The sequence below is a fragment of the Linepithema humile genome, chromosome 5, assembly GCF_040581485.1.
Source record: "Linepithema humile isolate Giens D197 chromosome 5, Lhum_UNIL_v1.0, whole genome shotgun sequence".
Taxonomy (NCBI): Eukaryota; Metazoa; Arthropoda; class Insecta; order Hymenoptera; family Formicidae; genus Linepithema; species Linepithema humile.
In genome coordinates this window covers 13296360-13368448 of record NC_090132.1, presented here as the reverse complement: position 1 = coordinate 13368448, position 72089 = coordinate 13296360, and the positions used below count along the sequence as shown (strand labels likewise).

The 72089-nt window shown below is 29.4% G+C and overlaps 6 protein-coding genes across 7 annotated transcripts in view; 4 read left to right on the top strand and 2 right to left on the bottom strand.

Annotated features, from left to right (window-relative positions):
- The window catches only part of LOC137000173 (uncharacterized), a 6514-nt gene extending 3091 nt beyond the window's left edge, over positions 1-3423 (bottom strand). The window contains exons 1-2 of the mRNA XM_067356126.1: positions 785-3423; positions 1-691 (exon numbers count right to left, since the gene is read on the bottom strand). The exon at positions 1-691 is cut by the window's left edge and continues 194 nt beyond it. Coding sequence (XP_067212227.1) covers positions 1-691; positions 785-1463 — 1370 coding nt within the window. The 5' untranslated portion in view covers positions 1464-3423. The remainder of the gene's footprint in view (positions 692-784) is intronic.
- Positions 3424-41002: 37579 nt separating this feature from the next.
- Positions 41003-44132, bottom strand: insv (insensitive). The gene is made up of 9 exons (XM_067354667.1): positions 43794-44132; positions 43614-43706; positions 43374-43521; positions 43094-43167; positions 42898-42966; positions 42529-42594; positions 42344-42406; positions 42025-42247; positions 41003-41738 (listed from the first exon to the last, which is right to left on the bottom strand). Exons 1-9 carry the CDS (start codon positions 43923-43925, stop codon positions 41620-41622), a joined length of 987 nt encoding a protein of 328 aa, XP_067210768.1. The 5' UTR covers positions 43926-44132; the 3' UTR covers positions 41003-41619.
- A 707-nt stretch (positions 44133-44839) lies between these two features.
- Positions 44840-48822, top strand: LOC136999862 (ABC transporter H family member 2-like). 2 transcript variants are annotated; one of them, XM_067354663.1, is made up of 4 exons: positions 44840-45227; positions 45454-45810; positions 46142-46333; positions 46534-48822. In XM_067354663.1, the coding sequence occupies exons 1-4, from the start codon at positions 45093-45095 to the stop codon at positions 46546-46548; spliced, it is 699 nt and encodes a 232-aa protein (XP_067210764.1). In that variant the 5' UTR covers positions 44840-45092; the 3' UTR covers positions 46549-48822. The 2 variants fall into 2 exon arrangements, with proteins under 2 accessions (XP_067210764.1, XP_067210763.1); XM_067354662.1 differs by having other exon boundaries at positions 44860-45227; positions 46142-48822.
- On the top strand, positions 48760-50883 carry LOC136999863 (uncharacterized). Its single transcript, XM_067354664.1, has 3 exons — positions 48760-50282; positions 50395-50537; positions 50622-50883. Exons 1-3 carry the CDS (start codon positions 50025-50027, stop codon positions 50833-50835), a joined length of 615 nt encoding a protein of 204 aa, XP_067210765.1. The 5' UTR covers positions 48760-50024; the 3' UTR covers positions 50836-50883.
- A 3468-nt stretch (positions 50884-54351) lies between these two features.
- LOC136999861 (zinc metalloproteinase/disintegrin-like) lies at positions 54352-56183 on the top strand. Its single transcript, XM_067354661.1, has 4 exons — positions 54352-54595; positions 54683-54895; positions 55019-55752; positions 55991-56183. Exons 1-4 carry the CDS (start codon positions 54479-54481, stop codon positions 56166-56168), a joined length of 1242 nt encoding a protein of 413 aa, XP_067210762.1. The 5' UTR covers positions 54352-54478; the 3' UTR covers positions 56169-56183.
- A 3854-nt stretch (positions 56184-60037) lies between these two features.
- On the top strand, positions 60038-62986 carry LOC136999860 (A disintegrin and metalloproteinase with thrombospondin motifs adt-2-like). The gene is made up of 4 exons (XM_067354660.1): positions 60038-60501; positions 60744-61418; positions 61627-62000; positions 62059-62986. The coding sequence occupies exons 1-4, from the start codon at positions 60038-60040 to the stop codon at positions 62652-62654; spliced, it is 2109 nt and encodes a 702-aa protein (XP_067210761.1). The 3' UTR covers positions 62655-62986.
- The last annotated feature ends 9103 nt before the right edge of the window (positions 62987-72089 follow it).

Genomic DNA, 72089 nt, shown 5'->3' with positions numbered 1-72089 from the left:
TGAGGTAGAGATTTTGATACCTCGCGCCCTGTTTTCTCGCAAGCCTGAGCGGCTTTGAGCGTCTCAGCGAAATTCTGCCCGAAAAGGAAATCGTCGATGATTGCTGAGTCGGCTGCATTTTTTCCAATAATATTTAAGGAGAGTTTGGTAAAGGCCTTCCTCGCTAATGAAAGTCGATACTGGTGGTCAGCGAGCAAATGAATTCCCTCCGAAAAGAACGTCAGAGCTGATCGTAAGGCACTGTTGAGACCCTCCGCTATCTCAGGTTGTAGCAGGATGGATACTCCTGAACCAAAAGCATTAAGGCAAGCACTGACTTGTGTTTGTGCCAGGAACTGATATTCGTCTCGCTTGACAACAGATGGGGTCAGTACAGCGGCCAATTCCTTGTTAAGCCTTGGTGGAATCAAGTTCGCTAGCGCCTCTTTTACCTCGTATTTTGATAAAAGATGGGCGCGAATATCCTGACTCAGACCTGTGCGGGAGTCGGACTGGATCGAATTCAGAACCGTTTGGTTCCAGGTAGAGGGTATCGTTGGTGCGTTAACCTCACCGAATAGTTCTTTGGCCAGGGTCTGCGCCTCAGAGTCGATAGTCAAGAGGGGGGGTTCTGCGCTCTCAACGGTAGGAGGAGCGATGAAGGACCCGCTGTGGGCGGACGGGACGTCCTCATCTCTGACCTCCGCCACCACTAAAAAAGAAAAAATAGAGCAAAAGGTAACCGTCGGTTACGTCCTCTCTTTGCCAGGAATAGAGAATCGTCTGGGTCAACAAGAGGACATACCTGGTACAACGCCCCGGTCATTTATTATGACCGTCGGTCCTTTAATGCTCTGAGGTGAGGTCAGAGAGTCGACCAAGACTGAGGCCGAATCCTCCTCTACCTGCGTGGCGTCGCGCAAAGGCGATCTAACCTCTTTGGTTCGACGAAAATTTAGGTTATGATTACCGTCTCTACTGGAAACGAGCGCTCGAATATGATCGAGCATCTCGTAGAGCCCGTCTCTCGACCTCGATCTTCCGATGGATGTGTCCCTCGAGGATCTTGAATCCGCCGAAGAGTGAGCCTGACGCCGTCGATATCTTGATCCATGGGCCGGCGAGTGAACGCGCGATCGGGAACGCGAGAATTCGTGAATATCTCGCCCTCGATCGTACGAATCCCGGGATCTTTTCTCGCGTGAATGTCGCGAATATTTCTTTTTTGCCTTATGTTTTGGCATAGCGAAGAAGAAGTCAAAAAATACTTGAAAAAGGAAGGTGAAGAAAAAAGTACACGTTGTCTGGGTGAACGAACAGAACACAATGGAGTGGAGGGCGCGCGCAGCGCAAGCAGTGAGGAAAAGACGAACCGCGCGCATAGCCAATTTTTGTTTTATATAGCGCGGTTTTTTGAACTCTGTTGTCTGGGCGCGTGCAGGGGCACGACTACATAGTTTTATATATCCATCCGGACGAGACATTGGGGCATAAATATTATTTTACCAATGAATACAACAATAGAAAGAATTTATTTAACACCAAGTATTTTAATAACTGTAACTTTGAAAATTATCTGAACGTAAAGAAGTATTCATATATTAAAAATATAAATAACGAAATAGAAGAGGATAAGAGGAAAAGATTTTTTGACAAAATATCAGATTGTGAAATTCTCGACCATTATGATGAAATAGTAGATAATGATGGTATAAAAAAAATGTCAATTTACGGAATAAAAATAAATACTATAAAATATGGAAATTATAGTTTTTATAAATATTGTTTAGAATTACCATTCAATGATGAAGAGTTTGATATCGTGAATATAGTACACTCAGAAAATATAAAACCTTTAGATATAGAATTATCTTACAAATATATTGATACAATAACTAGGAAGAGAATTTTCATCAGAGAAACTTTGCTGGTCAAAATATATAATGAATTTTTGATAAGATTGAATGAACATATTGAATATATTAAACAATTGAAGTGTAAATTACTTATTTTATATAAATCTGATGATATCGATGAAATAATAGTTTGTTCAAATAATAGAAAAAAAAAATCGTACATTATATAAGATGTATAAAGAAATCATTAACTTATCCAGTAAAATAATATCTTCAAGTAATCTTAAGGACAAGAGTTTTTTCAATGTATACAACTATTGCCTAAAATTTATTAAAGTAGACAATGACTGTGTAATCACTGACAAGAATAAGTATTTTAACTTTATATTCCTAAAGAGTAAAGAGAAAACAATAACAAATAATATTTCTAATATAATAGGAGGATCATACTCCATTTATGTTTTTAACGAAGAACTTCCATCAAACGAAAATGAGATAGATTTTGTAAATATGACAACTTTAGATATTCCTGAATATTCTGATTATATAGAAAAAATTAAAGATATTAACTTCTACTTTCCTTATAGAAAGGATTTCAAACTTTTAAAAAATTACTTTTTGTACAAAAATGAATATTATTTATATAAAAATAGTATGTACAATATAAAAAAGGAAATGATAGAATTACATAATAAAATTTATAAAATACTACTAGATACTAAAACGAGCAATATAAGTGACTTTATTTCATTAAAGAATAAGTGTATTGAACTTTCAAAAAAAGGAAATTAATAAATAATAAATTTTATCAATTAAAGGACGAAAAGAATAAAAAAGATAGATATATATTTTTAAAATACATAAATAAAGAATATAATAGCAAAAATTATTACATAGAACTTTCAGGACAATTTAATGAACTTATTGAGAAGTTATATCTGTAATATATTTCAAATATTTTGATTTGTCTCTAAAATATTCGTTAAAATTAACCTCATACATATTTATATAGTATCTATACCTATATATAAAATCTTTATCTATTCTATAGTATAACGAAACATACTTCCAAGGAATTATGTCCTTAAAATTATATATGAACGAGTTTGATATGTTTTGGTATTTTAATACTATTCTCCAGTCTACATAATCTATATTATCTACAATAAAGTCTTCAGGCATTTTATGATATTGTAAAATATCATTAAGTATAAATACATTGGAATGTTTCCTTAAAAAATTAACAGAAAGTTTTTGATTACGTATAATTTCGTAAATATACAACTTATCAATATTATTTTCTATAAAGTCTTCGCTTAAAGAGTATTCTCTACTGAGGAACATATAATCTATAGCATAATCACTGTTTTCTATATCACATAATTCTAATTTCTTATTTAGGAACAATAACTTAAATATAGTGTGATGATACTTACGCACAGAATTGTCGTTTAAAATTTCTTTAGTTATGTTATTTCTTTTGATAAGCATATCTATATCTAGATAGTCAATACTTTTTATAATATTCTCATATGGCACTGTATAATCTAATTGACTAGTAAAATTATTATATATATGACAATCTAAATTAAAATATAAGTAGTCAAAATATATATATTTATTAAATCTTAATAGGAACGATTTATCAATATTTTTATAACATTTTGACAGGTTTTTCCAGTTTATTTTATGTCTAAATTCGTATATAAAATCGTGACTTAAACTATTATCAGACGAAGATATATAATTCCAATTAACTTTTCTTTTAAATTTTCTTATAAAGTTTTCTGATAAATTTTGATATTTTGATATATATTTCCAATTAACTTTATCTTTAAAACTTTCTATAAAATCTTCTGATAAAACTTGATATTTAGATATATAATTCCATTCAACTATATCGTAAAACCATCGTATAAAATTTTCTGACAGATTTTGAAATTTACACACATCTTTAATACTTACTCTATCTATTTCGTCAATTATAATACTTTCAGGTAGTTTTTTTATTCTAGATAGTAAAGTCATATCAAATTTACTTGAATACTTTCTTAAAATACATTCGCTTATATCGAAAATTGACAATAAGTTAAAATCAATATAATCGATATAAAACTCTATGAAATCACATAAATATTTATAGTTTGTTTTAATCATAATTCTCGTTAGAGTCGTGTGTATATTATTAACATCTACTAAGTCTCTTAAATACTCATATTTATATGCGTATACATAGAGCGACACATGAGCATTTTTTATATTTTTGGAATGTGAAAATAGTTTTTGTAAGAACACTTTATTATTATTATTGCAATCATAATATTTTATGTATGAATTTATAATTGCACTCAAACATATATGACTAAGCTCCATTATTCTTATTTGATAGTTAATTATATTATTTCAAAATTTTATCTCTTAATAAAAAAGATAAAATGAAAGATATACTTATTAAAAACATTGTAGTTGATAATAAGAATAATGATATATACAGAATTCCTATAAAAGATTTACCAATTAATTGTCCTCAAATAGTAAATCTATCACAATCTTATACAAGAGGATGTAGATACCATTTCAATATAATAGATTCGAGATTGGATGGTATAGACTTTCCTTGTGTAGGTATAAAGATACCAGAGATAAAAGGCAAGGGATCAATAAGATATACGGATTATCCTGGGTTAAAACTTATAAAGTCTTTTGAAATCAATATCAATGGATCTATATTAAAATTGAGTGGATTCGATATATTTAGTTCTTATTTTTCTCCAAATGTATATAAGGACGATACTATAGTAGGACACAGAGAGGATTACTGCAATTACAAAAAAGGTAAACATTTAGATTATACAATATTTAACCAATTAGACTTATTTATACCTATATTCACGCAATTCGATAAATCTCCTCCTCATTCGATACTAAGAATTCCAAAGAACAACAGAGTAGAGTTTGTAGTTGAAATTGGTCAATTGACAGATATAATAAGTTATGATAGAGAATTTGCTAGCGAGTCACTTTCTCTGATTGAAAAAATTATTCCAGAAGTTAAACTGTTAGTCAGAGTCTACAATATTCAATCTTCATATCAAATTGAAGATAAGTATATAGAGGAAAACAACTTTTCCCATATAAGAGACGAATATTATTCTGTGAATCCTAAAGAAGAATTCTTTACAAATACATTCAAAAAAATTACTGAAATAGGATGGTTTTGTAAGACATCACAATTCAATAATATGTATTTTATATCTCATCCAGGCTATAATGCTACAGAAAAGGATTATATAATTTCTTTTAGGAATAGAATTTTTCCGGACTTAATTAGAATATCTGAGAGTTTTGAAAATTTCAAAGATGAATATCCGGGAGGTTCCGTTTTTGTTAATATTGAAAACAACACTAGTTATAAATTTGATAACCTAAATTACTGTAAAATAATTATAAGAAATGTCCCAAAAAATAATAAAATATGGTTTCATACTAATGTACTTGAATTTAATAGAGGAGGAAGATCGGACAATTATAACATTTCAAAGAAATTTAAATATATATTAGGTGATTATATTAAGGAAGAAAATAGAATAATTCCTCTAGAGATAATCGATGAATTAAATATAGAAGATGTTAGTATTCCAGTAGATTTATGGGATCACACGTATAATACAGCAGGTAAAGATCTAAGAAGTTACAAATCAAAAAAATACGATGTTTTAATATACGAGCCATATATATTTGGATTAGATTTTGTATCGAAGAACATAGGTTTTGAAAAAGATACAACAGTAAAGGCTGGACCTTCAGAAAGAATAATAGAAAACAATAAATATAATTTCTATTTACTTTATTTTGGTTATAATCATTTCAGAAACTATTACTTTTTAGAAAAATATAAGTATCCGTGTATTGGAAACGCTAACTTTAATATAGCAAATATTCTTCTGAATCAACCTTCGTCGTTAGACTTTAATAAGGAAAAAAATATACTCAATTGTTCTGTTGAGGTAAAATGGAAAGATTTCGACGAAAATCATCCATTGAAATTGGTTAAAAAATCTCTTAATGTTTTTATTAAGAAAGTGAAAAAACTAAGATATACTAAAGATTGTATCGAAGTGATTGAATAAATGAAAATATATAACGAAAATAAAAATCTATAATGGAGTATAACAAAGATCAACAAAAAGTTGTTGATTATATTAAATATAAACTAGATAAAGATGAAACTTTGCTTTTATTTATACACGGAATGGCTGGTACTGGCAAGTCTTTTTTAATAGAAAGAATAGAAGAATTATTCTCTAACAATCTTAAAATTATAAAGACATCTTATACTGGAGTATCTGCAAATAATATTGGAGGAAACACATTACACAAGACATTTCACATTAATGTTAAGTCAAATACTGATGAAAAAGAAAATTATTATAACTTTGTATGTAATTTAGAAAGTAAGAGTGTAGTGATAAATGAAAATACGATTAGGTACATATATACTTTACGTATCATCATTGGTACATTAGGTATGACGTTTAGATATAAGGTTCCAATCCACTCTGTCCTCGAACTCTCTGATAAAATCTTCTGATAATTTAAACATAGATATTGATTCTCAATTAACTTTGTCCTTAGGTACATTGTATAATTGGTACATTAAAGTCCATACACGTCCTTGTGTATTATATCGATATCAAGCAAATCAGATTGTTTATATTCGTAAGAATCTCTGCTTACTTTTAATTCGTTATTATCTTTTGTACTTGAAATTTTATAGCTATTATCTGTTATCAACTCTTTAAATAATAGTAACGATTTCTGTCTATTCCTCATAATTTTATTATTAATAGAGTGTATGTAAAACGGGTATATCACCTTTTTGTTTTCTACTTTTACATATTCTCCGACACCAACTAATTTTATGTCTTTGTTAATGTTAGTCTTCAATGTATATATTATATTATTTAGTATCATGTAACATATACCGTTTTTAACTTTAAATTCTACTTTCTCTCCGTCTACTTTCGTTGTTATCAAAATATTAGTTTCATTTTTCTGAAGCAGATCTTTAAACGTAATGAAATTAGTCTTCAAAATATTAGGCATTCTATTTTTTAAAATTGAAATGTTAAAAATATTAGAAACCCCATAAATTTGAGAAAAACAATCTATTAGATTTTTCCTAAATAAGTCTTTATCAAAATGTTTTACATTTCCAATATACTCTAATTCTATGTACCATGAAGTATTATTAGGAATTCTAGTATAATTTGTTACAGACGGAATTATAATTATGGACAAGGACAACAACAACGAACCTGTAGATGAGAAATTCAAACTCGACAATACAATAGATGTATTAGCATGCATAAAACCAAACTTAATACTTATGTCAGATGGTATATATATAGAAATAGACTTGATAAAGTTTTCGTCTACAGGAGATGAAGTATTTAAGAGGATAAATATAAAAAACAACGAAAGTTTCTATTTTGATGAAATATTATCATTCGTTGTAATACAAAATACAAAATCGTTAAATCCTAAATTTTATGTAACTCCTTACTATTTAATTTATAAATATTCACTTGCGTACAACAAACTTGTAATACCTAGATGCATAAAAATCAATAACTTCTTTTATCACAGTTATTATGGAAATAGTTATGAAGTTATAACTAAATCTGAAGACATCCATACTTTAAATCAGTGCTCGGAATTAGTCTGAACATTTCAGCCGATTTCCGTGGTATACGCCTCCTTTCCTCTCCTTACCGCGCGCGCCGCAGCCGCTAGGGCCAGCGCCGCCGAGCGTTAGGAGCGGCACTATCTGATTAGGTTCTATGAGTAGGTTCTTCTCCCTATTTATTAAAATTTAAAAAAATTTATTAAAATTTATTAAAAATAAATTTTTTTTAAAATTTATTAAGTGGAAATATTTCAATAGATTTCTACGTCACCCATGAGGTACTAATACTGACACGTTTTTCAAAAAGTGGTTTTTATCTACATTATTGCATCAATTGTTCATTCTCATAAAAGGCTAAGAAAATCTAATTAAGAAAATCTCTTTTACATATATATTTTTTTTTAAATTAAGAATTTATTTTTATCTTTAGTGGAATAGGTCTACGGGGGAAACCATTTTAAAAAAAACGCGTCAGCATTAGTATCTCATGGGTGACGTGGAAATCTATTGAAATATTTCCACTTAATAAATTTAAAAATAAAAAATTTATTTTTAATAAATTTTAATACATTTTTTAAAATTTTAATAAATAGGAAAAAGAACCCACTCATAATCAGATAGTGTCGCTCCTAACGCTCGGCGGCGCTGGCCCTAGCGGCTGCGGCGCGCGCGGTAAGGAGAGGAAAGGAGGCGTATACCACGGAAATCGGCTGAAATGTTCAGACTAATTCCGAGCACTGCTTTAAATAAAGTACCTCCAATAGAAACATTTAAAGAACTCGGAAAGAATTTCGATTTAAATAAAATTTATAACTTGGCTGTTACCTCAAATGAATATTTAAATATAGATAAAACTAAATATTTTATAGAAAATAATAGCAAAAGAATATCATTAAATTTTATAACAAATTTTATTAAAACACAAGCTATTTTAAATTTGTTTTCCCCTCAAGTTAAAAGTGTCAAGTATGATAGGAAAAATAATAATTATTTATCCATAGATATAGGAAGAGGAGGAGATATGCAAAGGTATTTTTACATAAACGCTAACTCTGTGACTGGAACAGATCCAAGTGAATTATCGCTTGACGAATGTAGATCGAGATACAATAAACACGTCAAGAAGTCAAAATCATCATTATTTAGATTATATTTGTTTAAAACATACTTCAATGACAAAGATTATATATTTACAGTTAACTCTTCGGGGATTGGAAAATATATAGGTATAGATTGGAACATGGCAATACATTACAGTTGGAAGAAAAACAAAAAAAATGAAATAGTAAAAAAAATTAGAGAATTATTGCACGACAACGGGAAAATTGTAATCACAACAATAGACGGAGAAAAAGTTAAAGACGAGATGAAGAAAAGATCAACGGAAGAATTAAATTTTATGATAGACGATGTAAATATAAAAATTGTACTATCTCAGGATTATGAAGGAAATAGTATATTTAAAGTATACATACCAACAATGACATCGGAATCACAAGACGAATACGCAATAGATATAAATGAAATGATAGATGTATTCGAATCGAACAAGTTTGTTCTTCTAGACTGCTATCATTTTGATTTAATAACTTCTTATCAGGATATATTCGATACGCTAACAGTAGTAAGAAACGAAAGAGAAGATTCTAGACATTACTTCTTTAAGAATTTATCCAATTCAAATATAAAAAAGTGTTCTGATTTGGAAGTTTTGTGTTCAATGTATGTATCACTTATATTCGAAAAGATTTAACTTCATTAATATTTTTATTTTAAATGCAATGGTCATATGACAATTTTGGAACTATTGTATTATTGAATAAAGAAGCATCTAATTTTTTAGATTTTTGTGTGAATCACGAAACATGCTCTCTTTTGTATAGAAATTACGATGAGAAAACTTTCGGGTCTGTATATTACATAGATTTTAATAAAATGATAATGTATAATGAAAGATATAGATCTAAATTTTATCTAATTAGAGATTACGTTTCTAAAAATAATCAAAACAAATTATTTTTAAAAAATAGTAACAAATTAATAAATACAGTGTTAAACAGTAATCAATTTATACCTTACTGTAATTATACACCATATTATACTGACGATTATTTTAACATACAGTATCCTGATATTGCCAGCATTGTGATATTAAAAACTTGTAATCATAAAGAATGTCATCTAAGGACTTGTAAAACACATAATGGAGAGTTGAATGACTGGAATAACGAATGTCACGATTATTTAAATATTTCATTGATTAACAAGGAAAATTGTAAGTATATATATAATATATAATAAAACTGAAATTTAATACAGTCTAAGTATTCTAATGTAACAATATTTACTTACATTATAAATCGTAAAAATAAAAATCTTTGATATTTTATCAAGTTCATTATTTAATATAATTATACTATACATTATTGATATTTCGTTTATTTGCGTGTTAATTATAGATAAATATAAACATAATGATGTGTGTATTGCGAATATGAACAAATCTGAAGAAAATAATAATACTATAGAATTACAACAAAATTATACTGAAAATTTTAACAAATATATTACTTTAGAAAATATTACATATTTACACAAAACTATATATCTACTGCATGATTATAATATACAACACAATATAAAACTTTTACACGACGAGATTTATCATTTTATTAATAACAACGGAAGCTTTGGAGAAAATGTAGATCAAGACGTGTTATATGAAAATATGAATACACTTTTATACATGTTAAAATATATAGGAGGAGATTTCGAACTGAAATTCCAAGACGTTAAACATCTTTGTGTTCTACTCAGAAGATATGTTCTAAATGGATATCCGCGACCAAATAAATCAAATATAGAAACTATTAATAAACTATTAGAAATGACAAAAAGTAGAAAGGTATATCAGTTATTATAGATGTAGTATTTTTTATATTTTACTATAGTATATCAAGTTGTTGTAGTTGTAGTATTTTTATATTGTACTATTAATATTTTTAATAAATGAATTTAAAAAAAATTTGTTTGAATAACGATACAAAAATTATTGTAGATAATTTTAGTCCATATGATATTTTTATAGGAATAACAGATAAAGGATTCGATTATGATTATAAAAGCAATACAACAGGACTATCACATTTATTCGAACATTCCATTTTCAGACACAGAGGAGAGAACGATAATATAATATATAACGGTTCAACATGTTTCAACTTTATGACATTCTTTAGTAAGAGAAGAAACAATAGTATTACATATAATGATGTATGTAAGAATCTAATTTATAAATTCTATGACAAATTTAGTAATATCCCTTTTATATACAATTTTGATTTCAATGATAAATTAAGTAAAATAGTAGATGAATTAGAAAATGAATATTATTTTAGAAAAAGTTACGATATTGACGGAATTTCTCTATTTTTTATAAACTATGGAAAGAAATATTTAGGAGGCACGTCTATAGATCTGTCAAACGAAGAAGTTATAAAAAAAAAATTAATAAAATTATGGGAAAATATAGATCCGTCTGATATCTTAATAATATTAAAGTATAATAATGATGAAATAATAGATATTATTAATCATACATTTGGTTCAAAAAAAAAAAATAAAAAAAAAATCTACGTACAAAAATTCTACAAACGAAATTCAAAAAACGTTAAAGGGATATTCGTGTATACTAACTAAGTGTGAAAATGATTTTAATATAAACATTAGGGTGGACAACGATAAAAAATTGTTCAAAGGACTATTCCTGTTAACTACATTTGGTATAAAAGTAAATTGCATAAATGATTATTTTTATATATCAATTAGTTTTGATAGAAATCCATTGAATATAGTTAATTATATTCTAAATGAAAATATAGAGTCAATTGTTAATAATATATTAAGTAACAACGATAGAAGAATATATATAGAGGACGTTTTTCATTTTTACAAATATTTTGATATAACTTCTCTACTAGAAGACTACTTGTACAGTGACGATTATGTAGATAAATATTCTGAATATATTTATCCGGTCATTGAAAATATTAAAGAGAATGTTTTAACATACGGGAATTTAATAATTAATACTCCTCCTGACAATATATTAGTAAATATGATTGACTTGAATAACGACAAGGTTTTCGTCACAGAAGTTTTATTAGATATAGATTACAAAAAAGAAGAAAAGATTAATATAAAAAGAAAAAAATTTAATAATAAGGAAGAAAGAAAAACAAAAAATTACGTAGAATTTCCACAAATAATTAAAAATGTTGAAAATTACGAATTGGATTTCAACAAGACTTTAAACAACTATTGCTACTTAATATTGTTTTATGTTCACAATTCGGTTTATAATATAAAAATAAGTAATAATGTAAAGATAATAGGAGATAAGTACGAAATAAAATATATACTAAAAAGAATCAAAGGAGAAAATATTAATAACGAATACTTGTATAGAGATTTTTGTCCTTATTTTTACGAAGCTCTGTTTCAATTTTATTTGTTCGACAGGGAATGTCCAGATATCAATAGTATAGTAAAGTTATTCAAAAGAGAAAATGAATTAAGATATATTATAAAGAAAATTCAAAACGAAGAGAGAAAACGTGAGCTTATCTTGAACAGTAAGATATATAGTATAAAAACAGAATATAATTTTCTTATAACATTGACATGGACAGAAAACAAAATATTATATGGATATATGTTGAACTACTTAAAAGATAAAGGATTGATATATTCAATGAACATATACGAATCAGATGATTATGCAATGTTCTTTAATTTAACTACTGATCCAGATAGATGCGTATATGAATTAGACAGATATATATCGTCGTACGAAGATATAGACGTGCTTTATATAGTTTCTTACAAATCTAAAAATTTAGATTTTAGTAGTATTTTTTTTATTTGAGAGATATTAGTGGAAGAAAAATATTCGGAGATATATAATAATTTTTATACGTTTTAGAAGTCATGGTTTGCCCATAAATAATATCACATCCATCTACTAATTGATTTAAAACTTCAACTGATATGCTAATCAATTTATCATTTTTATTTGGTTGTTTAATTTTTTTTAATTTACATACAAAATTAATACTTGTAAGATTTTTATATAATACATTATTACTCATAACATATTCTATTTTTTTTTCATTACTATCTATATTTTCAAAATTTTCTAGCATTTTGTTAATACTATTTTTTAGATAAATAGATATATACTCTATCATATCACAAGGATATGTGTTATATATTCTATATATATGCTTCATAAATTTTCTGTTGTCTACAAATATATCATTTTGCCTTAAATACTCAATAGTCCTTTCGAATCTTGTAGCATCGTCTGGAATTATAAATATATCATCAAATTTTATTTTATACATTTTAAGAAATATTACATACGGATATAAAAATTCATAGTTAATTTTCTTAAAATCTTTTTTTAATTTATTTTTATCATATAATACTATGTAATTACCCGGAAGTTTTCTACCAACTCTACCTTTTCTCTGTTCAGCCATTCCATAAGTGATATTATCAACTTCTCCTCCAAAAAATCTTTTAGAAAAAATGTTCCTGTATCGTAAACATATTGAGCATTGCACAAAGTAAGCGACGATTCCAATATATTAGTTGATAATGCTATAACGCTTTTATTATGACTTGATTCTATTTTCTTAATTATATCAGATGCAGATGGGTACACTTTACTATGAATAGGTATAAATACCAAATTTTTATCATTTTCAAATACAGATGATAAATGTTTAAACGCACTTGAAATATCAGATATCCTAGAAAAGAAAAATATTCCAGCTTTTCCTTTATCGGGTCTATGTTTAGTTATTACATTCTCGATCACATATCTATCTCCTATTATTATCTCTTTTACAGGATGTAATTTATCTCCCTCTATATGAATAAATTCAATATTTTTATTAAAATATTTATATATTCTGTCTTTATCTTCGTCTATAGTAGCACTCATAAGTATTATATTATTATATCTTTTTCTTTGATTCCTGAGGATTGTTATACATATATCAGAAAAAGTTTCGTGTTCGTGTATCTCGTCAACGAACACTGATGCCAATCTATCGTCATTCAATTAAATTGACGCAGCTATTCTATTGATACAGAAATTTAATTCGACGCTTTGAGGGTTTTTATTATAATATATAGTGTTTGAAACATTCTTAAAGTTCATAGTGACAGGACTATTTTCTATTATTATGTTACTCTCGGTTCTATAACCTAAACTTCTTAAGAAATTTTCTCCATTTGACACAATTAAAGCCTTTCTGGGAAATATTATCATAGTTTTGTCTTTTTTGTTAAAATTATCAAGATCGACACTTGATAGATTAAAATCGTAACCTCCGAATAAAAAATTGTACCAAAAAAATACTTTTGGAACTTGAGACGTTTTTCCAACTCCTGTACTTCCGGTAATTACACAATCTTTTCTATTAACCCATATATCAAAAAATCTAATCTGGTTTATAGGTTCCAAAGATTTAAGACTTATTTTTTGGAAATACTTAATATCGGAATCAAGAGGATTTACTAACTTTTGTCTAAATGTTATATCACCTTTTTTCTCTATTCCAGTTGATAGAAAACCAAATCTTATTGCAGCTTTAACTGTTCCAAAAACTTGATAAAAAGTAAGATCATCGAATACTACTTTTCTTTTTATTGATAAGTAAGAATATGCTTCGTATGAAAATATATATCTATCATCTCCTATTCTAATCGAAAGTTGATTATCTGGAATGTTATGGTATATTATATTGATATCATTCTGAGGAATACTAAAGAACGTTCCTTCTGTTATTTCATAATTTAGATAAATATAATTTCTTTGAGACACTATCACTTTTTTTAAGTAAGAATATTTCCAAAAATGTTTATATACAGGTACTATATACATAATTTGAAATACTCTTTTTTTCTAAATATAAAATCTTCATCAATATAACCTACTTGATGAATAGTTCCTAAATTTGGAAATAAAAAAAATTGTATACATTTCAAGTTTTCTATAATTTCTCTGTACATAGAATATTCATTTTTATCTACGTTAAATAAGCTAAAGAAATCTGTATCCATTATTTAATAAATTATTTTTTATCAATAATTTAATAATATAAATGGATATATCACCAGTATATTGGGGAAGAGGAGCTTGGGCTATTATATTCACGACAATTTATCATTATTATAAAGATTTTGATCAGTTAATGTATTATTTGGAACATTTCTATATTCCTTGTAGAGTATGTAGAGAAAACTTATCGAAAAAGAAAAATGATATTGGATTCAAATCATTTTCAGGAGCTAATAGTTTAAGAAAATTTTATATAGACATATATAATGATCATCATTCTGATAAGATAAACGAAAAAAATTTATCAAATTTAGAAGTATAGTATATTAATAAAATATGAAAATGTTTATATTGAATTTTATACAATAATAAATGGAATCTATACAATCAATAGATCCTAAGAAAATTTATATTGAGACTCCAGGTAAATGTATGAAAAGTTTGATACAATTTTGTGTTAAATTTGATAAACAATTGGCAAAAGAAAATGAAAAGGCAGGTAAAAAATTGAAAACTACAAAGGCAAAAACAAAGGAAATAGGTTCAAAGAATTATAGTGAAAAAATTATGTGTTTATCATGTAAGAAAGAAACAATGAACAAACAACCTGTCAAGTATTATCAAAGTTTTACAGATACAGGAGCTTCTAAGTATTCAATTAAAGCAATGTGCGTAGAATGCGGAAAATGTAAGAGTAAATTTAATAAATTAAATTTATATATAATTAAATTTATATATAATTATTATATAATAAATTAAATTATCAGATCTTCCAAAAGATATGAAAAAAACAACGAAAAGTAGTAAATTATAAGAAAATATATATTGAAAAAATACGAATATTACATTAAAAATCAACATGAACGCATCTATTGAAGTATTGTCATCTAAAGAACATATAGAGAGAAATATATCTATGTATGCAGGAGATATAAGTAATAAAACAGAAATATATTACGACTTTGAAGGAGAAAATTTTAAAAGTTTTAATTTCAACGGAGCGTTAGTAAAGATATACTCTGAAATTGTTGATAATTCACTAGATCACGTATTATCATCAAATATAGATTCTAAAAAAATATATGTAAATATAAGTGACAATTTAATAACTGTTGCAAATTTTTCTGTATTAAAAGTATTTGGAGATGTAAAGTGTAAAGGGAAAATAATAGAAAATTGTTGTAGACCAAAATATATTATAGAGAAAACCTTTTCGTCTACTAAATTTAAAATAAACTCAAAAACTATAGGTATTCATGGTTTAGGAATCAAAATACTTCCAGTTTTATGTAAATATCTAGAAATAACAGTGTCAGATGGATTAGATTATTATAAGTATATAAAAGATGACGAAACATGTTTATTACAGGATATTCAATCAGCAGTGTAGAAGGAATTATTAATTATTTTTATAAGTTCGAAAAACTCATAGGATTGGATAAAATAGTTCTCTTCCATGTTAATGATTCTAAATATGAAATTTTTTCAAAGAATATTTCTCACGCCGGTATAGGGTATAATATTTTTAAAGATTTTCAGTTCTTGTATGATAAAAGTCTTACAGAAAACGAGATATTATCGAAGTTAAAATTACAGAAAAAAACAAGTCTTAATATTATAAAAGCGATTTCAAACTATATGAATATTCCTATAATAATAGAAGATGGTGTTGTTGTTAAAAATTCAGAAAAGGAAAATTATGTGTTTTCACAATTGTACGTATATAATAGTTTAAATTATAAGTATTACAATTTCGATAAAATAATCAATTATATATATTACAAGATTATATTGAGTGAGTTTAAACGTCTTAAAGATACATATGATACTTTAGGAGACAAGAGAGAAAACAATTGTCAAAATATAATAAATTTATTATATAGTTTTAAAGATTATAATTGGTGTCATGTAAAATATTGTGACGGAAAACTAATAGTAAAAGCTTCGAATGTTATATATGACGATTTGATAAAAATTAAAGGATTTGGTGATAAGACAATTAAGAAGATTATAGAAATAATTGAAAACAAAACTCTTGGTTCTATAAGTAAACTAGAATCATCTGCTGGATATAAAAGTATTTTGAGTTTAAAATCAATACCCATGATAGGATCAGTAACTGCTAAAAAGTTGCTAAGTCTAGGAATTAAAAATTTTGATGATCTAAAAGTGTATATTAAAGGAAATAATAAGGTCTTAAATAATTCTCAGAAAAAAGTAATAGAAATAAGCGATAAAATAGTTAAAAATATTGGTAGAAAAGAAGTAAAAAATATTATAGAAAGAATAGATAACAATATTAAAGATATCGAATATTATTTCTTAGGATCATATGCTAGAAATGATGAATTTATATCGGATATTGATATATTAATAATCTCTGACAATAATGATGATAAAACCTTATTTTTGAAGAGTCTTAGTAGATTATACGACTTAATATATGTTATTGACGGAGCTGTAAAAAGTACTGTATTTATAAAAGTTTTCAAAAATAAGTATTTGCAAATTGATATAATTATAAAGCCTTTCACCTCAAAGTTTGAGAGTATATTATATTTTACAGGACCAAAAGAATTTAACGTGTGGATTAGAAAAATAGCAAAATTGAATGGATTTAAACTTAGTGAGTATGAACTATGTTTCGACAATAAAAAAATTAAATTAAAAAATGAGAAAGATATCTTCAAGCTTTTAAAAATAAATTATATAGAACCTAGTCAGAGAAGCTTGTTTAAAATATTATAGTCTAATCGTCTTCATAACTATCTCTTATATCTTGTTGTTTATTTGATAATTTTCCTCTTTTCATTGAAAAATATATGATTATTCCTATTAAAATTATAACAATTGCAATTATAATTATAAATGTCAACATGTTAAATTGAGTTTGATGATCATCGTCGCTTTTAATCTCTTTTCTATATTGTTGTTTGATAGATTCATCATGATTTTGTTCCTTAACTCCACCGTAGAAACCATTTAATATACCTAAATCCATTTATAAGAAAAAATCTTTATTAGTTTAATTGATATTGAAAATAACTTGCAATAAATAGAAATGGGTGCTAGTGCTTCTATTCAGACTATCGTCAATGATATAGTAAATGAGATGAAAATTGAATTAAAGAATACAGCTAAGGCAGATGCAAGCGCAAAATGTTCTATTCAGTTTGGACATGTAAAATTTTCAAAATCAAAGGGATGTACGTTAAGATTACAAAATTTCTGTAGTGCTGAAGCAAAAGCGTCTATTGATTCAGTTGTAGATGCATCGTTTAAAATTTACAACAATTTAACGAACGAACAAAAAGAAGAAGGAGCTAAATTATTTACAATTAAGACTAACATACAAACTACGGTAAATAAAATAAGAAACGATTTTAAAACATATATAGAAAATACTTGTAGTGCAAGTACCAGAGTAGAGAACGGTATAACAGTTCAGGATTTTATTGTCGACGAATGTGTTGCCCCCGATGGACAAGTTTTGGTGTTCGAATTTTTAAACTCTGGACAGGCTAAAGCATCTTGTGGAATAAAAACTGTAATGGACATAGTAGCAACTGCGTCTACAGAAATCGCTTCGTCTCAGAAATCGTTCAATGTCAATACCATAATTTGGATATGTCTTGGAATAGGAATACCTCTTATAATAGCGTATGTGTTGTATTTATATAAAGGTATGTTCATAGTTAAATCGAAGGATAAGATAGAAATAGAGTTAGCAAAAAAAAACTCTACATATATAAATCTACTAGCTTTAGCTAGGGGACTTAATAAAGTCAAGGATTAATATATTATTTAAAATATTTCAAGTTACACTGAGGAATATAATCATAGTCGATTGTTTCTACTTTATTTTTCTTTTTTAATAATTCTTCGAATTTTACATACGATTTGTCTATATATTTATTATTTAAATAGTATTTATCCAGTATATTTGTGTAAAAAATGTCATAATTTATATTGTATATTTCGTTAATTTTGAAATCTTGTTTAGGTAATTTCTTAAAATTTTTGCTTAATTTTATCAAATATGGATATTTCTCTTCGTTATTTAAATCTTTATAATAATATAATTTAATAATATTATTATTATCATCTATGAACATATTATATCCTATGTTAAGATGCAGTATATTGTTTATTATTCTTACTACAATAACATCTTTTATGTCGTTTGAAATTAAATTTAATCCAGTAATTATGGATGTATTAACATTATTTAATTTATCCATTCTTTAATTTATTTATAACGTAATTATAAAATTTCGTAAAGTCTGGATCAAAGTTTTTTACAATGTCACAAATGTTTTCTTTATCAATTAATATATCAATTACATATGATCTTTTTGAAATAGATTTTGAATGTCCTATCGTATCGGCTGTGTTACAAAGTACAACTTGTAACATTTTTTTAATATCTACCTTATTTATATTATTGTCACCAATAGAATTTATGAATTTCCACATCTCTCGTAATAATATAAGATTTGATCCATATGTTCTTATATCTTTTAATGTAATGCCTAAACTTTTTAATACATTGTAAAATTTCGATTCTCTTATAAAAACTCCGTTGATTGAAAATAAATAATCATTATCGTCTTTACAGTTATCGTACAGAACAGTTATAAATTTATATACATATTCATCAAGAATTTTACTAATTACAAATTTATGGATTATTTTTTTTTTCCTATAAAGATTATAAATATATTATTCTTGTCTACTGTTATATTTTTTTTTTTAACGTTAGAATGCCAACAGTATTATTTTCAACACTGTATTTTTTTCTACCAGTTCTTATATAAAATTTAAATTCTAATATTATTAATAACGACATTAAAGATTCTTTAGTTAATTTATTAAAATCTGACACTTTATTATCATTAATGTACTTATTTATTATATCTTTTTTACTATCTATTCTTAAAAATGATTTAAGTTTATTATTTCTTCTGAAGTTTACATATATATCTCCATAAAAATATTGTATTTTTCCAGTTTTGTCTTTACCGATAAATAATAAGTTGTAGTCTGCACATTTGAATTTTTGTTTTACTACTTTTACGTCAGTAATATGTTTGGGTATTTTATATTTTTTTATTATTTTATAGCAATCGTCTTTCTCTCCAACAAGTTTATCATTATCGTATAATTTTCCATCTTTGTATAAATAAAAAATTTTGTATTTCATTTCAATACAAAATAAAAATAATTTAATAGATTAACAATAAAATAAAAATTAAATTTATTTATTACTTCTCTTTTTTTCTCTAATTAGTTTCTGTCCAATATCTTGTTTCTGAACTCTTTGTTTTTTAAGTATTCGTAATATAGATGTAAAATTGCATCCTCCTTCTGTGTCGTAATACCATTCGAGGAAGTTGTTGTATGTATATGTAAATATTTCAGATACTTTGAATGTTTTTACTATTCCATTATAAACGTTAATATCAATCATTTCTAATATACTAAGTGCTATAAAGAGTAAATTCCACGCGTGTATAATTTCCTTTTGAACTCTTTTTTCTTCTTTGAACGATTGTAATGTGTAAATATTAAGGTCGTTATTTTTTGTATATGATTTAGAATTTCCACTTTTGTCAGATGATTTAAGTTTAATATTATTATCAAATAATCTTTTATTGAGAGTTATCATATTATCTATCTTATCTAATATAGATGAAAGATCTTTAGTATTATGGATAAATCCAAAATAAATAAGACCTATGCTATGATTCCATATAATATTGTACATTTTTTTCAACTCTGTTTCCTTATATGTATCTTTTTCTAGAAAAGTTCTAAATTTAATTGCCACTCGTTTTGTAATGAATTCATCGCTTATTTCATCAAATACGTTAGCGTCATACTCTATTTTATTATATAAATTAACTTCTTTTTTATTAACTTTTTCTTTATTATTTATATCTTGCTTATTTATTTTAGTCTTCTTTTTTGCTCCTTTATCAGATATTTTAATGTCTTCGTCGCTTTGATTCTCTTCCACACTTTTAGTTTCTTCGTCACTTTTAATTTCTTCATCACTAGATTCAAGGCTTGATGATTTATCGTATCTTTCAGTTGAAACATCACTATTTTTCTTAGTTTTAGTTTTAATTTTAGTTTTAGTCTCTAACGATTCGATAATTTCATCATTATCAGATGACAAAGAAGAATTATCAGATTTCTGATTCTTTCTAGCTTTGCTCATTTTTGAGTTTTATTTGAATATAATTTTTATAAATACTTTTATTAATTTCTTATAATTTTTCAAAAAATAAATTAGATAAATACTACTATGGAAAATAACATTGGTGGACTTATAGCTAGTATAGAAGAATACATGAAAACTACATTAGAAGATGATAAACATAATTTTGATGATTTTATAAGTAAAAATAGAGAAATATTCAGCATTAATTTCAGTGAAGATTTCTTTGTAAACGAGGAAGATGTCAGATTCTTGTATAGTTAAGTTTCAAAGAATATCAACAGAGAATTAATAATAGATTATTTTAATAATTCTAGAATTAAAGTTGAAAAAGAAATTTTATCAAGCACGGATGAAAGCAATTATGTAGATTTTTCCGAATTGAACTTTTTCAACTTAATATTGAAATATGGTAGGATAATTGTAAAGCCGAAAAAGAGATGGTTTTTTTATAGAATATCGAAAGGGAAAAGGATATAGAATTAAGCAAATTATTTAAGTCAGATGATCCGTTTGTCATAAAATATGTATCGTACTCAGAAATTAATAGATTGTTTAACAAGAATAAGGAATATTTTATTAATACAAATACGTTAGTGAACTTTGGTAACTTAAGTAGAATAGTTGGAACATCACTATCAAGCAAGTTTTTAAAGTTAAATTATATTGTACCATTTGATAAAGAATTAAAGTTTAATATATTTATATATGATAATATTAGTTTTAGTAATTTTACAATAATTATAGATAACGTAGAATTTGAATATAAAGAGATTAATATAGAAACTATTATAAATGACTTTATACATATACTCGCGTGAGAAAATTAAAAACAGACGAAAATTTAATATCATATTATAGATTATTTTTGATAAATATAAGACTGTCCTATTATCTACTTTATATATTGGTACATTAGGTATGACCTTTATATAGGTACGATTAGGTATAATGAAATTTTCCGAAAGATTTTGGTGTTCAGATATTAATGTCCAATTTATTTTAAACCTATATTCGTTAATAAACTTTTCTGATAGTATTTGATTTTTAGATACAATATACCAATCAATTTTATCTTTAAATTCTTTCATGAAAGTCTCTGATAACCTTTGATACTTAGATATATATTTCCACTCAACGTAATCTTTAAATCTTCTTATGAAATTTTCGGATAATATGCGGTATCTAGATATTATATTCCACGAGAATTTATTAGAAAAGCTTTCAATTATATTTGGAGATAATTTCACATATCTGCACATGTATTCCCAATCCATTTTATCGTAAAATTCTAAAATTATTCTATCGGATAAGTTTATATTTCTAATTAGTTGTTTCCATGATATTTTATCATGAACTTTACATATAAAATCTTCTGATATGTTTTTTGTCTGATATTGACATAGATTATCCCAATTTAGTTCATTTCTAAATTCAAAAATGAAGTCGTTTGACAACGTTTGGTATCTAGATACTAAATCCCAACTGATATATTTTTTAAATTCCCTCATAAAGTTCTCTGACATTATCTGATATTTAGATATACATTTCCACAATACACATCCTTTAAATTCGCGTATGAAATCTTCTGATAATTTTTGATATTTAGAAATATTCTTCCAATCTATATTACTTTTAAATTTTTTTATAAAATTTTCTGATAGTTTTTGGAATTTAGATATATCTTTCCAACATATTTCGTTTTTAAATTCTTCCATGAAATCTTCTGACAATGTCTGAGATTCCGATATATACTTCCATTCAATCTTATGTACAAATTCTCTTATTATGTTTTCAGATAAACTCTGACATTTGCATAGACTATACCAATCTAATTTATTTTCGTATTTTCTTATAGTATCGTCATTTAACCTTTGGAATTGAGACACAACAGTCCATATGTGATCTGTAAAATAATGAGAAATTTCGTTTATGATATTGCTAACGTCTTGATACTTTACTGCTAAACATATATTATTTTCGTCTAAAATTAATTTTAGAGTTTTATCATTCATTTTGTTATAAATAATAACTAGTTGTATATTAAGTTCATCGATGAATTCTATAATAAATTCATCCTGTAACATTCCCGTTTGCGTAATACGGTTCCAATTGAAACTGTTTCGTTTTAATCTTATATAGTCTGTAACGCTTAATCTGAAATAATCTATACTATAAAGACTTAATAAATCTGTGTATTTTAACTTATTATATATGTTAGAATATATGTGTTGAAATTCGCGGGTTCCGCTACCTCATACGATCCGTGTTTTGTCAATCGCGTTGTCCCCTCTATATATTTATCTTAGTTCGTGAGTGACGCTCTCTCTTGTTTTTGCGTCTCTCGATAGAGTCAGTCTCTGTATAATAATAAACGTGTGTGCAATCATTATTCTTGAATCGTTTACTCTTATGCCCTCCCTTCGCTTACCTGCTCACAGGTTATGGGCCCAGGCCGGATCGGCATAAGTATCGGAAGAACGTAACGGATAGTGAGGTTCAGTGATTCACGTGTATCTCGAGAAAACGAACAATATACATTGCAGTGCTCAGCAAGATGTCCGCGTCAGGCTTTGCTCGTATCGAAACCCTCCAAAGAGACAACTACGATACACGGAAGTTACAGATGAAAGCAGTGCTCATGAAAAACGATGCATGGGAATATGTAAGCGGCGAGTGCGAAAAACCAACGCTGGAAGCCGGCAACGAGGCATCGGAAGAAGCAGTCAAAATGTGGATAAAGAACGACAGTAAAGCAATATCCGACATAATATTGTCAATAAAGCCATCAGAATTGAAACAAATCAAAGGATGTGCAACGTCTCGCGAAATATGGATAAAGCTAGAAGATACGTATCAGTCTAAAGGACCAGCCCGGAAGGCCACGCTTCTGAAGCAGCTCACGCTTCAACACATGGAAGAAGGTGACGATGTGCGAGAACATGTCCGTAAGTTTCATGATACCGTCGACAAATTGGCTGAAATGAACATAGATATCAATCCGGAATTACTCGCGATTATGCTGTTGTACAGTTTACCGCCATCTTTTGAGAATTTTCGATGCGCCATCGAATCGCGTGACGAGCTGCCGTCACCGGAAGTACTACGCATAAAAATCGTGGAAGAAAGTGACGCTCGAAAAAATGACACTCGCGGCGCTGTTCAGAACGCCATGTTTGTGAAGAAAAGAGGTAAACCGAACAGAGATAAAGCTAGAAAACCAAAATCAGAAAACAAGGAAGAGTTCAAGTTTCGCTGCCACAAATGCAAAGAAAAAGGACACAAATCCATAGATTGCAAGAAGAAAGAAGAGTCCCAACCGTCTGCGAAGAGCACCGAAGATATACTCCTATGCGCTGTAGAAACGTTCGCGAGTGCGCAAGAAGCGTTTCGCGTGGAAAGCAACGTGCGCGGTACGAAATGGTGTCTCGATAGCGGCGCGACGTCACACTTGTGCGGACAATTGCACGAATTCGCGGAAGTTGACGAACTAAAACGCGGCAATTTAAATCTTGCAAATCATGCATCGACGAAAATTACGACAATGGGAAAGGTCTCATTTGTGACAAGTGTCGGCGGAGACAAGAAAAACGTGAGTCTGAGTAACGTGCTTTGCGTACCCGATCTTCGCGAAAACTTATTGTCAGTAGCTAAAATTACGGATAAGAATCTCGAAGTCATTTTTAAAAGGGATCGTGCAGTCATAGTTGATCGCAATGGAAACGTGATATTACGCGCTAATCGAATAGGAAACTTATATTACTTGTCGGAACATGAACAAACCAAGTGCAATAGAATCTCAGCTGATACGCCGGGTGCTTCGAATCTTTTAGACGTGTGGCATCGCAGGCTCGGACATTTAAACGTGAAGGATTTAACGAATGGTGAGCGCAGTAACGCAATGCGAGGATTGAATCTCGGAAAATGCGAAAGCAAATTAGAGTGCGAAGTTTGTCTTCGAGGGAAGATGACCAGAACACCATTCTCGACAACTTTAGAAAACCGAACGAAAGAGCTCCTGGAGATAATTCACTCCGACCTATGCGGTCCTATGCGCACAGAATCCAAAGGTGGCGCAAAGTACTTTGTCACTTTCATAGATGATCATTCGAGGTGGTGCGAAGTACGGTTTCTTCGAAACAAGAGCGACGTATTCAACGTATTCAAAGAATTCAAGGCATTGGTCGAAAACAAGACTGGAAGAAAGATTAAGTTTCTACAATCTGACAACGGTAGAGAATATTTGAGCAAAGAGTTCGAAGACTTCCTGAAGAAGACCGGAATTCAGCGAAGGCTCTCTATTGCACACAATCCCGAGCAGAATGGCACAGCCGAGCGGAAGAATAGGACGCTTCTAGAAATGACTCGCTGCCTACTCATACAATCGGGCCTTCCTCCGTCATTTTGGGCCGAAGCAGTATCTACGGCGTGTTACATCCGAAATCGGTGTCCCACCAAGGCTCTCAACGGTCGAACCCCATTTGAACTGTGGACTGGAGAAACTCCCGATGTAAGTCACTTTAAGGAATTCGGCTGTAATTTATTTTGTTTAAATAGAGTTCCAGGTAAGGGGAAGTTCGAGGATCGATCCAGAAGGGGCATCTTCCTAGGATACGCGGCAGACTCAAAGGGATATTGTGTGTGGCTTCCTAAGGAAAAGAAGATCGAAATTACTAGGGACGTAAGATTCTTGCAGAATCGCGAAAACTTACCTATTACCGTCTTCAAGGACTTCGCCACGGAGAACCTCCCAATTGAACAAAAGTTTGATTCGGACCTACCTGATACCGTTGCTGATAAAGCTGAAATTGAAATCAATCCAATAGGAGGAGATCGAGGCATACTCCTGAATGACGTAATCGTTCCTGAACCAGATGACTTAGATGATGATGACCTTGATGCAAATGTTAACGTCACTCCGAGAAGAGGACCGGGCAGACCTAGATTATTACGGACTGGGAAGAGAGGCAGACCCAAGAAGTTATTTTCTGCACCGTGTGAAGAGACGAGGTTTGCCGTCTCTGAATTTACTTACCTCGCGGAAGTACCTATCAAGGAGGCCATATCCGGTTCCGACGCTGAGGATTGGTATCGTGCCATGGCAGATGAAACAGCATCCATTCTGAAAAACGATACCTGGAAACTTGTAAAACGGCCAGACGACAGAGAAGTCATAGGCAGTCGCATGGTCCTACGCAACAAGTACAAGCCAGACGGAACACTGGAAAGAAGAAAGGCAAGAATTGTTGCACAAGGATTCGCCCAACGTCCGGGCATTCACTTCAATCAGACGTTTGCTCCTGTCGCTCGTCTGAGCTCAATTCGTCTGCTTGTAGCATTGGCATCTAGTCACGGAATGGTCATGAGACAGTTCGATGTAGCCACAGTCTATTTAAACGGCTCGATCAAGGAGGAGATCTATATGGAACCACCTCCAGGTCTGTCTTCATCTCTGGATTGTATTATCGAGTCAGAAAGCTATAGCAAGGAAATAAGGTCCAAGGCGAAAGCGATGCTGATGGAGTTGAACGACGGGGACCAAGTCTGTCTTCTGAGAAAATCTTTATATGGATTGCGTTAAGCCGGAAGAAATTGGCACGAAAAACTAAACTACGCACTACGTAAGTTCGGCGCTATTCCTTCTAAATCGGATCCTTGTGTGTACTACGTTGGACAAGGGGAAGAATCACTTCTAATCGCTATATACGTGGATGATATCCTGGTCATGGCTCAAGATTCAAACAAAATCATAGAGATCAAGCAGTTTCTCTCTCGAGAATTCGAGATTAGGGATCTTGGAGAACCGAAATGTTGCCTCGGTATCGAATTCACGCGGGATAGTAACAAAATTGTTTTACATCAAAGAGGGTACGTTACGGATATCCTGGAACGATTTGGAATGAACGGTTGCAAACCGGTGAACACCCTTATGGACCCGAACGTTAAACTCTCAGGACTAACGGAAGAACCAAGTGACGATGAGAGGATTTTGCCGTATCGTGAGCTGGTCGGCGCGTTGATGTATCTAGCCGTTACTACTAGACCGGACATCGCTCACGCAGTAAGCTCGTTGAGTCAATTCAATAACGGATACGGACAAAGTCACTGGTCAGCTGCAAAACGCGTCTTGCGTTATCTCAAGGGAACCGCCGACATTGGAATCGTTTACGAACCTATCAAGAAATCGTTGACAGGTTACGTGGACGCTGATTGGGCTGGATGCCCGGTCGATCGACGATCCTATACGGGCTACGCCTTCATGCTAAACGGAATCATCTCCTGGGATTCTAAGAAACAGAGGACGGTAGCATTGTCATCGACGGAAGCGGAGTATATGGGATTGACCGAAGCTGTTAAGGAGTCCTTGTATCTTTGCGAGTTCCTCAAGCAATTAGGATTTGATAAGCTTGCTTCCGCGAAAATCTTTAACGACAACATGGGTGCTTTAAAGCTGGCTGAGAATCCAACGTTTCATGCTAGAAGTAAGCACATCGACCTCAGGCATCATTTCATTCGCGATGCTTTGATTAACAATCTTTTCGAGATTGAATATACTTTCACTGAGGACAAGATGGCCGACGTGCTGACTAAGGGCTTATCAGGACCCAAACATAGACGCTGTTTGTATCTAATGGGTTTGGATTCCTGTATGTCTTCTTGTTAAATCACGTCTCGAGGGGAAGTGTTGAAATTCGCGGGTTCCGCTACCTCATACGATCCGTGTTTTGTCAATCGCGTTGTCCCCTCTATATATTTATCTTAGTTCGTGAGTGACGCTCTCTCTTGTTTTTGCGTCTCTCGATAGAGTCAGTCTCTGTATAATAATAAACGTGTGTGCAATCACTATTCTTGAATCGTTTACTCTTATGCCCTCCCTTCGCTTACCTGCTCACAATATGATATGATTGCTCATTATCTGTTCCATTTTAATATTGTTTGTTGTTATGATATTGTTACATTTGCGCATAAATATTCAAATTTAACATTTATTTATTATTGTAATGTATTTTTTCTAAAAAGATAACCATATTATTAAGGAAATTGAAATATTTTATCATTAAATTCATTAAGGAATTCTTTAGAAAATTTATTGTTAGTATAAGATATAAATGTTTTTAGATTTGCGGAAAAATCTGTAGACGTATTCATTCTCCTGGATTTAAATATACATATCCAATTAATTTTATCCTTAAATTCTCTGATAAAATCCTCTGATAATTCTTGGTATTCAGATATACAGGGTGTCTGGCAATAATCGCCCCACCGGTCATATACAGGTAGAGGAGGTCAAATCAAGTAGAAAAGTCCTTTACCATTTTTTAATTTTCATAATAAGTACTGAGTAATTAACGAAAAAAGATCGGCGAATCCGCGCGAGTAAAGCGCGCGCGGTGAGAAGGACGTCCCACTGCTACGCGATCACTAGGACACAAGGATCTAGCGTTACGCGCCGCTCGTATGTTGCCATTGTCATTTGTAAAGCGCTCCTCCCACGCTTCATCGCGCGCCTAGTGATCGCATAGCAGTGGGATGTCCTTCTCGCTGCGCGCGCTTTACTTGCACGGATTCACCAATCTTTTTTCGTTAATTACTTAGTACTTATTACAAAAATCAAAAAATGGTAAAGGACTTTTCTACTCGATTTGACCTCCTCTACCTGTATATGACCGGTGGGGCGATTATTGCCAGACACCTTGTATATATTTTAAAAGAACAGCGAAAGTTATTACGCAATAAAGCCCTTAAAAAACAAATGGGGCTAATTTAAAAATTTACTGGTTAATAAAAATTCTTTAATATATATTTATAAAAATGGAGAACGTGTGGAATATGGAAACGCGCATAAGCATAGCAATACATATGTTACCGTCTGCGACGAAGCAACAAATATAGGCCGTTCGAGAATCGCGCAATCGCAATCGAGACGCATCCTGGCAGATGGATTGGACACTAATAGCGAATTATTATATAACAATTAAAAATGAAATGCAAACAGGCGCACGCTTTCGATTGATTGCGCGATTGTGCGGCCGACAATAACCATAAGCGAACAACGGAAACTTCGAGCCGCTTGACATAAAATAATTCAGTGCTTAACAAGCCGAAAAAAAGAAACACTAATTATATCTTCACATAAATATCCTATAATATATTCAAAACCAAAGCATTGTAACCTTCTAGAGGCAAAGAAGAAATAGAAAAGTACCTAATCTTGTATGGTTTAGTTCGACCACTGATTTGTCCGTGTGTGTTCGTTACTAAAATATGTTTCTTTAGTAAAAAAATTTTGAAAAATTTTTACCAACGTGTTTTAGATTTTCCAGTTTAATGTTCCTCAATCCTTTCTTTGTTATGCAAATTTATGTAAAAACAGATGGCAAATTGTTAATAAAGATTGAAGTTTATCTAACAAATAAAACTAAAATTGTAATTAATGAACGACAATTATTAAAATTAAATATTAGCAAAGAAATATAAGATATTTATATGTACCAGTTCTGGCCATTATATTTATAACTATTTAAAAAATTATTTTTTTTATAGTTGGAGATTGAAATATGTCTAGCCATTGAGACATTTATCTTATTACATTTTCTTTTAACAACAATTTAACAAATAAAATTTGAAAAAAATCTTTTAAGATGATGTTTCTTATATGCAAGAAACTTCTTCCACTCTCACAAAAGAGAATCTTGCTGAGAATCTTTACCTACCCACAGTCATTATCTTTGTCAATAAACTGCAATCTAACTGCCAAAGCAGAAGTTCCAAAGTTTATCGACAGCAAAAAATAAAAAAAAAATATAGAAATAATAAAAAGTTTTTAAATTCTTATATGCAAGGAACATCCGCTCTCGCGGAAAAAATCTTGCTGTTTGCCCACCCAAAGTTATGTCATTATCTTTGTTATCAATAAACTGCAAACTAACTGCCAAAGCAGAAGTTCCAAACTTTATCGACAGCAAAGAATTAAAAAAAAAAGTGATAAAAATTTTTTAAATCCAAACTATCTGAAAATTCTAATGGAAAATCCTACCTAATAGAAATTCTACCTAACACAAAAACTTATCTATAAAAAAATTCTATACCTAGGAGTTCGTAAGAAACTATAAACCGACAAAGTTTAATAAGATTGAATTCTTCGCGGAATCGTTTGGGAGTTTATCGCAGAATCATTTAGGAATTTTTCGCAAGATGCTTAGCGCAGAGCTCAGCTCAGTTACCGCTATTTGCATCTAAAATTCGAGAGGGAGTTTTTCGCAGGACGCTAGCGCAGAGCTCAGCTCAGTTTCCGCTAGTTGCGTTCGAAATTTATGTTGATAGTCGACCATTGTTCAATGATCGATCGTATCAACGTTGTTTCGAGATCTGTGCTCGACCATCATCGATGGGACCACAAATTTCGAAAGTCCATGCTCAACTATGGGATCAACAACACTAGAACTACCGACGATTAACATATACCAATTTCTATTTCTTTTTTCTTTTTTTAATAAAAAGTGATAAAGAGAAAAAGTAAATTAATCAATTTGATCATTTAACACAATGCAACAAGTCACAGAAAAAATCTCAGGAAATACAGCATTATAAATTTAAGTAATTGTTCTAAAAAAATAAACCGGTTATTTTAACCGCTTTGATAGTTCTAGTTCTGTTAAGCCATAGGACCACGGATGCATGGGTAGGCTAGGAAAGATTACGAAGAAATTGGCGTATAGCAAGAATACAAGAATAAATATATTTCAAAATTTTTAATAAAAAATGTGCTCCTTTTTTTTAATTGATAAATTGTTTCAAATATACCATAATTTATCAGTATATTTACGTTTGTGTAAAAGAATTCTTTTTTTTATTTTTAATTTATATTTGTGATACGTACATATGTATGTATTTAAAAATTTTCTCATTTTTGCTTTTCAACGCCAATTTATATATTTAACCCTGGAAATATATAAAAAGTTAAACCACTTACCGTAAGGAAGGAAGAAAAAAAGTACACATTTACACAGAAAAAAAGAATTTTGCTATTGCAATAAAATAATCGTTGCTATTGCATGTTAAATATGTTAGCAATAAAATTTCGCTATTGTAACTACTTTTATAGATTATTCGATATGCAACAAATCTGTTTCGTTCGAAAAAATCGACAAATTTTAAAATGAGAAACAAGTTAAAATTTGCTGTTACAACAAAATAAGTTATTTTTAATAAATTTATTTTACTGTTGCAATGAAATTGTCGTCACTAATACAAATTTTGACAATAAGATAAAAATAAATTTTTTATTATACATATATTAGCAATATAATTTGCAGATTTAACAAAACTAATTTCGGTAAATAAAATTATTATCTATAACAAATCTCTTTGCTGTTCAAATAATAATTAACAGTAAGAAATTTTGCTACGATAGCTTATATAAAATTTACTGCGGCATCAAATACTTTTTTTCCATGTTTAACAAGTTTTTTTCTTTAATTTTATGTATAATCTTTTTTTTAATATTTTTTTTTTCTATTTTTTCTCATATAAAAAAAATATAAATAAATATATAAACAAACATAAGTACATTATTCAGAATAAAAATATATTGGGTTATTTAGAAAATTTGATATAATTTTTATAAAAAAATTGAAAACAATTTTTATATGTTTAGAGTCATCTTTGTCTGTAATATATGCACCATTATATTCGACAACTTTTGGCCATCTTAAACAACTTGTGCATACATTATTAAATAAAGATATATAAACATATAAAAATTATTTTCAATTCTGTCATAAAAAAATTCTACAAACTCTCTGAATAATTCCAATATATTATGTTCTGATCTGTCAATCATGAAATACATTTAGGAAATATTCCAGGATTAAATATTCATTAACGCATCTAAGTCCTAGCTTATCCATTTTAAGATAATGAATCGAAGAAATAGTGTACTTTTCATAATTTTATTCAAAGTATTCTGGTGTATGATTATATTTTTAATATTATATGATTAATATTTAATATATATGGATTCAAAGGGTTATTAGGCTGATGAAAGTTGTTTCAACTTCGGGCTTAATCAAAATCAAAATTAGAAACACTTTGTTTCTTTTTAATGTACAACGCATTTTGCAGGTAACATATTTTTTAATAATTTTTATAATTATAATCTAATATAACATGTATCTTTTCTAGATATATATAATAATATTGGTAACACATAATTAAATTTAATATAAATTAACTAAAAAAATAAGTATTTCGTTCTTTTAAAAACAAACGCACGCACAACTCCAAATACTTTTAAAAAATACGAGAGAATAAAATTTTGATATAATTACTATAAGACAATAAAAATTATACGACCTGCAAAGTGTCTCGCGTCTATATATCTTCACACTATTATTCGATCCATTATCTTAATAATAGAAGACAAATTAAATTAACTCACCGATCGATGCGCAGCAGCGGAGTTGTCGTTCTGTTGATCTGCATAGTTGATCTGTAAAACACGAAATAAATCAAAATTATAGCAGCGTTCACAATATAAAATATTTGTAAAATCATAAAAAATATTGAGTACATTGAACTTTTAATTCGTTTTCTAAGCAAATATGTAATAAAAGAATTATTAAAAAAGTTTAATTATTTAAATAAAAAGTAAAAAAATATGCGAATAAATTCTAATAATGATAAAAATTAACTAATGTAAATATTTTGTCTTTCAAATATTTTAATGTGTACAATATTTTCAACAAATAAATGAATTATTGCTTACCGTAAAGTTGCTCCGCCGGCGCCCGATGCTCCTCCTGAGCCTCCTCCTCCTCTCAGTGGTCCATCGAAGCACTCACATTGAATCTCACGCGTTCGCGGCGCATGCATTGCTCGCATGCGTACCTGAATACGAAAATCACGCGATACTTAAAACGGCACTCTCGACATCACAGGCGAATCGAATCGAATTGTCCAAGCTGTGACGTTACGCGCGAATTCCGTCCGCGTTTCAGACGACCACATTTACCAATTGGGGCACGATTCTCTCAAAACAGAAGGCAAAGATAAGCTCGAAAAAGATGAGGTGATTAGTCATCCAATCAACCGACTAGATACAAGACATCTGAAAAGCAATCGGTAGCGTTTGACTAACTCCGGTAGCCGTCCTCGACTACCTTCGACAGTCCGGCTATCTGTACAACTAGCGCGCTGCACGTAGAACCGAAGATTGCCCTGCCGTAGTGGAGATTTTATGATTGAAACCGACCTTTCCCTCCCCCGAGCCAAGCCTAAAGTCAAAAAAAATTGTGTCCCAATATTTGTCATACAGTAAAAATGCGTTCATCTATAGATTCGCTATAACTCTCGGTAAAAGTCTATAACTCCTCCTCCTCTCAGTGGTCTATAAAGTATTTACACGCGATCGCGACGCGAATATGAAAAGCGCACGTCACTTTAAACGGCACTCCGCGTTTTATATTACTGCGAAATTACAGCGGAACAATGTTACAATAATCATACGATATTTTAGCCGACACTCCCGACGCGTATTTTGTCATATTAGAATGAAATTTAAACTCGAATATCGCTCATTGCATGGAATACGCGTTCGACACGCTGCCATGTACGCAACAGGTAATGGTAGAAAGGGGGAGGAAGGTGAAAGACTGTGAAAAGTAATAAGAATTGGTGGTAGTTGAGGGGGGGGGGGGAATAACGCGCCGATACGCGAACGGTCTGCCTCGCTCAAGTCCCGCCGTGCGAATAGTAACAATTCATAGGCAAGGATTCATTCGTATAAGGTCGTGTCCAGTGATGCCAATTCGAGCTCGCTGGTACCATGGGTACCGTAGTGGAGGGGATACGCACCGTGTGCTCGCCGAGCAACACGGACATGTGACGTCAGCGATTTCGCTTGTGTGGGTATCCCCTCTTCTACGGTACCCATGGTACCAGCGAGCTCGAATTGGCATCACTGGTCGTGTCGAAGGATTCAAGTGTGATTTAGGAGTAGGGGAAAGGAATGTGCATGCCGATACGCGTGCGAGAGAGAGAAAGCGTGGAAGTGAGGGAGAGAGGACATAGAGCACATAGGCTACAGAGCGTATGTAAACAACCCCACCAAATCTTCCCTTGCTGTGAGTGAAAGAAATTCCTAATATGATATATAATATTTTGCACATTACAAGATATTCTTTTTGCATTCAGAATTTTAATTTCGTTAAATAATTTACTATTTTATTTTTCGCCTTCTATCGTATTTCGTGTCGTATTTTTTAAATTTTGTTTGTAAATTTGTCAGCGTGATCTAATATAAAAATTAATTTTACTTGATAAAAATTCTGTGTTTTAAAGCTTTTTGAGCGCTTTTCAATTCCATATTGTAGTACAAATAAATAAATATACGAGTAAAAATTAAAGATAAATACTCACGTAAAATAAATAAATGTTACAAAATACAAAATATCGTTTTACGTGAACACTGCTGCTCGCGCAATGAATTTTGATCGAAATAAACCTTTCAAAATACGCGATGTAATCGATGTACATTCCCGATGCGTCCCGACTTACATAAGAACAAAGACTATATAGTTTTTGGTATCACACGAATACACTCGGCATTCTGTAGAAAACAACAAAGGGTAGTTGTAAGAAATAATTGTATCTCATCAAGATAGAAGGAGTAATTTCGGAGGTTAACTGTAATGAGAAAGATACAAGGATGACCAGAATTATTACTGTCGTCAGCATTATTGCCCGCCGGAAAACTACTCAATCTAAGAATAATTGTCGAGAGCTTCTTGATATGTGTGGCATAAGATTTAAGAAAAAATGAAATTGCAAACACGCATAAATCAATTTGAAATCATTTACAATTTGTTAAGCGTCAATCCTAGAGCCCGTTGAACAAGCGATGTTACGTTTTATTTTACGTAATAAATTTATTTTTTATTATAAAACACAAATTTATAAAAAAATACGTATCATTATCGACATAAAAAATAAATTCTATCAATTACATTATTATGATGGCAGAAGGAAAACAAATTAATAGTTATAAATTGACATATTTATAAAAAAGAATATAATTTTAAATAAGTGTTCCGAATTAATTCAGCATCTGTATCTATATTCGTCATTAGTACCTGTGTTTTATTCCTCATCAAGTGCGCCGTTACAGCTACGGTTAATGCAACCAAGCGCATTAGAAATTGTGCTACCGAAGTAATAAGTAAGTTCCTCTGTCATAAGAATATCGATTACTTAATGTTCAAACCTCATGAATTTTATAACAAACTATTAAAATATATATATATATATATATTACTTATACAAAATATTGGTTTCTCTATATTTATAGATATTGTATTGAATTACGTATCACATGATTGGATATTTCTCAAATAATTTATTGCAAATAAAAATTATTGCTTTTATTGCACTTATGAGTGTGTCACATCGCCTGATTTGCATTACGTTAGAATGATGTTACAAGTGATTGATTTCGATATATTTGGAAACTCAATATTACTACTCAATAAATATTTTTTAACTCTTAATATTTTTTACCAACAAATTTTATTAGACAGAATAAATGTATAAAAATATTCATTTTTAATAATCTCTATCGCAATATATATAATTTTATTTAATTGTTTCGTTTCTTCGTTTAATTTCTGTTAATCCCAAATTTTAACGTCACTTACAAGACATTACGAATATGCATAAACGGCAATTTTATATACCAACAATAATTATCCACATTTTGAAATTAAATTATTGAAAATTAAACTTTTACGTTTCCGATCAATGTTACATATTATACATATTAGTGATAAATTACATTTTATAAACCTAGATCTTATACCGTTATCGTAAATACTACATCTAAACTTTTAAAACATAAATATGGATTTTAAAACATAAATATTTATACATATACATGTAGCAAAGAGAGAATGTGTTATAAATGTCACATGACACAAAGGATATTCCTCATATGCCAGTTCGTGTTTCATACGCGATCATATCAGATATAACGAACTCGACAGTGCAAATACGTGTGTGTAAATTATTTAATTAATTGCTTGAAACTGAAAAACTTATAAAATAACATGTTCTTTATATCGAAATTTGTGATAATAATCTTATTAAATAAAACTTACGCACATCTCACGCGAGATATGGAAACAATATTACTGCCAACATTAAGTCCGACAGGAGTAAAGGAGGTACGTACGTTTTGCAGTTATTATTCCATTTATTACTCGATCGTCGTTATTTAAGAATTTTAAAATTTTTTCTTAATTGTTATCTATTTTACAGATATCTATAACACTAAAAGTTTTTGGACGATTGATTCAACTGAATCTGCATGGAAGTGATAGAGTTGTACCGCCTGCGTTCGAAGGATGGAAATATAATGTTAAAAACGTTACAGAAAAATTGTTGGAATTAAACGTATCAAGTCATTGCTATTATTATCATGAAGATCATATCAGCTCTGCGGCCATCGACTTTTGTCATGAACATGGATTGGTCAGTAATATTACAAAAAAAAAAAAACTGTTTTAAAATTTTTATGTTTTTACTTGTATACTGCATTACTTTTCGTTTTAAATACAAATATAACATGTAAAAAAAATATATCTTCTTAAAATTAGGAAGGACTTGTTTTTTTATGGAAAACAACACAATAGAGATTCGGCCCTTGCGGAACGAGTTTACGCCTATGTGCTTAATCGACGATTTTAGAGGACAATCAAATCTTTCATTTGGCAAACCTTATGTTATCAAAAGATCACTGCAATATTTTGCTGATTCAAAACTTTACCACCGGGACATGTTTAAACTGAAGCGACGTCACGTACGCAATGCTTGACAAAATTTAACTATAGAACTGGCCGTTTTTTTCAACGAAGCAGCATATCATATGTACATGCCTATTCTGGACAATGATGAGGATAAGTTACGCAATATGATATTAGCATACGTGAACCAAATTCAAGCCTTGTTGCATCATTCAAGTTTCGGTGCTCCTGTTGATATTTCATTAGTAAAGTTGGTAATAATGGATAAACAGCTGTCAAATTTGTCTGCTTTCGACGGTGACCATAAAAAGATGATCAATTCATTTTGCGATTACGTGAATTTTTTGTATTCTGAATACGGGATTGATTCGCTTCAGTGGGACATTGGCCTTTACCTGACCGGAATAAATCTATATGAGTCAGAAAAGGAACAAAAGCATTATGGTGTTGTAGGAAGTTCTTTCTTTAATTCTTCGTGTACACAGAATTCATCGTGCGCCTTAGTAGAAATCGGTTCTACCGGTCCTTACGCAGTCTCGGGTTTTGCGACGTCTCGTATTACTGCTCATGAGATCGGTCATCTGTAAGTGTATGTATACTTTTTTTATACAATTAGGTATATGATATTTATTAGAAGAATTTTTATATTTGTGCAATTGAAAAATAAAACTGCTCAGAGTTTTTAAGAGATTTAGTTTTTTAAAGTGTAAAACTTTTGAGTAACAACAAAGTATTAAAAATATTGCAGATAAGGCATATTTTCAAACGTAATAATTTAATTGTTCAAAAGATTAGGAATGGAACACGATAATGGCTCTATCGATTCGACGTGTCCGAATGGCAAATACATAATGTCAGATTGGCAATATCTACGGGGACAAGTAACATCACTGCAAATCCAAGTGTGTAATAAGTACACACATATATGTGTAAAATAACACATTTATGTGTGTAATTTAGTTTGGCGTGTAAAAATAACACACTATACTGTGTAAAAAAATAAATTTATACATTTAAACGTATAGTTTAACACGTTTTGCTGTGTATAATATGATATATAATATTAAATGTGGAAACGTGTACTTCTAAATAATTCAAATGTGTAAAAAGCACACACATAAAATAACTGTACACATTTAGATCTTCTTACACACGAGTTTCATGTGCAATTATGAGAAAATGTTTATTAGGTTAGGAAGAAAATTCTTAGCGTTTTTTAAATAGTTGAGCAAAAACACTACGGATTTTCTACTTAAATCTATAATATCTCGTTTATAATGTTCTCTATAATTAAAGAACACTGAATCTTCTAAATATTAATTACACAAATAACATGAATTTATAATACAATAAGTTTATTATTGCATACATTTATTATTACATTATTTGGATAATTACATTTAGAAAAAGATATTTTATCCATAAAATTCAATACGTTCATGATTTATCAACGGTACATATTTTCTATTTTTTGTTTGAAAAGATGAAAGTGGATAAGGAAACATTAAATCTTTGACATTTTTCACGAAATTTTGTACATTGCAAATTTGCGTAACTTTATATAAATTTATTGTAAAGTCAAAATATTCAGTTTGCAATGTTGAAATAACTAATAAGATTTCTTTGTTAAAAATAAATATTTCATCCACTTCTCCAAATACTGGTAAATCATCTTCATCACATTCAAGCAAAATTATACTTTTACAATGATATGTGCTGCCATGCACTATTACTTTTGGTGATCGCATTATTTGGCAAGTCAGCCATTCAGATTCATTAATAATTCTATGAAATATTTTTGCATAAGGCAAATTACACAGAAGGACAGATACTCCAAGTGCTATATAATCCCCTTCATAGAGAAATTTTTTTGAATCGGTACCAGGATATGAAGCTAACATGGAACATAGGCGTGACTGATGTCTGTATGACATTGTAAGAGCCATATTTTTGAAATTACGCACAATCGGCACAAGTGATTTAAAATATGCATGACATGCTTCAAATCTAAAGCACCACTGTTGTCTTGGTGGTCCAAACAATTTGATGTATCTTGAAACATGAATTAAAAAGTGAAACTTTGGTACAATGGAATCTGGATATAAATTAATAAATCGTGTAATGTATACTTCAATCATTCGACTCAATAATTCAATTGATTCTTCGTGTATCTCATAAGCAAGACAAACATTCATGATTTGCAATAGCATAATATAACAATTTATGTGCTCAATGAGATGTGGATTTTCACATTGTATCCAATTTGCAATTAACAAAGGCAACATGTGTGCTAGAGTGAATATTTGTGCTGCACTTTGTCGTAAGCTACCATCAACAAGATGATCACGAAGAATTAGAGCAGGTTTATCTTTCTTAAAATGACCATAATCAAAATGAATAATACGTTTATTGAATTGTTCAAGTGTAAACAACTGCAGTTCAAAAATGCAATACTTTAATAAACGACGAATGGCAATTTCTACAGGGTCTTCGATGAGAATATGCATACAATCTTGAGGCAGACATAGTGTCACATCTACATTAGGACTTTGCAACAGAGGATTCTTATTCATCACTCCATATGTTTTTTGCCAAAATTTTTTCGCTGCCTTTGTTAATGTACAGTCAGTTACAATTTCGATATGATTGTTGTGAATTGTCTTATTACGAATCATAAAACTATCATCACGAAAATGATTTTTATACTCTTCAGATGTCGTCAAACAGGAACGACAAAACCGATAAGCTGAAACCGATTCTTTAAAGCCACCTAGTAATGCAGCAGCAGGAGTATCTCCTGCGCAAAATAATAATGAGCCTTTAAAATTCTTTGTTTCTGTTCCAACGTTTATAGTAATACCCTCATTTTCTAATTTTACAATGTCTTTTATAAATGGCTCTAAAACCTTCTTCAAAGCTCCTGGTTTTTTCAAATATTCTGTTTTTAAAATCGCATATAATTGAATGGCATTCTTTGACGATCTAAATTCAGGATATATGTTCCCTAATGTCCAGTAAAATACTGACAATTTTTGACTCTTTGAGGCTGCACCCAAAGGATTGGCAATACCGAGATCATCATAATAAAGAATTACAGCTAACGCATTATTATGATTGCAAAAAAAGTCATTCTCTCGATAGTAACTTCCATCCAATACTGTCCGATAGATTCCCGATTTATGTGGCTTTGGATTCTCGATATTTGATCTGATTTCATCGTTTTCCAACAAATTTTTCAAATTTTTGAAAAAAGGCACGATGTAAGCATCACAAGTAGTTTCACAAATCTCTGTTACTTTTCCAATGGAACGTTTCTTCTTTTTCCAAACAAGCTTTGTATCAAGTATATATTTTTCTGCTGATACCATATTAAATTTTTGTATTAATATTTTATCTAGGGCTTTTTTCGCGATTGGACAGATGAAAATAGTGAGGATGGTGGATGTTTCTCAGTATATATCTTCTTAATATCTTGAAAATTCACTAAATTTGTATTAGAATCTATTGTGTTTTGAATTTCTTGCTGAAAAAATGATATAAATATTGAGTTTTATCTAGAAATATATAAAAGAAATAGATCATTCAAGATAATAATTATAACCAACTACTATAATCGCTGAATACATGTCCAATAAATGAGTTATTGTATCCATGATGTGCTCAATAGCCGTATGAGACATTTTACATTTTTCTCGAATGTTTACAAGAAAATGTGCGACGTGCCATTGTAAACGTTCTGTAGCTGTTTCTAATGTTGGTTCTTGACTTTCATCTAAGTGACAAAAATTAAAAACATATAGAATGATACTAAAATATTTAAATCTCTAATAATTCTCAAAGCTAAAGATATAATAATAGTAATCACAATAACAATCATTGAAATAAAAGTAAGCATTTTCAATATCTTGTATATAATTTATTAATTTAATGTGAAGAAGCTATTCTTGATATTATATTAATATAAAAACAATGATAAATAATAATTAATCAAATTATGGAGATTTCAAAGTTACACACATTTCTTACCTTCAAATGATTCATCATGTATTATACTGGCATGACTTCCCGTACGAAAAAAAACTACAGGAAACTATTTAAAAAAACTATTAAAAAACTATTGAGAAAACTATTAAAAAGTATTGAAAAACCATAGGAACACTATTGAAAAACTATTGGATCACTATTAAAAATCTATTGGAAAACTATATGAAAACTGCAGTTTTCAACTCAGCAGTATTTTTGTCTCTAATAGTGCTGAATATTATTAGCAAAACTATTAAGGATAATAATGAATAAACTTTTAGAAAATTCTAGTTTTAATACAAACAAAATGATATTGAGAATAACTAAAAAATAAATTATTGAATTATCAGTAGTTTTGCAGAAGATTCAATAGTTTTTTTACTTCTTTTAATTAACTATGAGTTTATAATAGATATTTAATAATAGGTAACTATATAAGTAAATTTCATAATAAATAATTATTTTTTGTAATAAGTTTATTTACTAAAAGAACAGATGCAATCGCTCATAATTAATATAGATACAACTACATTATTATTTGTGTCAAATGTGTATGTAATACACACATAATATGATTTATAAATATTTGTTAGTTAATAAATATTATTATAAGACATGTGTATTAATGAAATATTATTTATTCTCTATAACTTTATATAATTTACATTTATATATAAAATTTGTATAATATAAAATATTATAAACTTTTATTTTTTAATAATATTTTATTATAATATTTGGCAAAACTTATATAAAATAATTTATCCGCAGAAATTAAATTGGCACATAGTTAAAAGTTAAAATATTATATATTTTATTATAAAAAAAATGTCAAGGTGACACATCCGGAACTGATATACTTCCAGCTTTTATACTGGCAATTCCAAAAAACTAAAATAAAAATGTAGTTCAACGTTACATTAATGATTCTGATGAGTTTTTGATGCCCGAGGTACAGCATTATTGCACTTTTGCCGTATTGCAAGTTTGAACAGCTTTGTACTATCCTTCGTACACTCAAATTTTGAAAATACATGTGCTTTAACAAAATCAAGGCATGTTAGAAGCATGTCAAATCTTATTTTGATAATAATAAATAGTGAAGACTGGTTTTTACAAGAAATTTTTTTATTGAATTTTATGTCAAATTGCATTTATAAAAATCTTTCTGCTGAGAAAAAGTATGCAGTATTCGAAATAAAACACAAATTAACCAGACAGCAGTAAACTTTTAAAGTAAAAGATTATATAAGATGAAATTCAGACAGTACGAAAATGTTCCAGTCTTTATATTATTTAATAAACTGTTATATTTGTATCTTTACCTTCAATTGCTTCGATGCGATTTGGATCGAGACGCGGCTTAGCTTTAGTAGCTGTACCTTTCATAGTATTTGGGATTTTTCCCGTTAAGCTACAAGATGCTAATTCTTCTTTAGTAAACATAACTGATAGCAAATCGCACGTATATTGTGATACGCTACTTTTGTTGCAATTTCTTATTAAAGAGGCATTGAGAAAATATTTGCCTTTTCCGCCGAGATCAATCTGTTTTTCGTGCAAATAAATAATACAAATTAAATAATACAAATAGTTTTTATAAACATACTTTTAATTAAAATAAATAATCATTAGATAACTCACATCATTAGATGACTTTTTACTGGGCATATTGAATCTTCTGTCGCTGCATTCATCTATAGTATTCTACAAATATATTAGAAGAAAACATTAGATTATACCAATTAGTAGCGTAAAGAAACATTAAAAATTATAGCTTGAAATATATATTATGATGTTTGGAACAAAATTTGATATTAAGAACGAACCTCATTAGTAAAATAGGGAATAGGCTCTTCATCAACTCGCGATTCAGAACTTCGTTTATCTGTAAACTATAATAATTTCATAATTAGCTTTCAAATGTATTTCATTTTTCTAAACTAAAGTTTCGTTTAAATATATTTAAGGTATTTATTAAATGTGACAATTTCAATTAATAGAGAAGCATATATTATTATTATACTTTGCATTCAGAATAACATTAAATTAAAGCGATACAGATAAATATTAAAAGTACTATTTATACATAATTATTATTTCAATATTTTTACTATTCTGTAATATTACTAAAATCATGTCATATATTCTTGAAACATTTATGAAAAATATGTTACTTTGTGAGAAGGGAAACTAACCTTATAATTAGTAGTAGGATTGAGTTTTGAAGTTGAAGGTGCAGTCTCCAGAAGATTTTTACCCAAAAACTATAATTAAATAAACGTTATTATTAACGTATATATTTAACGTATATATTTAAGTATTAACGTATATTATTAATTGATTAAACAGAAAGTTATTAAAAATTTTAATATACAATTTTATAAGTGTTACCAAATGAACATTTTCATTAATCTTCTCCAAATTGCTCAGAACAGTTTCCGTCATGTCTTTCATCTTTGGCAGATCTAAAAATCAAATATAAAAAAGTTATAAATAAAGAAAAAATGGTACAAATTTACGATATTTAAATACTTAATGACATAGGAAAATACTCTCTTAATGTACAAATGACAAAATACAAAATGTACTAAAATTTCTAAAATTAAAAAATTCAGTTTCTGATGGATTAATATAACAGTGTACGAGTTATAATATATAACGAATAACAAACTTTCTAAGGAATGTAGAGTAACCCGTAGTGCAGCGTTTTCTTTTTTTAACGATTCATTTTCGAACTTCAATAAGTCATTCTTCACACTCAAATCATTTTTTGACATTTTGGAATAATTTTCTTCATCTGAAGATGTTCCATAGTCAATCTATTTACAAAAGAGGAAGAAATCGTATCATTACTTTTGAAAACTTTAGATTATTGTTTTTCCTATTTCAAAACATAAAAATAAATATTTACTTCAATTGGAGCTCTTTTAAATGTTTTTAATTCTTTAAGTAATTGTAATGATTTTGATTCATTAATTTCATTTTTTGTTACACCAACTTTGTTCTATATTCAAAAAAAGTTCAAAATTATTATACAATATAAACGTATTTATATTAGTATTTAAAGTTATATGTTATTTATAAAATTAACCATTTTTTTCTTTGAACGTATTTCACTATTTTCATCATCATCACTCCATTCTTTTCTTCGTATTATTTTTCGATCTTCTTTGGTTGGTTGTAATACGCCATATTCTGTTAAATTATCTCTATACTCGCACATTTTTACCCATTCTTAAAAATTAGAATCAGAAAAATTTTAATACAATTATTCAACAAATATTATCTTAAAGATACACATACAATCAGGGCTTAATTTTGACCGGAATGGCGTTTCAATTTTTTTTTAATCTGAAATTTAATATTTATTTAATAAATATCAGAAGAAGAAATATCTTTTTCATGCGTTCCGGTTCTTATTTTTTTAGAAATTAAGCCCTGCGTACAATTCAATTAAAATTATGGTTATAACTTTAACCAAAAAAAAAAAAAAAAAAATGGTGATCATATATAATAAAATACAACTATCTATCGAAACTCTCTTTATATATCTATATGTACATATGCCAGTCTATTAATCAAAAGTATAGATGTCTACAATAAATAATATTAAATTATTATACTTATTACTTACCTCCAAAAGCAAAGTAACTTAACCACAACCACCTGCCATTGACACGTTTTCAATCGTTTTTTCATATTTGATGTCGGTGCAATGTCGCAATTAGGCCATTTTATTTCAACTTCAATATTGTTTTCGATTAATCTGGCAAATTCTTCTTTTTCTGTGACTTTTTGCAGAAGCCAATCTTGATAACCAATTGCTATCTTTTTATCCTCGTTAACAAATTCAAGCAGAATACAGTCGTTATCATTCATTTTTACTATTGTTTTGCAAACAGTTGCTATTATAATATTATAATAACTACTATAATCTGCTAAGATCTGTTGAGACAATTATATACACATTTACCGCAATATTATAAATCTGACTTAGAGAATAAGAACACAACACACGAGTGACCAGAAACAATTGCAAGGTATAATCTTACTCAGTAGCGCTCGCGATTCTTGCCGCTGCGCTGATTGGTTGCTAGCGCTCTTTGATGACATAGCGTCCGCGTATTGGCTGTGCATGGTCACATGTCCTAAATAGAATTATAATTTTCAATGAGGACACTTATTCTCATTGGCCGCTCATAACCTGCTGACAACACCGCACATTGCTATCTGTTCTTTTGTCCATGTTGTTTACCGGCAATGGCGACAAATGTTGTAATTGTGAAATCTCGTGTCCACGTGCAGTGAATAAATAATAATATTGTTTGATATATTTTTTCAATTTATTATGTATAATAGTTAAGTTTTGAGATATAAAATAACATAAAAAATGACTAATACATCAAGAGGACCATATAAAAAGTATTTGGTCGACATTGTAGAAGAAATACCTGTGACAATCATTTGTTCTCGTCGAGCTCGCTTTTCAGCAGGAAGAGAAAAACAAAGAATAGTAGAAGTTGAGGTTAGATTATATATTTATATTATCTATTTAAATAAAAAAACATTGTATTGAAAATTTATTTGTATAAACTTGTATTCTCATGTTTTTGACATAAACTTAGTGACAACTTTCATTGAATGCAGTATACATTCAATGACTATTTATATGAATAATCTCTATTTAAATATTTAATTATTTTATAATAAAATAAAGCTTTATTGTTATTTTTTTCAATTATTTATTACAGGTTCCAATTTCCGATAAACTTTCTAACAATGAAAATACGAAGAATCATGATATCCAAGACAATGATGATTCTACTATTGATATTGAAGAATATAGTAATCAATTCCAAGATAATGCAATTAGAATTGACAGTGACAATGAGACAATTGTAAGCAGAAGAAGCTTAGGAGAATCAAACAGCAGTCAAGCTGATTCTGACTTCTCCAGTGAAAATGAAAATAATTTAGAAGAAAATTATCTTAATTATTCTGAAGATGAAAACAGTGATAATTATAATAATGATAATGTAGATATTCACAAAAATAAAAGCGATAGTGAAAGTAATGAGGACAACGAAGAATATGAGAATCAAATACAGGTAATTTCAAGAAATTCACTATTTAGAACTACTATTTTATTGAAATAAATGTTATATTGGCATTGAGAATATAACATTAAAGAAATAGAGAATTATAAAACTAAATAGTAATAAAAAAAATTTATCACAATTAATAAATTCAAGGCAACATACAATGTAAGAAGTAATTCCTATTTCAGAAAATAAATAACCTACAATTATTTAAAATAATATAAATGCTTTGCTTTTACAAACTATTTTTTTGTTTTTCCAGAATATGCATTCAGTAAGAATAACGTTCATCATAACATGGATGTATATTTAATGTATATGTATAAAATTTTTTTTGCAGGATATAATACGGGTTCCCATATATGAAGGATGTAATTTGACCAAAGAAGAAAGCCAATTATTAATTATGGGAACAGCTATTCGAAACAAAATGACGGACGTAGGATTGGAAACTTTACTTAAAATTGTAGATTGCCATTTGCCACATACGCAATACAATTCGAAGTATCATTTTCTTAAAACGTTTCCAAAGGTACAAGCTAATATATATTACTTTTGTCCAAAATGTTTAATAATATTGAAGTTTGAAAACTGCAACAGAGTGGAATGCAAAAATTGCGAAAAAATTTACAATCGTCGTCGATTGCAAAGACAATTTAATTATTTTTATCATCTTCCATTGAAGGAACAATTAATAGAACTAGTAAACACAAAGTTATTTACATATTTTAGAAAAATGTCATATGAAAGCGATGTTATAAATGGAAACATATATTATCAGTTGAGAGAAAAAAATATTATTTCTGATCAAGACATTAGTATTCAATGGAATACAGATGGCGTAGAAATATTTAATTCGTCAAAATATTCTATATGGCCTATCCAAGTATCTATTAACGAATTACCTTATAGAATTAGACGTGATAATATTTTACTTTGTGTGTGGATTATGGTTCAATTCTGAGAAACCACCTATGGAACTTTTTCTTAGACCATTTATAGACGAACTTCTTGAGTTACATATTAATGGAATTGAATGTAATACATTCAACCATCAAGAACCTATATTGATTAAAGTTCATACGCTTTTCTCACCAGTTGATTCAGTTGCTCGACCTTTGATTCAAAATATTAAACAATTTAATGGAAAATATGGATGCTCTTATTGTCTTAATAAAGGAGAACACATTGCTATTGGAAGGGGGTACACACGAGTATATCCAGGTGGTAAGGGAGTAATGCGTACGATAACAAAACATAACATATATGTTGAAAGGGCAGTTGAAAAACGGAAAGCAGTAAAAGGTGTTAAGGGGCCTTCTATTACAATGCTTCTGCCTACTTTTGATGTGATTCATTCATTTCCACCAGAATACATGCATTCGTGTTTATTGGGTGTCACAAAATTGTTCAGTACGTCTTGGTTTGATTCCAAAAATAACAATAAAGATTGGTATTTAGGTTCTAAAATCACTGAATTCAACGAAAAATTACTTGCTATTCAACCTCCTTGTGAAATTACGAGAACTCCACAATCAATGAAAGATAGTAAATTTAAAGCAAATGATTGGAAATATTTTTTATTGTATTATTCGCTGATTTGTCTAAAAGATTTAATGCCACAGAAATATATTAAACATTGGTTGTTGTTTGTATACAGTATAAATATTTTTTCAAAAACAAAAATTGAAGAAGACGAGTTATTTAAAGCAAAAACGGCACTTCGCGAATTCGTTTTAAATGTGGAGTCGTTGTACGGAAAGGAGTATATGAAATACAATGTACACCTATTGCTTCACATACCAGAGTATGTAAGAAATTACGGTGCTATTTGGGCTTGGTCAGCGTTTCCTTTTGAACATTTTAATGGCATTATAGCAAGTTTATTTCATGGAACTCAATGTATACCTTTGCAAATCTGTAAATTATATTCCAGATTAAGATATATTAAACAACAATGTGAAATTTTCAATAGACCAAACTGTAGTGTTCAGGGAAAAGCTATATTCCGATATATAACGAAGAAAACTAAAATTATGAAATGTATTGAATTTGGAGATGAATTAAGAATATTTGGAAAATCGACAGAAATGCAGCTATCCTTAAGACAAAAATTATTGATTGAACAGTTTTTAAAAGAAACAATTGAAAACAATGTCCAGTCATTTCAAAGGTTTACATATAATAATACTTTATATCACAGTTTTAAATATTCTCGCCTCATCAAAAGAAATAACAGTACAGTATTATTAGAAAATCGGTCATTGATGATTATTTCAGATTTAATTTTACTTAAGACGTCAGACTTGCAAACTAAGAAGTATATAGTTCTTGGTAAAGAGTTACAAATCATTGATGAAGAAGTTTGTAAATATAAAACTATATCTTCGAAAATGTTTTCATTTATTGCCCGACACACAAATAATGATGTTTGTAATTTTCTTTCTGCTATACGTAAAAAATGCGTTTATATTCCTTACAAAGATGATAAATTATGCATTATTCCTCTGGTCAATACTTTGGAAACGGATTAAGAATAAAATACTTGTAATAATATATATGGATAGGTATACATATATGTATACACACACATTTGACATAAATAATAATGTAGTTGTATCTATATTAATTACGATTGCATCTGTTTTTTTAATTAATAAATTATCACAAAGAAATAATTATTTATTATGAAATTCACTTATATCCGTAAATCTAAAAATATCTATAATAAACTCATTGTTAATTAAATAAAAGAAGTATGTACAAAAATTATTGGATCTTCTGCAAAACTACTGATAATTCAATAATTTATTTTTCAGTTATTCTCAATATCAATTTGTTTGTATTAAAACTAGAATTTTCTAAAAGTTTATTCAATATTATCCTTAATAGTTTTGCTAATAATATTCAGCACTATTAGAGACGAAAATACTGCTGAGTTGAAAACTGTAGTTTTCATATAGTTTTCCAACAGATTTTTAATAGTGATCCTATAGTTTTTTAATAGTGTTCCTATGGTTTTTCAATACTTTTTAATAGTTTTCTCAATAGTTTTTTAATAGTTTTTTTAAATAGTTTTCTGTAGTTTTTTTTCGTACGGGTTAACTGATTTTCATCTTCAATTTGCTGGGTTACCTCATTTAAAGTGGGAGACGCAGTAGGATGTTTTCTAAATAAATGCTGGCGAAAAGATTTCCATTTCTTAAATGTAGCACCGCAACCAGGTTGAACACATGTAATCCTGAAGTATGGGTCTTGTTTATGATTGCGAATGTAATGTTGCATTAATCGATAATACGAAATACATTTGAACAAACACATGTCACACTGAAATGTATTTCCATTCTCATAATTTTCCATCTTTATATAGAATTGGTATTGTATACGAGAATTTTCGCTAAATTTTAATAATTATGTACGATTTCCAAGCGCGTGCGCGAAAAAACCATTCCGTTTAGCAACAGTTGATTGCGGCATCGGACTTCGATTGTTTCATCAATTGTTTCGACTGGGCGTAAATCGTGTGTGGATCGTACGTTGTACAAAATATCACAGATTTCAATATCACAGAAATATCACAGAGGAAATTCATTATTCGCAAATTTTAAGAAAAAATCGATTAGATTGACAATGGAAAAAAAGTATATTGTTTAATTGAAGGCCGTTGCAAATGCATTAAGTTTATGCCTGAAGAAAACACATCAGAAATTGAGATTATCCGACGCAAACTGAAGGAAGCCAGTAAAACTGACAATGTCCTTAATATGATGCTGCAACAAAAAATGATAATTTTACAAAAACCTGATCCAGATCGAGATAACAAGTTGTGTGATTTGGAAGACAACGACGAAGTTGCTGACAAAAGTGAGATTACAGTGCTACTGATACCAGTGCGTGCAAACACTACAACAGAATTAATAGACTCTTTTTCTTCCGTTCATAAAGATAATGAGTCTATCGTAAAAATATTATATACAGAGCCTATTGATGATGGTAATAGTTCGTCTAATCTAGTAGATATTCAACAATCAGCCTGCTACTCGGTAAGTTGTAATAAAATCTTATCATAAAAATCAGATTATATATATTTACTTTTTGCTTATAAATTCAAATTTGGTATAAAATTTAATTAGGATATAAAAGAAGAAAATGAAAAGAAAAAAGTAGATAAGCTTCTAATCGATTGTCCAAGCAGTTCAAAACGATCTAAAACTGAAGACAACATGATACATTCAGTAAAGCCACAAGTGACAGGACCTGGTTCCATTCGTCATCCAATAATTTTACCATCTATTACATCAGATTTGCAAAAAAAATTGAACGATATTGGATTATTAAAGGCTCAGAAGAACTTTATAGCATTCTGGGCTGCACATTTGTCTTATGTGACAAATCAGTGGCCGACAAAGTCGGATTATCAAAATTTTGCTCAAAGTATTGTTGCAGCTTATCCTGCACTTGCAGATATCGGTGGTGGCTGTGTAATATATATACTTATTTTTTCCATCATGACTTTTGCAATCTTCTTTTTGTTATATTTTTAAAATATTTTGTTTCTGTATTTTAAATATATCCATCTTTTCTTTTATATAGACCCTAGTCAAAAGTCAATTAAGTGTTTGGATTAGGAATCATCGGGCGCTAGAAAAACGACAATCTCAAAAGAGAAAGAAAGATGAGGAGGGAGAAATTCCATTTGTAATTGTTCAAGCTAGTATTGCTAAAAATGTTGATCGGTTAGAAAATAATTACATCTTTTACATTAATAAATTTGAGACAAAAAATAATACATAATATAATTAAAAAAATTTTTTTTATAGAGCGACCGATTATGTTACCAACACAGATATACAAAATGCTTTAAAAGAACTAGAGAAAAAATGTGTTGGAAACAAAAACATTTCTCACATGAAGCATCTCCTCAAGATAACAATATCTCATCGAAGGCCATGGATTGATGAAGCGAAACGAATAGTTGACATTGTGCATAAGTATCCTCAATTAAACAATTATGAGCTGGTATGTTTTGTATAACATATATTTATTTATCAAATTCTTAATTGAATATTATTTATTTATATACTTTTTTCTATTATTGTGTACAGATACTTTCGGAATTTTTAGAGTTAAAAAATATTACAGAAAAAGCGCTGTTTGACGAAATTGAAAAAATGATTGAGAAATTGACGAAATATTACTTAATAAAAAAACCAAACCAAACTAATAATAATAAAGTCTTTATCATGCAAAATTTATGTGCTGATCTCACAAAGAGAAACAAAAACTTTCCTGCTTTATTTACTGTAAAAGACGTTAGTATTGATTATATATAGTATTGATTACTGTTATGCTTTTTTTATGAAAAATAATTATTTAATAAAATATTTAACTTTAAACAAATTTGTTCTCAGGTATTGGGAGATATAAATAATTTAACTACAAATGAAGGCGATGCACCTCGTGTAGTTATGTACACAGATGGTCAAGATATTATAATTGCCTACTTGATAGCAGATGCTGAAATAAAAACACAAATTCCTCAACCTACAATAGAAAAAATCATCGCTGGATTGTTTGCTTCTTACTATGTGTGGAACAGGAAATTTCCGGCAGCTTATGTAAATGTTTTAAATTTTATAAGTTATGAGCTTTTGAAGTCTCCGCTGCCAACTACTACTACTACTATTCAAAAGTTTATTCGTTCTCGCGATAATATTTTAAAAGATTTAGGCACTATAGATAACTCACAGAATACCTCTTAACTTATGAGTTACCATATTATATATATTATTACTTATTCTTCATTTACCATTAATTTTTTTACCAAAGACTACAATAAAAAATCTAAGTCATTCTTGTGTGTACGATAAGATCATAACAAACAGTATTGTTTTTTTTTGTTTTCTTTTTTTCTATATTATGTGAAAGAATTTGTTTTCAGATGTTCTTTATATATTGTAATTTCACATACATATAACATATAAAGGACATTATATATATATATAATCCAAAGATATTAAATAAATAATTTATAAAAATTAATAACTGTTATTAATTTACAAAATTAATAATAAATAATTAATCAATTAACACATTAAGTTATATATTTAAAATGTGTAATTTTTTGATATTAGGAATACACTTATTGTCGTTATAATTTATAAAAAATTATTATGTTTTTATAAATTATAACGACAATAAGTGACCTATTTCTAATATCAAAAAATTACACATTTTAAATATATAATTTAATGTGTAAGCGTGTGAAAAATACGCATTTAACTGTGTAAAATTACACAGATAAAACGTGTAAAAAAATAACACGCGTACAAATGCGTAATAAGTGACTACATGATTTTACACACTTTAAGTGTGTATTTTTTACACACTTGGATTTGCAGTGATGGTCCGCATGTAGTCGTAACATTACGAAAAATCTGTGGAAAGAAAAACCGTGTCTTTTTGATCACACGAGACGAGAAGAGACCGATGATCCATATGTACTGGGCCATTCACGTTATCACGATTTACCTGGAAGGGAATGGACTGCCAAAGCACAATGTGAATTATTTTTACGCGACAAAGATGCAAACGTAGTCACGTTGCATGATGTATGTCAAGTCTTACAATGCGAAACGCCTGACAGAAATAGGAATTTCTTCGCGGGACCTGCGTTGGATGGTATGTCTTTTTTGTAATTAGAAACTTTAATTAAAATTTTGAACTAAATTTTTTTCAGGAACTAATTGTGCACTCGGAAAGGAATGTCGCGGCGGAGAATGCATGGCCGTTATCACACCACCATACATTTTTTCGTATTGTGAAGACGATAATTGGAGTGAATGGAAAGAAGACTCTTGTAAAAGCAATTGCTTGACGAAATCCAAAGGCGTGGTAATCAAACGACGTTTTTGCAAACATGGTATTTACAAAACGGCTAGTTGTGGTGGGCCATATTACGACGTGGTTCTGTGTAATGACTCCAGCCTTTGCACTGAAGAACGCTTTACGATTGCCGAATATACTGTTCTAAAATGTACTGAACTTAGCCTAAAAATAAAAAGACAGGGCAAAGAATATTTCAAGTACGAACCGTTAAATGAGCCAGGAAAGCAGGCCTCCCATGTCGTCGAGGAACCGTGGAGAGCCTGTACCATACACTGCCTACGTGAAGAAGAAATATCTGCTAATTACAGTCTGTTTTTTTCCTATGCACCACGCCAGGAAATGCTCGACTTAAAAATCGAACCATACTTTCCAGATGGAACGTGGTGTCACGAGAAAGATGGGCAAAATTATTATTGCCGCCAGCATTATTGTCTGCCGGAAAACAATTCAATCGAAGAATAATTACCGAAAGCTTCTCGACATGTGTGGGCAAGGATCTAAGAAAAAATAAAATTGCAAAACAAAAGTAATTCAATTTAGAAATGTTTAGTATTTGTTCAGTATAAAATCTAGGATCCATTAAATTATCGTCGTTACTTTCTATTTTAAGCAATAAATCCATTTTTTGTTAGCATATAGTAAATTTATACGAGAAGAAATACGTCGAATTATCGACATGAAAAATTCCATCCAAAATCCAAATAACTTAATAGTTAGTAATTGCATAAAGAAAAAAATAAATATTTGTTAGTTGACAGGGATTTGAAAAAAATATAATGATAAATCAATGCTCAGAATTAATTAAGCATCTGAATCGATTTTCGTCATTGGTACCTGCTTTCCTTCTTCGTCGGACGCGCCGTTACAGCTACAGCCAATGCATTACATGTTGCTATCGAATTAATTAGTAGATTCTTCTTACATAAGAAGATCGACTACGTAAACTTTAAATCTCGTGAAATTTAGAATATACTACTTAAATATATATGTATATTACTTAAACAAAGTGTTGCTTTCTCTATAGTTATACTTGTATATATATTTATAATTGTATTGTACAACGTATCACATGATTGGATATTTCTCAAATTATTCATTGCCAATAAAGAATCCCTTATTGCACTTATGAGCGTGTCACATTGTTAAATTTACATTACGTTAGAATGATGTTACAAATAATTGATTTCGATATATTTATTAACTGAATATTACTACTCAATATATATTTTTAACTTTTAATATTTTTTACCAACAAATTTTATTCGACAGAATAATTGTATAAAAATATTAATTCTTAACAATGTCTGTTGCAATATGTATATATTTATTTAATTGTTTCTTTTCTTTGATTTCTATTGATCCTGAATTTTAACGTAACTTACAAGATATTACGAATACGCATAAACGACAATTTTATATACCAACAATAATTATCAACATTTTGAAATCAAATTATTAAAAATTAAACTTTTACGTTTCCGATCAATGTTACATATTATACATATTAGTGATAAATTACATTTTATAAACCTACATTTTATACCGTCATCGTAAATACTACATTTAAACGTTTGGATTTAAAAACATAAATATTTATACATATACATGTAGCAAAGAGAGAATATACAATAAGTGTCACACTACACGAAAGATATTCCTCATACGCCAGTTCGGGTTTCATTCGTGATCATATCAGGTATAACGAACGCGACGGTGCTAGTGCGAGTATATAAATTATTTGATTAATAGTTTAATAGTTTGAAATTGAACGAGAACTTAAGAAAATAAAATGTTTTTTTTATTGAAATATATGATAATAATTTTACTAAATGAAATGTACGCGCAAATTACGCATGATATTGAAACAATATTACTGCCGGCATCGAATCCGACAGGCGCAATAAAGGTACGTGCGTTTTACAGTATAATTCTATTTGTTGCTCGTTATTCGAAAATTATCAAATTTCTTTTTTAATTGTCATTCAAATTACAGATACCAATAACACTGAAAGTTTTCGGACGATTGATTCAACTGAATCTGCGTAGAAGTGATCGAATTGTATCGCCTGCGTTCAAAGAATGGAAATATAATGCGAAAGGCGTGACAGAGAAATTGTTTAAATTAAACGTATCAAGTCATTGCTTTTATTATCATGAAGATCATATCAGCTCTGCGGTTATTAACTTTTGTCATGAACATGGATTGGTCAGTAATATCACATGAAAAACAAACAGTTTTTAAATTTTTATGTGATTACTTGTGACCTTTATTATTTTTCGTTTTATATACAATGACACATAAAGAATAAATATATCTTTTTAAAAGCAGGAAGGATTTGTTTTTGTGGAGAACAACACGTTAGAGATACAGCCTTTGCGGAACGATTTCATGCCTATGTGTTTAATCTACGATTTTAGAGGACAATCTAATCTTTCACTTGGCAAACCTTATGTTATTAAAAAATCAATGGAATATTTTGCTGATTCAAGTCTTTACCACTGGGACATGTTTAAACTAAAGCGACGTCACGTGCGCAATGCGCAACAAAATTTAACTGTGGAACTTGCCGTTTTCTATGACGAAGCAGCATATAATATGTCCATGTCAATTTTGAACAATGATAAGGATAAGTTACACAATATGATATTAGACTATGTAAATCGTATCCAAAATGCTTTCAGTCGTCCGAGTTTGGATGCCTTTTTCAATGTTACGTTAATAAGTTTAAAATATCTGAAAGAACAGCAGTTAAATTTGCCAATTTCTGATGGCGACGCTAAAGAATTGCTCAATTCTTTTTGCACATACGTGAATTTTCTTAATCCTTCGGACGATAATGATCCGCGTCACTGGGACATTGGCCTTTACTTAACCGGAATAAATCTTTATGAATATATTCACGTATTGCAACCGTATTACAGAACCGAAAAGAATTATGATATTAAGGGAAGAACCTACCAAGATGGCGCATGCAATCCGCTTTTATCTTGCGCAATAGTAGAATTCCGTGATTCATCTGAAATCACATCATCTCTTGAAGCTATTTATAAGATCGGAAATCTGTAATTTTTTGTATATTAGTTTTACGTATAGAGAATAAATTACATTTTATAATAAAATTTATTTAATTGTACAATTGCACAATAAAATCAACAAATAAACAGTCATTATTAAAAAAATTTATTCTTTAATTGTTTACCATGTTAACTATTACTAAATCATAAGATAAATACGAATATTTCAATCAAATAATGCAAAGTGAAACATATATTTAAAATTAATAATTTATCTGATCAACAGTTTAGGATTAACACAAGAGCAAAGTTCTAGCGATTCGCAAAAGTACGTAACATGGTCTAAGAATAGTAACAAAATTGAAAAACTCTGGGAAACAAAAACGTGTCTTAGAGATCAAGCAAAAACAATGATTTCCAAACCGGAAAACATCAATAATGACAATGCGCGGGACAGAACTTAACCATAGAAATAAATTATTAACAACAAGCTACAGAGTCCAAGCTGGATTTTCGTGCTTAATTTATTGATATATTATAACAAATGTTTAGGTCAATCTAGACGTTTCGACCATCTGGTTGTGGTCATCTTCAGTAGTTAGTTATTATAAAATTCGGAACATATTAATAAACAATCGTTACTTATAAAACTAATTCGGATATTACAATCTTCTTATATTCGTTACATTTAAAAATTGTTTAGAAGGACAACACATCTTGAAAGTCATGCCTCTTCTAATAACACCAATCTTAAGATCATCAGGAAGGAAATCATGTTTTACATTAAACATACACGATGTCCTTTTTAAGACTTGAATTGTGGTTGATTGCAATTATTCTAAAACCAGCATGAACCAATGTCTACTTTTATCTTTATATTACTTGTTATTTATTAAAATTACTAAAAATATTCTTACCTCAATGCATAGCAGTACCGTCATGTTGTGTTTTCGTGTAAACTTTCTTATTTTAAAAAAACTAAGAACCAAAACTAAATTCGGTGTAACGAGTCAGTTTGCTAAAAATGATATTGGAGGTCCGTGTCGTTTGAGTGGACATGGCAAACTAGTTGAATATAATAGAGGATATATTAAAGAACTCGTATGTGTGAAGGAGATTCGTGGTGGGAGAGTGAGTGATCTTTAAGCAGTAAACAAATTGAGAACTGGCAGATACAAGTTTGGCAGTAACTCAGTATCGTTCTGCTTATTGAGACTCGTTTTTTGCCGTTTTATGTGCAACATCTCGGAAATAAGCCTTTTGCTATAAGACATTTCCTTGTCTAATATTTCTACATTCTCCCAATCCATTTCATGGTTTTTTTCTAATCTATGACAAGAAATGACAGAAGGGGATCCCGTTCTTTTATTTATATCCGACTTGTGTTCTTTAATTCTAGTTTTCAATTTTCTCTTTGTTTGTTCCACATAACTAGCCTCGCAATCATGACACGTTACCTTATATACTACATCACATTGGCTCATGGATTCAATGATGTCTTTCCCTGTTTTTATAAACCTATTAAGTTTATTGTTACACGAAAAGGCTAAATGATGATTGTATTTTTTCATGTTCCGTGTGAATTTATCAAAATTTTCTTTTATATATGGTATCGTAAAATAACCCGTTCTATCATTGCTATTTTTGTTTTTATTACAACAATTATTGCTAAATTTTTTAAGTCTTTCGTTAATACTATTAAAAATTAATTCCAATGGATAGCCGTTAATTAAAAGTAGGGAAATCATTTCCTCGATGTTCTTGTGCCAATATTGTGGGTGTGTTAACTTTACAACTCTGTCAAATAAGCCAATGATAACACCTTTTTTGTGTGCCATGGGATGATGCGAATAAAAACTTAAATATCTGCCCGAAAAAGTAGGTTTGTAGAACAAATCAAATTTAATAAAATTGTTTTCCGATATTAGTTTAACGTTTAGGAAATTGATATGATTATTTATTCCCTTTTCCAATGTGAATTGTAATCTGCTATGCATTGAGTTGAATTCTCCAAAACTTCGTCTAAATGATTTTCTGGAGCCGTAAATAGTATGTCGTCAACATACCTAAAATAAAACGGTAATTTGTAAGGTAGACGTTCGATTGCTGAATTTTCCAAATCTTGTAACACAAATTCTGCTATTATTGGAGAGAGAGGAGAACCCATTGGAGTGCCAAAAATTTGCTTGTAAATTACTTTATTAAAACTAAAATACATTGAATTTAAAACTAAATTGATACCAATTAAAAATTCTTCTATTGGTATGGAATTGTACCTTCTAATCCATTCCCATCTGTTTTTTATGCTTTCTATTGCCTTTTCAACAGGAATGTTCGTAAAAAGAGAAACAACATCTAAAGAAGCAAGGCAATGATCCGATTCTAAAAAAACACCATTCAACTTTTCAACTAGATCAAAACTATTTTTTATGTTTCTTTTCGAATTAGGTACATTGTTTGCAAGGATTCCATGTAAAAAGTTAGCTATCTTATATAACGGGCTATTAATCGAAGATACTATTACTCTGAGAGGATATCCTTCTTTATGGATTTTTGGCAAACCGTAGGCTCTAGGTGTGTTTCCGTCCGTTTCCAAAAGACACCTGTATTTTATGTCATCTATGTAACCTCTCTCTCTCCATCTGGCAAGTAGAGACCTCAGTTTATCAGTTAATATTTTAGTTGGGTCTTTTTTAACAATTTGGTAGGTGTTGGTGTCAGAAAGTATGTCGACCATTTTTTCCATATATTCTGATTTTTTCATGACTACTGTACTATTGCCTTTATCAGCCCTGGTGAATAATAGATCAGGGTTTTTATTTATAAATTTTTTTGTTTTGTACAACCAATTGAGTAACTTTCTGTCATCAACACTATTGCGGGAGTTTCCCTTAAAGAACCCATTTATAATTGATATAGTATCATTTCTAACAGAACATTTGTAATCTTCACTCTTTCTTTCAATGTTTCTTTCAATGTTTTTTATGACTTCAATTGACATCGACATTTTTTCCGTGATAGGCATGTTAAAACGTTCTCCCAATTGTAACAAAAGCTCGACCTCTTTGGGAATTACAACATCTGATAAATTAACGAACCATTTTTTATGTTTGTCGTCTAAGGTCGACTGAGAGTTGAAATTGTCAGGCATTATTATTATATTCGAATTAATATCAGATCCAAAATTATTATGTGTTTTCACATTGTTAGTATTGAAAGCAATTGGTTTGATACTTGCTCTTCTATCAATGTTCTGTTTAGAAACTAACCATTCAATTTTTTTGTTTATCTTAACTAAGTTCCTAAACCACAATTTTTGGGAGCGTCTCTCTTGCCCATTAAAAAACGTATTGTATAAATTGAGTGGTAATCTTCTAGTTACAACCTCATATATTTTATGGCACTCTTTTCTGACGCATTGTAAAGTCGCGTAGGCATCATCTAATTCTAATCTTATTATTTTTCGAATAAGCTCTTTCCTGATATTATCAAAGATTGCTACTGATCTATGGTGGTATAGTTGTAGGCAATTTTTAAAAACAAATTTCAAATGTGAAGGAGTTAGATCTCTTTGTAGACAATTTTTAAGAAACCTGATTCGAATGCGTAATTTAATGCTTAAATTAACATTATTCATAAAATTCTTCAGTTGCAAAGTTACAAATTTGCCAAAATGAAATTGGACAAAATTAAAAAAGGATTCACGCATTTTGAAGCTTGCGTTTATAAAATAAATTAAAACTATAATATTGGCTCAAATTATTCAAATAAATTATTAACAACAAGCTACAGAGCCCAAGCTGGATTTTCGTGCTTAATTTATTGATATATTATAACAAATGTTTAGGTCAATCTAGACGTTTCGACCATCTGGTTGTGGTCATCTTCAGTAGTTAGTTATTATAAAATTCGGAACATATTAATAAACAATCGTTACTTGTAAAACATGATTTACTTCCTGATGATCTTAAGATTGGTGTTATTAGAAGAGGCATGACTTTCAAGATGTGTTGTCCTTCTAAACAATTTTTAAATGTAACGAATATAAGAAGATTGTAATATCCGAATTAGTTTTATAAGTAACGATTGTTTATTAATATGTTCCGAATTTTATAATAACTAACTACTGAAGATGACCACAACCAGATGGTCGAAACGTCTAGATTGACCTAAACATTTGTTATAATATATCAATAAATTAAGCACGAAAATCCAGCTTGGGCTCTGTAACTTGTTGTTAATAATTTATTTGAATAATTTGAGCCAATATTATAGTTTTAATTTAACAATAGAATTTGCCGTTTTTATCGACGAAGCAGCATATAATAAGTCCATGTCTATTTTGGACAATGATGAGGATAAGTTACACAATATTATATTAGCGTACGTGAATCGCATCCAGGCTGCCTTTAATCGTCCGAGTTTGGATGTTTTTATGAATATTACGTTAATACGTTTAATTATGCTGAGAGAACAGCCGTCAAATTTGCCAATTTCTGACGGCAATGCTGGCGAATTGCTCTTTTCGTTCTGCACATACGCGGATTCTCTAAATTTTCCAAACGATAATAATCCGCATCACTGGGATATTGCCCTTTACTTAACCGGAATAAAACTTTATGAAAATGTTATGGTAAAATTTAAAACGCATGACAGAGATGAGAAGAATTTTCAGATTACGGGATATACTTACTTCGATAGCGTATGTAAGCCGCTTCTCTCATGCGCGATAGCAGAATTCCGTGACAAATCTCAAGTCGAATACCCTCTTACTGCTATTAAGATGATCGGAGAGCTGTAAGTTTTTAAGAACTAGTTTTACGTATAAATTGAAAATAAATAACATTATATAATGGAATTTATTTAATTGTAGAATTGTACAATAAAATCAACAAGTAAACAATCATTTTAAAAAAATTTTATTCTTTAATTGTTTGTTATATAAACTATTAATAAACTAAAAGATATTTAAGAATATTTTAATTAAACAATGCAAAGTAAGGCATATACTTAAAATTAATGATTTATCTGTTTTACAGTTTAGGATTAATACCAGAGCAAAGTTCTAGCAATTTGGAAAGGAATATAACATGGCCCGAGTATAATCGTAATGAAATGGAAACACTATGGGAAAGAAAAACATGTCTTAGGGATCAAGCAAAAAGGATGAACTTTAAAAAGGAAAACATTGATAATACGCAAAAGAAATTGATCATAGAACTTGCCGTTTTTTTCGACGAAGCAGCATATCATATGTACATGCCTATTCTGGACAATGATGAGGATAAGTTACGCGATATGATACTAGCATACGTGAACCAAATTCAAGCTTTGTTGCATCATTCAAGTTTTGGTGTTCTTGTTGATATTTCATTGGTAAAGTTGGTAATAATGGATAAACAGCTATCAAATTTGTCTACTTTCGACGGTAACCATACAAAGATGATCAATTCATTCTGCGATTACTTGAATTTTTTGTATCCTAAAGACGGGATTGATTCGCTTCAGTGGGACATTGGTCTTTACCTGACCGGAATAAATCTATATGAGTCAGAAAAGGAACGAAAGCATTATAGTGTTGTAGGAAGTTCTTTCGTCAATTACTCGTGTACCGAGATTTTATCGTGCGCTTTAGTAGAAATCAGTTCTACCGGTCCTAACGCAGTCTCGGGTTTTGCGACGTCTCGTGCTGCTGCTCATGAAATCGGCCATCTGTAAGTTTATGTATACTTTTTTATACAAATTAAGTATATAATATTTATTAGAAGAATTTTCATATTTGTTCAATTGTAAGATAAAACTACTCAGAGTTTTAAAGAGATATAGTTTTTTAAGGTGTAAAACTTCTTAGTAACTACAAAGTATTTAAAAATATTGCAGATAAGGCATATTTTCGAAAGTAATAATTTAATTGTTCAAAAGATTAGGAATGAAACACGATAATGACTTCATCAATTCGACGTGTGCGAAAAGCAGATACATAATGACAGATTTTCAATATTTGCAGGGACAAGTAACATGGTCCGAGTGTAGTCGTAACATTACAAAAAATCTCAGGAAAAGAAAACCGTGTCTTCTCGATCATACAAGACGAGAAGAGACCGAAAATCCATATGCACTGGGCCATTCGCGTTATCACGATTTGCCAGGAAGAGAATGGACCGCCAAAGAGCAATGTGAATTATTTTTACGCGACAAAGATGCAAACGTAGTCACGTTGCATGATATATGTCAAGTCTTACAATGCGAAACGCCTCGCAAAAATGAGTATTTCTTTGCCGGACCTGCGTTGGATGGTATGTCTTTTTTGTAATTAAGGAGTTCAATCTAAAGTTTTGAACTAAATTTTTTTAGGAACACGTTGTGCACTCGAGAAAGAATGTCGCGGCGGAGAATGCGTGGCCGTTATCGAACCACCATACATTTTTCCGTATTGTGAAGACAATAATTGGAGTGAATGGAAAGAAGACTCCTGTAAAAGCAGTTGCTTGACGCAATCCAAAGGCGTGGTAATCAAACGACGTTTTTGCACACATGGTACTTACAAAACGGCTAGTTGTAATGGGCCATATTACGACGTGGTTCTTTGCAATGACTCAAGACTTTGCACTGGAAAACGCAAAAGAATTACCGAATATGCTACCATAAAATGCACCGAATACAATTTAAAGGTGAAAAAGGGAGGCGGAAAATATTTCAACTATGATCCAGAAAATGGGCCGGGATGGAAGGTCATTCATGATAAGACGAAACCGTGGATAGCCTGTACCGCATATTGCCGACGAATTGTATCTGCTGCAAAAAAGCAATATGAATATGTGGCACGCCTGGAAATGCTCGACTTAGATATCGACCCATACTTTCCAGATGGGACACGGTGTCACTACGAAGATGGCCAGAATTATTACTGCCTCCAGCATTACTGTCTACCGGAAAACTACTCAATCTAAGAATAATTGTCGAGAGCTTCTTGATATGTGTAGAGTAGGATTTAAGAAAAAATAAAATTGCAAATACGCATAAATCAATTTGAAATCATTTACAATTTGTTAAGCATCAATTCTAGAGCCCGTTGAACAAGCGATGTTACTTTTTATTTTACGTAAGAAATCTATTTTTTGTTACAAAAATCAAATTTATAAAAAATACGTAACATTATCAACATAAAAAATAAATTCTATCAATTACATTGTTATGATTGCAGAAGGAAAACAAATTAATAGTTATAAATTGACATATTTATGAAAAAAGAATATAATTTTAAATAAGTGTTCCGAATTAATTTAGCATCTGTATCTATATTCGTCATTAGTACCTGTGTTTTATTCCTCATCAAGTGCGCCGTTACAGCTACGGCTAATGCAACCAAGCGCATTAGAAGTAGCGTTATCGAATTATAAGTTGGTTGTTCTTTCATAAAAACATCGATTACTTAATGTTCAAACCTCATGAATTTTATAACGAACTATTAAAATATATACAGGGTGTCTGGCAATAATCGCCCCACCGGTCATATACAGGTAGAGGAGGTCAAATCGAGTAGAAAAGTCCTTTACCATTTTTTAATTTTCATAATAAGTACTGAGTAATTAACGAAAAAAGATCGGCGAATCCGCGCGAGTAAAGCGCGCGCGGTGAGAAGAACGTCCCACTGCTACGCGATCACTAGGACACAAGGATCTAGCGTTACGCGCCGCTCGTATGTTGCCATTGTCATTTGTAGAGCGCTCCTCCCAACGCTTCATCGCGCGCCTAGTGATCGCATAGCAGTGGGATGTCCTTCTCACCGCGCGCGCTTTACTCGCGCGGATTCGCCGATCTTTTTTCGTTAATTACTCAGTACTTATTATGAAAATTAAAAAATGGTAAAGGACTTTTCTACTCGATTTGACCTCCTCTACCTGTATATGACCGGTGGGGCGATTATTGCCAGACACCCTGTATAATCCCAATCCACTCTGTCCTCGAACTCTCGGATGAAATCCTCAGATAGTTTTTGGTATTCTGATATTAATTCCCAATCAACTTCGTCCTCGAATTCTCTGATGAAATCCTCAGATAGTTTTTGGTATACAGATATATAATCAAGATTAATCTTGTTCTTAAAATTTACAACAAAATCTTCTGATAGTTTTTGATATCTAGATATTGATTTCCAGTCAACTTTGTCACAAAATTCTCTAATGAAATTCTCCGATAGTTTTTGATGTCTAGATGTACGTTCCCAATCGACTCTGTCGTTAAATTCTCTAATGAGATTCTCCGATAGTTTTTGATGCATAGATACGAGGTTCCAATCGACTCTGTTCTCGAACTCTCTGATGAAATCCTCCGATAATTCTTGGTATTCTGATATACATTTCCAATCTACAGTATCATTAAATTCTCTGATAAAATTTTCTGATAAATTTTGGTATTTAGATGTTAGTTCCCAATCGACTCTGTCGTTAAATTCTCTGATAAAATCTTCCGATAATTTTTGGCGTTTAGATATAAACGTTCAATATACTTTATGATTAAATATATTTTCAAATTCTCTGATAAAATTTTCTGATAATGTCTGATGTTTTACTATATATGTCCAATTTACTTTATTATTAAATTTTCTAATCATATTTTCTGTAAGATTTTGATATATAGATATAAGATCCCAATCTAACTGATCTTGAAATCCTTTGATAAATTGTTCTTGTATTTTATTATTTAGATATATATTTCCAGTCTATTATTGTAATATTGTATTTTTCTATATATTTTCTTAAGTAAGGTTATTGTATTCATTTTCTTGTTTTTAGTTTTACATATAATATGTCATTTACTATCAAAAAAGTATTATTAAATTTAATAATTTAATATTAAAGATTATGTTGTTTTATTTTAATATCATTAACATATATAAAAGAATTCTCAATATACAATGGAAAATTATAACTCGATATCACTCGATGTATGTATGTTGTCTGAATTTATGATTTTATCTATTTGTTTAATAAACTCGTCGTTTGTGTTTAGAGATCTAAATTTGAAATAAAATACTAACAATCCCAAAGTAAAACATATTAAAACTAAAACAAATAATATAATAGTCATTTAAATGGATAACGTTTATTATTATTTGTCAGGAAGTTTTATAAATTATAATCATATATTTTTAAACCAAGTTACAAATACTTTATCAGATAATTATTTGAAAATAACATCTATAGACGAGAATGTAGATATATTTAAGAATTTAATTTTTGAAAGTGTTATATATCCTAAAAGATTATATATATATAATTGTTTTGATGAAATATTTTATGAAATAAAGTTTAAGTTGGATATATGTAATTATATAATGATACAAAATAACTTACTTTTAAGTTTAAACAATGGTAAGAATATAATTAAGATTATATTAAAATTGAATAATGAAATTGTACAAATACTTGATGAAAAACTTAGTGATATTCCATATCTACTAGATATGGAAAATACTATATTACTATTGTACAATTCTACAAATATTAAAGAGTTGAAACATTTAGACGATATAGATTATGTAGTTAAAGATGATATATTTAAAGAAGATAATATCGTCATTAAAAAATTACTTAAATTCAAGAGTGAAAAATATTCAGGTATTATGTATGTAACTGATTTTAAAAATAAGTACTTGTTTGAAGTTTCTAAAAACGAGATAAAGGATGTATCGTTTGGAAATGTTTACATATTTAATAGCGACATAATTGATTGTTTTAATTTAAATGATACAAGTTTATTAATAATGTTATATAGAAGAAGCAAGAAAGGCTTAAAGTATTATATATTTACAAAACAAGACGGGAGTTACATAAAATTTAAGACTATAAATGATGTTATTTCCTATTTGGATGATTATTACACTATAATAAGGGAGTCTGTATATGTAAAATAGTAAAGTTTTTGAAATTTTATAGATTTATGTATAATAATGAACTTAATTAAGAGAAATAAGTCTGTTGAAGAATATTGTAAGATAAAATTATTTAATTCTTTAAGAAAAATATCTAATGATTTAGATATATCTAATGATAACCTAACTTCTTTTATAGATAAGTTAAATATAACTAATAATATAACAACAGAAGAATTAGTTGATTATGTATCTGGTTATTTATACGAAAAAGTACTTAATAATTACGATTATGCAGTTTTAGCATCTAGAGTTGTTTTGTTTAATATTAATAAATCTGGTTTTAAAACATTTGATGAATATGTTAACTTTTTTGTTGATATATTTAATAATGATTTTATTGATACATATAATAGATATAAGGACGATATTAACGAAATAGTTTTGCATGATAAATATGTTTCTAATTATATAGGACTTAAAACACATACATCTTATTTGTTGAAGTACAACAATAAGATAGAAAATCCTTGTTATATATGGATGAGAGTATCTATTTCTATAAATAGTAAGTATGACTCAGATATTGAAAGTATAAAGAAGACGTATAAGTCACTATTGAATGGATTTTATATACACGGATCTCCTACATTATTTAATTCTGGACTTAAAAACCAACAGTTATCTAGTTGTTATTTATTACAGATGGATGATAGTATAGATAGTATTTATGATTCTTTGAAGGACATTGCAAAGATATCTCAAGGAGCCGGTGGTGTAGGACTTGGTATAACCGGTATAAGAAACGAAGGTTCTAAGATAAGAAAGGTTGATATATCTAATGGTATAGTAGGAGTTTTAAAAAATATTAATTCAACGGTCAATTATGTAAACCAATCTGGTAAAAGACCAGGATCTGCTGCTGTATATTTAGAACCATGGCATCCTGATATATTAAAATTTGTAGGCGCTAAAAGATTTTTACAAAACGAGGAATTTTCAGCAAAAGATTTATTTTATGGATTATGGATTCCTGATATATTTATGAGAAGAGTTAAATCAGGAGGTAAGTGGTCGCTGTTTGATCCTAGCGTATGTAAGAACTTACACAATACACACGGAAAAGAGTTCGAGGAACTGTATGAATATTATGAAAACAAAGGTATGTATACAGATCAGATAGATCCTAGAGATTTGTGGGATAAAATTATAGATACTCAGATAGAAACTGGAGGTCCTTATATTTTATTTAAAGATACGTCTAACATACAATCTAATCAAAATAATCTTGGTACAATTAGATGTAGTAATCTTTGTGCTGAAATAATACAATATTCATCATCCAAAAGTATATCAGTTTGTAATTTAGCATCTATAAATTTGGTAAAGATGTTAAGAAATAATAAATTTGATTTTAACTTACTTAAAGAAACTGTTGAGTTGATAGTAGAAAATCTTAATAAGATTATAGATGTAAATCATTATCCGTCCGATAGTGCATCATTATCAAATCTAGAAAATAGACCTATAGGTATAGGAGTTCAAGGTTTAGCTGACTTATTTCATGAAATGAAATATTCATACGAAGACGAAGAGGCTAAATTGTTAAACAAGAATATATTCGAATCTATATATTATTATGCATTAAATAAAAGTTGTAATTTGGCTGGAAAATATAATAAAACATATAAAAATTATAGTACATCTCTTGTTTCAAAAGGATTACTTCATTTCGATTTCTATGATCTAAACCAGTGCTCGGAATTAGTCTGAACATTTCAGTCGATTTCCGTGGTATACGCCTCCTCTCCTCTCCTTACCGCGCGCGCCGCAGCCGCTAGGGCCAGCGCCGCCGAGCGTTAGGAGCGGCACTATCCGATTATGAGTGGGTTCTTCTCCCTATTTATTAAAATTTAAAAAAATTTATTAAAATTTATTTATTAAAAATAAATTTAAAAATAAAAAATTTATTTTTAATAAATTTCAATAAATTTTTTTAAATTTTAATAAATAGGGAGAAGAACCCACTCATAATCGGATAGTGCCGCTCCTAACGCTCGGCGGCGCTCGCCCTAGCGGCTGCGGCGCGCGCGGTAAGGAGAGGAAAGGAGGCGTATATCACGGAAATCGGCTGAAATGTTCAGACTAATTCCGAGCACTGATCTAAACGATTATAAGTTTATTAATGATTTCGATTCTCTTAGATTAAAGATTAGAAAATTTGGACTATATAATAGTTTGTTAATTGCTCAAATGCCAACAGTAACAACATCTCAGATATTAGGGAATTACGATTGTGTTGAACCTTGGATATGTAATATATACTATAACAAAGTGCTAAATGGGAATTTTAAAATTGTTAATAGAAGAATGTATGATGATATTAAAAAAATTGGATTGTGGGATGATAACATGAAGAATAAAATATTAAATAATAACGGATCTATAAGAAATATTTTATCAATACCTGAAAATATAAGAAGAATATATAAGACAATATATGAATTGGACAGTGATGTATTAATTGATTATTATATAGACAGGGCTCCGTTTATATAGATCAAAGCCAATCTATGAATATTTATATAAATAGTAATGAGGAAGATATATATAACAAAATAAATAGGTTGATATATTCAAAGCATGGAAATGTAAGTTAAAGACAGGATTATATTACTTAAGAATAGAGACAAAATATATCAAACCTAAGGAATTATGTGAATCTTGTTCATCTTAAATATAATTTTTTATTTTGTTTATTATATATTTAATATTTGATTATAATTTGAAATTTTATTGCTGTATGTAAAATGGATAAGGCAAATTGTAGACATCTTCTGTTTTACAAGACTTCAGATAATGCCTATGCTCCAGTTAAGGCATCGATGTGTTCTGCTGGATATGACTTAAGAGCGTCCTCAGATCATATTATCTATCCAATTCCAAATAAAAATGATCCTATATCGACTAATTTGAAAGTTATAATACCAAACGGATGTTATGGAAGAATTGCTTCCAGATCTGGACTGGCTTTAAAATTGTTAGATGTAGGAGGAGGCGTTGTAGACAGTGATTATAGAGGAGAGATATTTGTAATAATGTATAACTATGGAGATGCTCCGTTTGTAATAAATAAAGGAGATAAAATTGCTCAAATTATATGTGAGAAGATAGAAAATGTTGAATTATTAGAGATTACAAAAAAATGAATTAGATATCAATAATACAGAAAGAGGATCAAAAGGATTTGGATCTAGTGGAATAAAATAGTAAGTTACATTCCTTTTATAAAATTTTTAATCTTAATTTTAGTATTTTTATCTTTAGAACTTAAATGTTTCGATTTTAACGATAGAATTTTTTTTTCTGGATGGTATGCGAATCCGTACATATTATGTTTATAGCTTTTAATTTCGTTTAAGAATGTCATGTTATTGTATCTTTTATATTTTATATATATGTTTTTATCATTAAATTTATATAAATTTTTATGTAATAATGACTTTCTTATACACCATTTATGATTGTGATATTCGTTATCTAACATCGTTCTGTATATATAACATCTTGAAAAAGTAACGTTTGTAAAATATTTTACGACATGTTCCATTCCGAGGCATATACATATTTTTGGTTTATTTGTTTCCATTACTAAATTTGTATATTCCCAATACTTGGATTTGTAATCAGAAAAGTTTGACTTTCCTCCTGGTAGTATATATCCTGTTATGTTGTATATATCGTCATACGATCTGAATGTGTTTTTATCGAAGCTATTATTAAGAGTTATGATTTTATCTATTTCGTTGAAGTAATTATATATATGACTTAAATCAGTATGTTCTGATTCTTTGAATACAATAAGTTCTGATTTACAAGAAAAAATTATAACTAATAAAATTAATAATTTCATTTATTATATTATAATTATAAATAGTTTTAAGATTGGAATAAATTAATATTATTAATGTTTATACAAATATTTAAAGATTAACGACTAGAAAAATGTACAATATTAATTATTTTAGAACACACATGCTCCTCCTGGTCTTCTGTGATCAAATGTTGCAGAAATTTTACCATTATCAATACTTATTCCTGTAACTGCACTATAATCTCCCCTCATATATGGTATTGATTCGTGGTAGTTATATCTTCTGTATAATTCACGATTATTTTTACTAAATTCTCTTTCGGAGAATAATAAATTTGGCTCGAGTTGATGATGAAATCTCGGAGCTTTGATAGCATCAACTATATTCATATCTTTGTTTATAATATTATTTAACACTTGAACTATTGATGATATTATTTTAGGACCTCCAGCTGCTCCTAATACGTATTTGGCATTATATTTATTAGTCTTTTTGTCTAACTCACTTAAAATACTAGTTGCAATAGACGAGATAGGATATTTTCCTGGCTCTGGAAAATTATATTTAGCAGGAGGGAGATGACCGGCGTCTATCCTATTTGGAAGTGAAAAATCGCTCATTTGGTTGTTAAATATTATACCAGATTTTGAAATGATCCACGATCCAAATCTTAAATTTATTGTACTCGTTAGGGAAATAATAGCATCATTTGTTTTAATTACAATATTTGCTGTTCCAGAGTCTGGTAATAATGAAAATCTCTGATAGTAATGTTTATCGTCGTTAGATGTTTTATTATTCAATAATATTTTATTTAACGTTATTTCTTGGAATTTTTTATTTTTCATCAATCCGATTAATCCATTCATATTATTGAATCTCGGATCTCCGAAATTTGTCCTAATTGAAAATGAATACTTCAATGCTTCTATTATTACATAGTTCAATCTTTGTTTATCGGAGTTATTATTCTTTTCCATATATGATTCTAGGATACCTAAAACAAAAATAACACATATACCTCCCCCTGGAAGATTTGTTGTTTCTAACTTGTATCTTTTTCCGTTGAAAGTATAATACTGAACCAAGGGTTTTGTAATTAATGGTTTGACTTTAAGAAAGTCGTTGTTTGTTAATATTCCGTTTTGCGAATTAACTTCATTTAATAGCATCGTTGTGTATGTTTTATTTCTGTAAAATAGTTCTCCTCCATACTTTGAAATATCTTTTAGAGTTTTTGATAAATCTTTTCTTATCCATATATCGTTATTTTGGTATACCATTCCAGTTTTATTATTTATAAAAACATCTCTATATTTTTCTTCAATATATATATATATATATATACACACACACACATGTATTGATATTTCTCTAGTATATCTCCTATTACACATTCAAATCCGTTATCTGCAAGTTTTGCTATTGGATTCACTATATTTTCCCACTTTAACTTTCCATAATTATTATGCAAATGGTAATATCCCTTTAAGGCGGAAGGAACTCCAACTACTTTACCAAATATTTTATTAGAAGTTTTAAAATCAAAAGAAGATGTATTTAATTTTATAGGCGCGACTTCTCTGAAATTTATTATAAAAGTTTTATCTGTTTTTAAAAATTTTATTATTCCAAAGAATCCTCCTCCGAGTCCCATATCTTGAGGTTTTCCAACACCTTCACATAACATAGTCGAAATAGCTGCATCAATCGCGTTACCTCCCTTTTCAATTATTTCTTTTGCGTTCTCTGCGCATACTCTAAAGTTACTAACTATTGCATTGTTCCCAATCTTATCATATATAGAACTATCATATTTTTTACAGCTACAAACTAATAATTCTACTAAATATAAAAAGTATAACAGTTTCATTTATTTAAAATGAAAATTTAAAAAATATTGAAAATATAATGACTAGAAAATATTGCTGGAAGATGAAAACAAAATTTGTTAATTATATATACTCGAACCTACTAAATCTTAATCCATAACCTCCTCTTCTCAAATCAAATACTGGTTCTCTCTTATAAATTCCAGTAACAGTATTGTATGAGCTATAATCATAAATTACCACGTTATTATTTTTCATTCCATTGACTCTTTCATAATATTTATCACATAATCTATTAGTAAGATAGCATTTTTCGGCTTGTATTTCTTTATATTTATTCGAAAACAATCTAGGATTATCAATTGCGTCTTTAAATGTCATATTATTTCTAAAGATATTATACATAACGTTTAATACTCCACTTGGAATTCTATATCCACCAGTTCCTCCCATCATTAATATAGGTTTTTTGTTCTTTAACATTATTATTACTGATGAATATGATGGGGGCGAAATTCCTAGATATTGATTTATTATAATAATCTGGAAAATCTTTTAGTTGATTATTTAAAATAACACCAGTTGAATTAGATATAAAATTAGATCCAAAATATCTATTTATTGTACTCGTGAAACACAAGCAGTTATATTTATCGTCTTGAATACAAATATTTGTAGTTCCATGTTTTTTTTCTTTTTCTGAAACTTTCCATTTTGATATTTTTTTACTATATTCGTAGTATCTGTACTTTGGAACAGATTTATAAAATTCTCTCTGGATTTCGATTATATCATATTTACTAT

Coding starts and splice junctions, on each gene's coding strand:
- insv (XM_067354667.1), bottom strand. CDS start 43,925: ATGTGCGAGTATAGAGATAATTTAACAGAATATGGCGTATTACAACCA. Junction 43,168..43,373: donor TACTCTACATTCCTTAGAAA/GTTTGTTATTCG, acceptor TTTGATTTTTAG/ATCTGCCAAAGATGAAAGAC. Junction 42,967..43,093: donor TTAATGAAAATGTTCATTTG/GTAACACTTATA, acceptor ATTTAATTATAG/TTTTTGGGTAAAAATCTTCT.
- LOC136999860 (XM_067354660.1), top strand. CDS start 60,038: ATGTCTATTTTGGACAATGATGAGGATAAGTTACACAATATTATATTA. Junction 60,502..60,743: donor ATTAAGATGATCGGAGAGCT/GTAAGTTTTTAA, acceptor TCTGTTTTACAG/TTTAGGATTAATACCAGAGC. Junction 61,419..61,626: donor GCTCATGAAATCGGCCATCT/GTAAGTTTATGT, acceptor ATTGTTCAAAAG/ATTAGGAATGAAACACGATA.
- LOC136999863 (XM_067354664.1), top strand. CDS start 50,025: ATGATACATTCAGTAAAGCCACAAGTGACAGGACCTGGTTCCATTCGT. Junction 50,283..50,394: donor CAGATATCGGTGGTGGCTGT/GTAATATATATA, acceptor TCTTTTATATAG/ACCCTAGTCAAAAGTCAATT. Junction 50,538..50,621: donor ATTGCTAAAAATGTTGATCG/GTTAGAAAATAA, acceptor TTTTTTTTATAG/AGCGACCGATTATGTTACCA.
- LOC136999861 (XM_067354661.1), top strand. CDS start 54,479: ATGTTTTTTTTATTGAAATATATGATAATAATTTTACTAAATGAAATG. Junction 54,596..54,682: donor ATCCGACAGGCGCAATAAAG/GTACGTGCGTTT, acceptor TTCAAATTACAG/ATACCAATAACACTGAAAGT. Junction 55,753..55,990: donor ATTTATAAGATCGGAAATCT/GTAATTTTTTGT, acceptor TCTGATCAACAG/TTTAGGATTAACACAAGAGC.
- LOC136999862 (XM_067354662.1), top strand. CDS start 45,093: ATGACTAATACATCAAGAGGACCATATAAAAAGTATTTGGTCGACATT. Junction 45,228..45,453: donor AAAGAATAGTAGAAGTTGAG/GTTAGATTATAT, acceptor TATTTATTACAG/GTTCCAATTTCCGATAAACT. Junction 45,811..46,141: donor AATATGAGAATCAAATACAG/GTAATTTCAAGA, acceptor TTTTTTTTGCAG/GATATAATACGGGTTCCCAT.